Source organism: Elgaria multicarinata, chromosome 11, assembly GCF_023053635.1.
Source record: "Elgaria multicarinata webbii isolate HBS135686 ecotype San Diego chromosome 11, rElgMul1.1.pri, whole genome shotgun sequence".
In the NCBI taxonomy this organism is placed as follows: domain Eukaryota; kingdom Metazoa; phylum Chordata; class Lepidosauria; order Squamata; family Anguidae; genus Elgaria; species Elgaria multicarinata.
The window spans coordinates 28,363,836-28,435,628 of NC_086181.1; the positions used below are offsets into that span (position 1 = coordinate 28,363,836).

Sequence of the window (71,793 nt, forward strand, 5' to 3'; positions counted from 1 at the left end):
GCCTGGAAACTGTGCAACGTTTCGTACGAGACGTTCAGGCTGGAGAAAAGGTACAGCTACCCCCTTCCTCGCCACCCTTAACCCAAAACCCGGGGTTCCCAGATCCCCCTGCACAGGTGGCGCCCACCTTCAGCCTAGGACCAGGCCCACTGCTCTTTGCTCCAGGGGGAACCCAGGAAGGCAGTTCCTGGGTTCTCTGAGAGCTTCTCCTACACATGGCAGCATGGAGGAGCTGATTTTCCCCATGGAAAAGCAGCCCATAGCCTATATAAGGGACGCCCTGACATGAAGGCCCAGAAGTGTCTTTCCATAATTAACAGCCTGATTCTTCCCATTTTCTAGAATTTTGAGAGCCTGGAGAAGGTCACCTTTCTCCAGGCCTTCATCTCCATTTCTACGGCCACCCGGAGGAGCAGGGGCTGGGCGCTGGAGCTCCCCTGCTCCAAACATGACTTGATGGAGGCAATAGCGGTGAGTGAGATGTAGCCCCTGCAATCCAGTGGGAAGGGTGGGTGAGGAGCCCAGAATCTCCAACCTGGGGCTTGAGAGGGCTTTGACTGTCATCTTCTCCCTTTTCCCTGTTTCCCTCTCCCAGGTGGCCATAGAGACCCAGCCCGGGGCAACTCTCCCGTCAGGCATCCTGGCTCGTGCCCTGAAAGCGATCTACCGTCTGAGGTATTACAGTGGCTTACAGAATCTGTCCTGGCTGGGGAATGGTGGGAGGTTTAGGCCTTTTCTCTTCCCCACCTTCCCCATTCCCTTCCGAGGTTGCTCTTGCTTGCAAACTGGAGCCAGGGCAGAGATTTCCAGGTTGGATCACTGGAGATGGCTGGGAAAGTCCCGTGATCCGCTCTCCTCCTTCCAGAGGAGGAAATCCACATTGCATGGTGACTAGATACAGCCCTCGGCCCAGCCTGAACAACTGCCCTTCCCTCCCTCACTAGAACTGATTACTTTCCCTTTTCTCCTACCAGCCGAACCGGACCTGCATTTTCACGGGACCTGGAGTCCAAGATCTTGCGGTTGGCTCTCCACGAGATCTTCAGCAACTCCGGGAGTGGAGCAGCCCCTCAGCATCAGGTAAATCCTGGCCAGATGCATTGGTCTTGGAGCAAAGACCATGTTCTGGGCCTGTGGTGCATGATCCCTTCTTCAACTGCAGTTGCAAAGATCAGCTTTGTGATCTGGGGGGCAGAGGTCTGTGCTTCGGGGAAGGCGGGGAAGGGCTGAGTCCATGGAACCATTTCCCGAAGGAGGGTTCCTTGGAGAAGCGGAGGTACATGGCTTCCTTTAGCCTTGGGGACAGAGGAAGGCAAAGCTTCCAGGCCTGCAGGCCCATCGGACACTCTCATCTCTCTTTCCCCCCCTTCTTTGACCTAAATAAAGAGGGGGAGGGGGTGGATGGCCAAAACGTGGTTGGGCTGGAGGGAGGCGGCCTTCTTGCTCCAGGGATCTTTTGCGTGGCCTGAGCTTATTCAAGCCATTTTGCTGCAAGGTGCACTTTCCCCCACCTCTGTTAAAGACAAAGGGACAGTGTTGCTCCATTGACTTTGTTGGGGGGGGGATGAGTAACTCATGGGCACACTGTGGGGTCTCGGTGGGCACCTGTGGATCCATGGGTGCCACATTGCTGACTCCTGCCAGAGCCTAATTTGCTACCTTGGCAGGGGAGATCCTTCAGTGACGACACCCTGGTCTAATGCTCTCTTTCTCTCTTTCCTTTCAGCACCTCTTCAAGCCCTATGGGTACGAGATGGTCGAATTCATGCTGAGGGGTTTGCTCAGTGGAGAGCCAACCATGGGCCATGTGGTCTTTTTATTGGAGGTGAGTGGGGATGCCGGAGAATTTTGGTTTTGCTCACAAGACATGTGAGGACACCCAGTCGGGAGCCCCAAGTGGGAGTGGGAAGATCCGGCATGGATTCTGAGCTGCTGCTTCCCTCCACAGCACATCCACTACTGGGTCAGGTCCAGGGATGTTTTGGAGAGGTGGAGGGCCCTCGTTGTAGCAACGAACCTCCTCGGCTTTGCCCTCCACCTCCGTGAATTGCCCGTGAGTATCCCCACCTGCTGGCATGGCAGCAGCCCTGAACTGGGACTGTAGAAGATGCCACAGAAGTGGACCCAAGCTGCTCTTGGAGGGAAAGGGAGCTCTTTTCTCCAGATAATGAGCAGGGGTGGGAAGGAGCCCGAATCAGGGCCACTGTCAGGGGGGCAAAGGGTTACAGCCCTTCCCTCCCAATGCCAGGGTCCCATGGGAGTCCCCCTGAGGGCCTGTCGTACATGCAGTTTTCCAGGATGGAGGCCCATTGAGGGATGAGAGAGATCTATCTTGTTTTCTTTCCCTCTAGATGCCTGGACAGCACCCGGTCCTTCTCCGGCTTTTGGGGGAAGTGGAGGAGCTCCTCCTTGATGGCAGGGAGGAGCTCCGGAAACAAGCTAAAGAAGCCCTTCCCCTGTATGAGGAGCTGCTCCGTCTCCAGAGGGGTAAGTTGGCTGGAAAGAGTGAAGATGGGGAAGAATGCAGAGGAAGCACAGCCTTCCCTGCCCCAAGAGAATTCAGGAATTTCTGCCCCAGCACCCTGAATCCTTCAGTTTTGGGGTCAGAGATTCCCCAATAAGACCAAACGACCTCTTCCACTAATCCAGCTAGTACGTCAGTACTAAAAACACCCCCAATTAGTGGAGCTTTTAAATGGGACCTCTACAGTGGCCTCTGCCTTCATGTTTTAAAGCTACTCTCACTTTTCTGCTTTTCCATCCAGATGCCGTTATAATTGAGGACCTGGACTAAGATCTCTTTCCAGGTCCTCAATTCTAACCTTCGCATCTACAGATTTTTTAAAAAATGGGGTGGGGGGAAGGAATGGGGCAGCCAGAGGGGGAGGAAGAGAGGGATCTGTGGTGCCCAAACCAGCTCTCTTCCCTCTGACTTCCCTCTGGCTGCCCAGTTCCTCTCCCCCCACCCCGTTTTTTAAAAATCTGTAGATGCGAAGTTTCTACAGATTAAAAAAAGGAGGGGCAGAGGAATGGGGCAGACAGAGGGAGGTCAGAGGGAGGAGAGCTGTCTGCCTCATTCCTCCCTCCTCCCCAGTGCCCGGCCTGGCAGCGGCAACAACTCCGCATTGGCACTCCGTCCCATGCAGATGCCCTAGCAAAGGGTATGCTGGGCGATTCTGGCCAGCCCATCAGACCAATTCTAACCCTCTCCTGTCTAATTCCCCCTTCCCCGTCTCTCCACATACCAGTGTTGGAACAATACGGTTGAGAATACATTTTGTGTTGCTCTTGCTTCCACAAACATGACATAAAGGGCAGTGAACTCTCACAGGGCGGAAAATGGAACTTGAGAAAATGTAAATGTGTTGTTTCTGCAAAAACAAAATCTTTGCTAACTCCTTGCCTTTGTCTGAGAAAGACTGAAATTGTCACTTCCAGTTAGAAGACGCAGCTGAATACATGCTTTAGTCAGCAACTAAGTTACACAAAGAACTCCCCTGTGGCCAGCATCAAGAGACACTTGGTCATCGCATCCAGTTTGCCAGGATCTGACTGGTTGCTTTTGCGTGTGAGGGCAAAGCATTAAACACAACGTTTTATTTAGCAATGTTGATGGTAGCTAATGATGTTGGTACAAACCAAAATGCTTGATCGGTAGCTTAGGGGGCTTAGGGGTGGGGGCTAACAACTATGAATGTAATCGTTGGATTATGATAAATGCCATACAGGGCCGGCCCTCCCATGAAGCAGGGTGAGGCTCCCACATCAGACTGCAGCACAGTGAGTGCTGCTCCCACTGCTCCCCACCCCAGAATGGCCCGTCATCTGCCGCAGTGAGAGAGCGTGGTTGGCAGGGCTCTCTACAGCAGCCGCCTGCCCTCAGTTTGTCTCATCTGTGGAGAGCCACACAATTGGAAGAAGTCACTGTAAAGGTCTCGCAAGAACTTGCCAGGGTTTGGAGATCAGGATGAGGCAAACAGAGGGTGGGTAAAAGCAAAGGTAAGGGGGTCAGGGGTGGTGGGGAACGATGTGGTGGGAAGGGGTACAATGCAGCAGTGGTGGTGCGTGTTCCTTTCCCACCTCAGGCAACGAAAAATCTTGCGCCATGCTAATGGCATGTTATATAATGGGGAATATCTGTTGTGGGCAACTGGGAGTTTGATAGTGTTTGCTAACTATACCATTTAGCCAATTTTATATGGATACTTAAGAGCAAAGCAATTACTTTAGTTTAATTTCAATTTTAGTAGCTTTGTTTTGCTCAGTAGTTCTGCTTCGCTCAGACAGAAATTAGGAGTAGCCCTGTCTTGTTTCTAATAAAGTTTTCAAGCCCTCTTTTATTGAGTATTCAGGGAATTATTATGGTAGGTGTTGGGTCAGATCCAGTTTTGCCAGCTCAACTAGAGGTGATTCTAGAGTCCATCACCTTCCCTCATTCATAGAATTTTACAGGAAGTCCAAATGACATAGTCATCCACTCATAACCCTCCTATAATTTCCCACAACATCTTGCATCTTTTTTCTTACTGCAGAAAACCCATTCAGGAAATAAAAGACAGAATCAAGGCACAAGACCTTTGTCTAGTAGTGCTAGGAGCTCTCCATCTGAAAGTACCCTAAGACCTCCATCACACCTTTTTTTTCCTGGTATGCACCCGCAATTTTGACCTCCGTTTCATTAGCGCAACAAACGCTGGTCCCTTTCACCATCATCGCTGTACCAGTGAACTCTCTTTTTACTTGTTTGCTCTCCCACTATTGCGCTCACCCGCCCCACCCTTTTCCTTCCCCCTCCAGTTCATTGGTTCTTGTTGCGTGATGGATATGGGAGCCTTCCCCCCGCCCACTTGCTCTGGTTTTGTTGTCTAGTGTTTTACCAATTCAGCTTTTAATCGGCTAGGCACTGTTTCTGCGGGCAGTGAGGGTGGGGTTGGAGCAGCAAAAGTCCATTCATTCGACCAACAGACCCAACAAGCTGGAGGAGAATCACCCCACCCTCCTCTTTCATCAGCAGGACTGCCCCGGAGAAGAGGGGATACCCCTCCCCCTAGAGGAGATGGTGAGAGGTTGGCCCTGCCTACTGATGGAAGAGGGGCTATCCCGAAAGATAAAGAATGATGAATGCCCTTCATAAGTCCTGGGAAATCAGAATTCGTAGACAGTGGAAAGAAAGTTAACAACCCCTGGCACCTATGTCAACATCCTGCTCATATCGGTGGGGTTTCACCATTTATAGATGGCAATTCTAAATCTGGTAAACACACATTCTGCTTTGCCTTTTTGTTTTTTCTCTGCAAACTGCCTTTCTAACAAGAGGCAGCAATACCATATAAACCCATCCTGTATCACTAGTCACAGTTTTCTCATAAAGCCCAATCTAGGGGGAATCCATGTTAGCATTATGGCCATAACACTGTGACCGTGGGATTCCATCATGAAAATGGGAGAAATGCCATTGTCCCTCGACCACAGTGATAGGAGCGTCAGCTGGGGAGGACTATTCCCTTCCTGTTTTCTTTGTGGGCTTCCCAGCCGGAGACATCCAGTAACTCACTGTGGGAAGCAGGATACTGGACTCGATAAATGTTTGTTCTGATTCTGTTGCTATGATTGCATGAACACACAAGCTTGCTGACCTTTTTCCTGACTGTGTTTGTGCCTCCATACAGCTGCATTAACAGGCAGACGTTCAATAGGCCCAGGCTCCTCATCATGTCATCGCTATGCCATGAAAAATGGCAATGGTTGAATTTCTGCACGCACACACACCCCTCTCAATTCCAGACAAGCATTTCCTTGTAAAAACCACTTCAGCCTTCCCCCATACCTTCCATTTGACCAAAGTAGTGAAAGAAAAGCTGGAAGCATTCAATACAGTTAAGAGTTTATCCTTTAATATCAATAAATAAGCAGCTAGAAGAATCTCTTAATTTCCTCCAAGTTGAGGAGTCTTACTTGTTTGTTTTTCCCTAACAAAATGTTTCCTTCTGTTTATGTGTGCATTAAAAAATCCAACCCCTGGCTTGAGGTGGGTTCTAGTCGTGTGAAGAGGGGGCGAGGGGGGGGACAAACGTAGTTAGTGTGGGAGCTAATGCAGAAAGCAGTGTGTGTCGGGGAGGGGGGGTCATCAGTGGCATAGGTGTGTGCAGGGGCAAGGAGATGCAGGTGGCTCAAAATGTACAGAAGCCAAGTAGCTAGTGGGGTTTTGGGGAGGGCCGGGGAAGCAGCTGGCAGGGAACACGGCGTGGCAAATGCCAGTGTGGTGGCCCACACTGGTAAGTCCCTGATCAAAGAGGTACAGAGGGTTTGTGGGGAGAAGAAAGTGGCTATTAAATAAGGAAGGGGCACAGAAGCAGAGGTGGGAGCGGCAGACACAACAGCGGAACGAAGGTAGTGGGGAGATCTTCACTGTTGGGGATGAAGAGGTTATTTCCGTGGTGACTCAAAGGTTCACATCTTCTTCCTTTCTTCTAAACTCTCTGTAAGAAGGGGAGGGAGGAGGAGAAAACAGAGAGTGAGGGACAGAGAAATGGGGAAGGCAAGGTTCCACGTTGTAGTGAGATGGGCACCCTAGAGCAGGCCATTGCCAAGATCAGGCTACGTGGCTGGCATACAAGCACGGGGAATAATGGGAATAGTGGGTGGGCTCTCTTCACTTATCTTCCTGGCCTGAGACCTTAACATAAGGGGCAGAGAGGTCTTCACCAAACATCTGGGCATATTCCTTGCTTAAGAAGCCTAATGTGCCTCTGTGTCGCTGTTTCCCACACCCCCGGCAGTGCTCTTATGCGTTTAACAGATTACGATAAGGCAGAAATTCAGCAGCTGGCACTTTCTTCATCACTGCTGGGGAAACTATGCCCATGGTTCCACTTCATTTGGGAGGACTCCACAAAACTCCACAGCTTTTTGTTCCTTTTTTCGAACTAAATAACAGGAAGCCCCCTTCTTCCTGGTCCTATAACCACAATAAACCACACCGGACAGAATTCTGCTTCAGGAAAGGACTATCACAAGCCTTTAATCAACCTTATGACAGGTTTACTAAGAAGTAACAGGAGTGACTATAAGCTCCATCTGACGAGCGTTTTATTGCACGCTCATTACTGGGTACTCACGGAGTTTGTTCAGGTCCCTCACATGACGTCGTCTGCCTCCCGCCCCTTCTGGCCTTCCTCACACGACAACCCCCCCCCCTCTTTAAGTCCGATGGTTTTTTAAATTCGGAATCGCTGCTCTCTCCCGCTGTGTGCAGAAGAAGCAGCGCCATTAGAACAGCCGACTCAATGGGCCTCGTGCTCGTTGGGTACTTCCTCTTTTGAAAGAGAAAGTAACTGAGGCAGGAAAACACGGGTGGAGAAGCGACGTTAGGGAGCATGTTAACCCCCGGCGTGATGGAGCTCTATCTCATGGCATATACACCGAGTTAAAGATGTGCCATTCTTGTGGAACTCACTTCCTAGAGAGGTTTGGCTTGACAGCAATCTGCCTCACCCTTGTTTACTCAAAAGTAAATCCTACAGATTCAATGGGGCTTGCTTCCTGGGAAGTATGCACAGGGCATTTAGTCTGGGAGAAAAAGGCAGGGGGAAATGGATGAGAACTTTGGGGTGCTCACTCACCTCATTCCAGGCATGACGGCAGCCCCACTCGCCCCACTGGAAACACCATCCTTTCCCCACAGTTTGGCCTCCTTGCCCAACCATCCTCGCCCTACCTTAGTGTAGGAAGTGGCAACAGCAAGGGCAGCAGGTCCAGTGAAGGAGCAGCCTTGAGCTCAGTTGCCCTACCATTGCCCCCCACTCTCCAGCAAATGTGGGGCCAAGCAATTGCTCATATAGGACTGGCCAGGCATGAACATAGAACAACCAGCAAAGGGCAGTGAAGGCAGCTGGGGCACAGCTAGAGAGATGACAATAATAAGCAGACTGGGCTGAAAACCTCCCCATTCTATGCACACAACATCAAAGCCGGGGAAATCCTGACTTTGTTTCAAACCCGACGGAGAAGGAAGGCAGGCAAAATGATGACGAGGCCAAACGGGCTTCTTTGTATGTGCACAGAAGGTGAACAAGCAACACTTGAGAACTGATGGGGCAAAAGAGGATCGGACGCTAGCGAGATCCTTTATTGGGACAAACATGTCAGCAATTGTTCGGTTTGGATGCAGGGTTCAGGTTTGAGGCCAGAGTCCAACCAATTTGAATTAGAAGGTTGAGTTTAGAGCTTTAAGGATATTTCTTGGAGCAATCCTCTTTCTGGGACAGATTTTCTCTCTCTTGCCCCACCAGCCAATTAGCTGAATTGCCCCAGTTACCTGTTCCAGCTGCAGCAATGAGGCTGTTCAAGCAAAGAAGAGGCCCTTTCCCCCAGCTCCCCACAGATATTGCCATTCCTCCCACATGGACAAACAGACAGATGTCATGGGGTAGCCAGGAGAACAAGCAAGGCATGCGGTCAAGGACTGTAAGATACCTGAGAGGCAGGATACAGGAGAATAGAAGGGGAAGGAGTTTATGCTACAGGAGGGAAAGGATAAAAGAGAGTTAATAGACATTGGGAAGAGGGTGGGCAATGAAAGGAAAAGGTGATTAGTCTGGATGAATGGGAAGATGGATGGATGGAAAGGATGGAAAGGATGGATGGATGGCAACCCATGAAGGAATGAAAAACTAATTAGGGGCACTGGATATGGAAGAAAAGTCCTGATTCTCCTCTCCCTTTCCCATTAACTCACTAAACCCGAGAATCCTAGAGAGTTCCCATCTCCCCTCCCTGCATCTGCTCTAAGCCAGTAGCGACAACTCCATGGTCAAAACTCAAAGGAGAACCCCAGTATCCAGGGCATGCCCCGTTCAAAGCTTTGAACATGAGCACGGACATGTGTCCATTGAAAATGTTCACAAATTGTCAAACACGTGCTCGCGTCCATCTCATTCCCAATTCCCAATCTCATTTGCCCAAATTTCCTAATTTGGGCAAATTTCCTCACCAGACTGAAGCAGCTCCCGCTTTAGTCTATGGAAGGAAATTGTGCAAATTTGGGGAGATTTGAACAAATCTCCCATTTGATCGCAAATTTCCTGTTCACGCAGATTGAGCAGTGAGCGCAAGGGCAAAGAGGAATGGGGCATGAGATGAACATCACTCGTTTGCCCGCCCCTAATCCGGGGACATCTAGATACCTGTACTCCCAACGGGCCTGCCTCTGCTGTTCCTTCTGTTCCCTCTGTTTCACATTCGTAGGGCCTGGCATGAAATTCTCAGGCACCTGGTTCTGCACAGAACTCCAAGGAATTTACCTGGGAGCAGTGGTGCCATCAGAGTGGGACTCTGGGGCAGAGGACCAGACCCCCCTCAGCAGAATAAGCAGGAGGGCCCCCTAATGAAGCCCTAATGAAGTTGGTTCAGCACATTTTGAAGTGAAGTAATACACATTACCATCTAAAGAGGAGGCCCCCCATAAAACACTAAGTCCCTACGCTAAAACTATTGAACAGCAACATTGCCAGAGAGAAGCCTAAATGACCAAGCTCGTGGAATTTCCCCCAGCCCTATATCTAACATGAGCTGCTCTGGATGGGTGCAGATGGAGATGACAGAGGGATATAGGAAATAACAGGGGAAGACAGGAAAGAACTAGGAGGGGAAAGGTCAGAGGAGATGTCTTCTCTTCTCCATGGTGAGGTTATTTCACACATCCAATCTGGGGCTTCTGACTCCAGTGAAGGGGATAGAGAAGAAGGTTTGGAAGGAGGCAAGGACTGGGATAGATCCGGGGTAGGGAAGGGAGGGTCAAATTAGGGGAGGCTTACGCTCCAGATAGTTCCGGGCGACGAATTTGAGAATCTCATCCAGAAAGATGACGGGCAAAGATATCTTCATCACCATGAGCCAGTGGTGCAGATCCAAATGCGTCAGTTTAAAGATCATCTGGGAAAAGGAAAAGCAAAGGAAGAGAGGTCAGTGTTTGTCTCCCCACAAAAAGTCCATCTCTGAGTACAAGGGGACATATGCCTCTTTCTCCCTCCCCATAACAAAAAGGCACTAAAAACTAGACATAATAGGTTGGGACCAGCTATGTTAGTTGCCCATAGCTCCCAAGTTAGCCATGCCTTAAGGGTGCAATCCTATGTATGTTTAAGACAGAAAAAAATCTTACAACTCCCAGCATGGCTGGCTGGGGACTGTTGGGAGTTGTAGGGCCTTTTTCTGCCTAAACATGCAGAGGATTGTGCACTAAATTGTTAAGTCCTGTTGATTTCAGTGGGAACCAAGGTTGCAATCCTATACCCATTTTCCTGGGAGTAACCCCCACTGAACTCAATGGGACCTATGTCTGAGTATCCACGCAGAAGATTGCACTGTAGGTGCAAACTAACTTAGTCCAAGGATCACACAATACACACAGGGCTGTATTTTTATGCCACGATTTATACTTCCAGAAAGAAGTATATCTTTCTATCTTTCCTATCTTTCCTCTCTCATCTCACACTATTGCCCCGCTCGTGCTCTTCGCTCCTCTGATGCCATGTTTCTCACCTACCCAAGGGTCTCTACTTCCCTTGCTCGGCTTCGTCCATTTTCTTCTGCTGCCCCTTATGCCTGGAACGCTCTTCCAGAACATTTGAGAACTACAAGTTCAATCGCAGCGTTTAAAGCTCAGCTAAAAACTTTTCTTTTTCCTAAAGCTTTTAAAACTTGATTTTGTTCTGACTTTTATACTGTTAGTTTTACTCTACCCTGTGCCTGTTTGGTGCATTCTCTTCCCCTCCTTATTGTTTTATTATGATTTTATTAGAATGTAAGCCTATGCGGCAGGGTCTTGCTATTTTATTGTTTTACTCTGTACAGCACCATGTACATTGATGGGGCTATATAAATAATAATAATAATAATAATAATAATAATAATAATAATAATAATAATAATACTTCCAGAAAGAAAGAAAGAAAGAAAGAAAGAAAGAAAGAAAGAAAGAAAGAAAGAGGCCTGAAGGCTGTAAAGCAATCTTCCCAGCCTGGTGCCTTCCAGATGTGTTTAATTGCAACTCCCCAGCCAGCATGGCCATTGACACTAGGTTATCCCAGTGCAACCCAAACCCAATGCTTTCCAATGGAGCCCACTCACGTATTTATCCACAAGTGATCATGCATTGAGCAACTGGGTAAACAGAGATCAAGAAGTGTGCTGTGAACTGGCCCTGAAGGGTGCCTACAGCGGAGGCCACATTGGAACAACACTTACAGGCATGGGGTCAACGTAGAGGATGACAAAGTGCAGAGACATTGAGAGGCAGATGGATCCCAGGAGCCAGAAGTTCACCCAGGGGGGCATCCGCACCAAGGACTGGTTCTCGGAAAGGCTGTGCAGGACAGAGAAGTGGGGAGTTGGGGGTGAAGTTATCATTCAGTACATATAAGAAGATGCAACGCTCCTTAAACGCAGGCCAGTTTGCAAGTATCAGGGATGTGAAGGCTGGTCGCTCAAGAGATTAATGGGATGGATCTCAGCTCTGCTTGGAAAGCCATAATCTGGATAATGGACAGGGCTGAGGGTATGGTGTGATTCCATGGGAGTAGAGGAACAATAGAGAATGTGGCCATTTGGCTGTAGAATTCAGCTAATTGACCATCTCAGTTTTCCTTTAAATCAGGGGTGGGGAACCTTCTTTGTCCTGAAGGCCAGACTAGTTCTGGGCAAGCAGGTCAGGAGTCATGTTCCAAACTGGATGGAGACACCTGACTGCTGGCATATGGCCCCATGACCCTGATTGCCCTCTACCCATCACACACACACACACACATACACTGTCCCTCCCCTGCTGCAATTGGGCTTTTAAAAATCCACCATTGATACCAATGAAGGCTTTTCCAAAGCCTGATTGCAGTGGGGAAGGGTGATTTTTTTGTGCAACTGTGTCATAGCGGTGGGGAGGGGCAGGTTAGCCCTCCCCTCTCCAGGAGCTATCCCCCTGCACAATGTCTCCCGTGTTGCAATTAGGTGGGTTTTTTTTATTATTAAAAGGCTTAATACAGTGTGGGCTGGTCAGAGATAAGGCAGGGAAGTTGATGGGCCAAATGGAGACCTTCCGCAGGCCATCTTAGGCTCACGGGTTGGAGGTTCCTCATGCTTGCTTTAACTGAAAGCTTTCGTGGTTGTGAAGATATGCCTGATAATATGTGGACCCCGCCTGCTGATATATCTGAATGAGATTTCCAGTGGTTAAAGGCAATGGGAGAGGCGTCATTATCTTTCTCCTGAGTAGCAAAATATGAATTAATTATGCAAATGAGTAAATGTTCCCAAATACATTATGCAACATAAGCACATTACTGGTTTCTCTTCATTTCATATTTTATACAGGTCGCAGAATCCGGCTGATGAAATGGGATAGATTTTTGTCATCCAAAACGTGATACATTGCCCTGAGGAACACCAAGGATACCATTTGGGACACCCCAAATGTTATTGCCTTCATATATTTGTGATGGTGGGTGTTTTGCACCGAATAAAACTTAACTCCAGCTTTATCTTTTGTATGTACTTTACGCGTTAGAAGCCACTTCAAAGGGCATTGCTGAGGAGCTGGGTAAGAAAAACAGAGTAACTAATAATAACTATTTTCCTGGCACAGAATTTCGATTATCTTGGCACAGAGCTTAAATTTCCCTCACCTTATGTAGAATCCACACTGCCTGGAACATCAAGGAAAGGGGAATAGCTGGGGATAAGAATGGGGGGGGGGGCTTCTCTCACTTCCACCACCTTCAGAGGCACGTTTGGTTGCAATACAAGACAGGGTCCTCTTGGTTGCTGCTCCCAGGCTCTGGGACTCCTTACCAAGAGAGACTCCCTCTCTGCTGTCATTCTGCCAGCAGGTAAAGATGATTTTATTCAAGCAGGCCTTTAGCATGTAAAATGGTCTGGGCACTGTTTTTATTCTGCTGTTGTGTTTTTTAAATGTATTTGTTTTATTATAGTTTTAATCAAGATTTTATTAGTTGCTTTTAGTTGCTATGACTGTGAGTCACCTTGAGTGCCATTTTCTTGATAGGTAGAGTACAAATCAAGCCGAACAAATAAAACCACTGAAGGATCTCTATGTAGTTGACGCTGAAGTTGACCCTCACAGGGCCCCTTACCTGTTGAGCGCATTGCACATCTCAATGGTGACCAGGACAGACAAAGCCATGGTCATTGGGACAGGGGACTCAAAGATTTCACACTCCAGTCCTTCGAAGTCTGGGTTGTGTTCTGTGCATTGCATGAAATGGGACTGGGGAAGAGAAAGAGAGAGGAGAGGAAGGAGGATTAAAACAAGAGCTTGGCATTGCCAGGTGAAGAAATCCCCCACTCCTCATAGAACGCTAGTGCTGTTGCCCCATCAGTCAGTTAAAAGACAGCAACACTCACCAACTGGTGATAGGTCACGCCAGGTCCATCATCAGCATAAATGAACCACCAAGCGGCAGCTCCCACAGTGGCAGCTCCGACATACCCTGTGAGCAGAACAGAGGAGAAACGATGGTGTGAACAAAGGGGAGGTCAAGAAGTCAAGAAAAAGTACCACCACCACCCACCGGAGCAACCTGCAGAGGAACTACAATGGACAGGGGCAGGAGCCGCACCACTGCTTTATATGGTGCTGAAGTACACTGACCACTGTTGGGGTCCATGACACATCATCTACACCAAGCAGGATATAGCACTATGAAAGTGGCATGAAAGCGGTATATGGTCTGTGTCAATGGGCCCCAGCAGTTGTCAGTGCACTTCAGTACCACTATAAAGCAGTAGTGTGGCTCCTGCCTTTTATATACCACTTTCATAGTGCAATATCCTGCCCGGTGTAGATCTGGCCAGTGTTGGGTTGCATACACATTGCAAACAGCTGTGTTCAGTTGGATTCTTTGGCACAAGAAATATGGATCGTTGACTGAGGTTTACGGTACTGGATTAGTAGCATGTGAAGGAGCAGCCAAGTTGGTATCATTCGGGCCCATGCAGAAGAACACTGGGGAATCTGTCAGTATTCTCACTTGGAGAATTGGAAATAACACGGATTTCTGAGTCGACTACAGTTGGGCTGCTGGAATGAGAGTATGAAATCTGGATCCAAGAAGAGCGCACCAGGGTAGAGCATCGGGCCCGCGCACAGCACGTGTGTGTACATGTTCTGGGTTAAGGGCCAAGGTGCCAGGGAGGGAGACGCATTTACCTCCAATGGCCATATAGCGGAAGAAGAGCCAGCCGCTGATCAGGGGCTCTTTGGGGCTGCGAGGAGGCTTGTTCATGATGTCCAGGTCAGGGGGGTTAAAGCCCAAGGCGGTGGCTGGGAGCCCGTCAGTCACCAGGTTCACCCACAGCAGCTGCACAGGGATCAAGGCTTCAGGGAGACCCAGAGCAGCTGTGAGGAAGATACTGCAAGGGAGAGTAGTAGGGAGGGAAGAAAAGCACACGTCAAGCCCTGGTCAAGCAGTGACGCATATAGCCACTGTGGGGTTGGGGGAGCAGTCTCTCTTCACATTCCTTTGCCCGGCCTACTTAGCTTAGCAGCAGGGCCTGCCAAAAGAGGGTGGGACAGTGGAAGAGCAGGAAGAGGATATAAAGCAGGGGGTGGGGGTGGGTCCCTTACCAGACGACCTCACCCACGTTGGAGGAGATGAGGTAGCGGATAAATTGTTTCATGTTGTTGTAGATGGCCCGGCCCTCCTCAACGGCAGCCACAATGGTGGAGAAGTTATCGTCTGCCAGCACCATTTCTGAGGCGGTCTTGGCCACAGCGGTACCAGAGCCCATGGCAATACCGATCTCGGCCTTCTTCAGGGCTGGGGCATCATTGACACCATCACCGGTCTACCAGGAGAGAGCAAAGGGGACAGACAGGGAATGAACCAAGATGCAGAGGAGGGAATACAGTGGAGGGGCTGGGGGATGGGGGAAGGGCTCAGTTCCAAGGCTGAAAGACATCCCCCCACCCCCCACCCCTTGGGAAGGAGCATGTTTGCACAAGCACAGGTTCACCCTATCTCAAAAAGGATATTGTAGATTTTAAAAGGTTCAGGAAAGGGCAACTGAAATGATCAGGGGATTGGAGTGTCTTTCCTATGAGGAAAGTAAGGATGGGCAACTTGTGGCCCTCCAGATTTTTGGTCTACAACTCCCAGCACCCCCCACCACTGGCAATGCCGGCTAGGGCTGATGGGAGTGGTGGGCCAAAACCTCTGGAGGCCACATCCGTCCTGGAGCTGAGAAGGAATGAGTGAGAACGGTGACAGCACTAGCAAGATCGTGAGGAGCGGCAGGGATGGGGGTTGCTGCTGTTGCTGGCCAGCTCTCTAGCCATTCCCGACAACCCACGGGAAAAATGCCCCTGCTGGGTTTGGACGTAACAAAAAAGTCACTCTGAGAATAAGCTGCCCTAAACAACTCCTACTACACAAGCCCTGGATCCTCAGGGTGGCTTGTTTGCACAAAACTACCCACGAGGGGAAACACGCTCCAGGTTCGGACAGCATGCAGAACCGCTCTGTGGCCACCCACGATAATAACCCACCATGGCTTAGTGTGACATGCGAGTCCACTCAATGTGTAATTCATTGATGGAACTCACTGCTACAAGATAGGACAATGGTCATTAGATTATATGGCTTTAAAGGGGGATTAGGTCCATTTATGGAGAATAAATTTGATGTCTAAATGATGGCTAAGTGGAACACCCGTGACTAGAGGCAGTATGCCACAGAATGCCAGTTGCTGGTAAGCCACAGCAGGGAACGGCTAGTGCCTGCATACCCTGCGAACCAGGAACCTAGGAAGCTGCCTTACACTGAGCCAGACTTTCGGTCCATCTTGCCCAGTACTGTCGACACTGACTGACAGCAGCTCTCTCCATATGAACATAAGAAGAGCCATGATGGATCAGAACCAAGGATCCATCTAGTCCAGCACTCTGTTCACACAGTGGCCAGCCAGCTGTTGAACAGGAACTCACAAGCAGGACATGGTGCAACAGCACCCTCCCACCCATGTTCCCCAGCAACTGCTGCACACAGGCTTACTGCCTCGAATACTGGAGAGAGCACATAGCCATCAGGGCTAGTAGCCATGGACAGCCTTCTCCTCCAGGAATTTACCCAACCCCCTTTCAAAGCCCTCCAAATTGGGGGCCATCACGACATCTTGTGGTAATGAATTCCAGAGTTTCACTCAGCGCTCTGGGAAGATCCTAGGGTTTCCGGAAGGCTTCTTCTCGGCCTTGAGACTCCAGGGATTGCACCTGGGACCTTCTGTGTGCAAAGCAGGTGCTCCACCACTGGGCTACAGGCCCCTCCCCTGCTTGTGGGTCAACCCAGCTGGCCACTTTTGGGTCTAATCCAGCAGGGCTTTTCTTACATCCAAATGAGGGAGGAACGGTGGCTGACTTCACACATCCCTTCCCCCCCCCCCCCCGGTGGGTGTAGCACACTGCTGTAGAAGAGAAAACGCATGCCCAGCTATAGCATCTTCATGTGTAAAGTTGGAGTACCTGTCTGTTTCTCAGTAACAGGGTGACCCTATGAAAAGGAGGACCGGGCTCCTGTATCTTTAACAGTTGCACAGAAAAGGGGAATTTCAGCAGGGGTCATTTGTCTATATGGAGAACCTGGTGAAATTCCCTCTTCATCCCAACAGTTAAAGCTGCAGGAGCTATACTAGAGAGCTTCGGCTATTGGGCGGTATAAAAATGTAATAAATAAATAAATAAATAAATAAAGTGACCAGTTTTAAAGGAGGGCAGGGCACCTGCAGCTTTAACTGTTGTGATGAAGAGGAAATTTCACCAGGTTCTCCATATAGACAAAGGACACCTGCTGAAATCCCCTTTTCTATGCAACTGTTAAAGTCACAGGAGCCCTGTCCTCCTTCACTGACTCAGTAGTGAATTCCGGACATAACTATTCAGTGAAATAGACACATCCACGTCCAAAATTCACACATGATTTGATAGACAGACTGACAGAAGACATGTTTCCCCCCCATGCTGTGGGACAATGGCCGCTGCTAGCCCTGCCCAACCGTCCCCCCATTTCCGCCATCGCCACCCGCCTATTCACCATGGCTGTGATCTCATCGAAACCCTGCAAGAACTCCACGATCTTGGATTTGTGCGTGGGCTCCACACGAGCAAAGCAGCAGGCTCTCTTGCAGGCTTCCCGCTGCTCAGACAAGGGCAAGTCGTCAAACTCGCGGCCGGTGTAGGCCCTGCCGGTGACGTCCTCGGTCTCGGTGAAGATGCCAATGCGTCGGCAGATGGCGATGGCCGTGCCTTTGTTGTCTCCCGTGATCATGATGACGCGGATGCCGGCTTCCCGACACAGCTCGATGGAGCCCATCACCTCTTTGCGGGGCGGGTCCAACATACCTACGCAGCCCACAAAGGTCATGTCCACCTGTGGAGGGGGGAGCCGTGGGTCAGAACACTGTTGCAGATCAGCCTACAAAAGCTACTAGCCCTCACAGCCTAAGCATGATATAGGAATGTGGGTCATTGTTGCCATTTCAATAGCTAGAACCTTTAAAAAACCATCACCACCGCCACAACCCGTCTTCCAGACAAGGTTGTTAAACAACCCTGTTTCAGCCACACACAAAAACCTCATCAAGGACAGCTTATGAGGATTAATATTAAGACAAGGCCCTTCCCTCAGGCTTACAATCTAAAAGTCATGATACAAAAGGAAAAGGGATTGGGAGGGAGAAGGAAAAAAGCAAATATATCTCTGGCTGATGTACTGGACCAGGTTAATCTTCCTGTTGCTATAATTTTCTTCCTGGGAGGTGCAGCCTCCCAGTGACCCTTGGTTGTCTGGCTGATGGATGAAGCCAGAGTCTGCAGCCCCAGGGAGCTTCTGATTCTTAACCCGACTGCTCATGGATACAGCCCACTGATTTAATCACGCACACACACTGTCTCTCCCTGTGAGATTTGCCCTCAGCTTTACCTCATAGTCAACAAATTTGGTGGAATCTTCCAGAACCATGTCTTCCCTCTTTGGTGGAGTGTCACGGGTGGCCAGTGCCAAGCAACGGAGGGTGTCCCGTCCTGTGCCCCACTCCTTAATTACTGCCATGATATGGTCCTTGACATTGGAGGTGAGGGGAACGCGGGTGGTGCCTACACGGACGTAGTTGCAACGGTCAATCACACCCTCAGGGGCACCCTGTGCAGGAGGAAGAACACGAAAGGGAGAGGGTGACTTGAGGAGAAAAGAAAGTTCTGGGTGGCAAGCCACACATCTGTATCACTGTTTGAACCCAGGTACTAAAAGTTGAGGCGGAAAGTTCTAGAAACTGTTTTGGGGGATAGAAATAGCCAGAGGAGTAATAGAGGGGCCCTCTGTTGTAATGAAGATCTAATCCTCACTAACTCATTGTGTCGGTTGCAGGAGAAGCTCACATGATTGAATGATCATCCATAAAAATCACCCTCAAATCCTGTAGATAGAAAACTAGTACAGCCTAGACAAATGTTGACCACTTCAGAGAGAACAAGGTTGAAAACAGGAAGGGTGGTAGGAACCTAGACTTTAAGCTCCATCTTATTATTATTATTATTATTATTATTATTATTATTATTATTTATTTATATAGCACCATCAGTGTACATGGTGCTGTACAGAGTAAAACAGTAAATAGTAAGACCCTGCCGCATTGCATGCTCGTTTCTGGGCACTCAGGGAGTTTGGTCAAGTCCCTCACATGATGTCATCTGCCTCCTGCATGCCTTCCGCCCCTTCTGGCTTTCCTTGCGCAACAAAAAAACCCTCATTAAGTCCGATGTTTTTTTAAACTTGGAATTGCTGCTCTCTCCTGCTGTGTGCAGGAGAAGCAGCGCCTTTAGAAGAGCAGACTCATTGGGCCTCGTGATCGTTCTGTACTTCCTCTTTTGAAAAGAGGAAGTAACTGAGGAACAAAAACATGGGCGGAGAAGCGAAGGTAGGGAGAGCGTCAAGCCGCGGTGTGATGGAGCATTTTGTCTCAGCAACTATGGCAGCTGGGCCATAGTTTTGGAGTATTTACTTTTTATTCTTTTAGGGCTGCATCCAGAATCTGCCTTCCGCAACAGGAAGAGCTCTGCTCATAGAAGGTGCCTCCAGCCTCCGGTGGATTTTTGTTGTGAGAATAAAATGGGGAGAACCATGTGCCTTGAACAACTTGAAGAAAAAGCAGGATTAAAATGTAATTTAAAAAATGGGGTTGGGTCTAAGTTGGGATGCCTGTGTTCAGGAGTATTGCTAGGCCCGGGCCCGGGGGGTGGGGGCACCCCCAGATGTATTTCCCAGAGCTATTCCACAGAGTTGAGTGTCCACTGGAGAGGGTTTTTTCCCCTCAGTTTAATTGCCATGCAGGAGGCAATTTTCAAAGATGATTGCAGCTGGGGTGGGAAGGGTTAACTTTCCCATTCCCACATGCTGCAAACCCCACACCACACCACTACGGCGACCATATGAAAAGGAGGACAGGGCTCCTGTATCTTAAATAGTTGCATAGAAAAGGGAATGTCAGTTAAAGCTGCAGGAGCTATACTACAGTGACCAGATTTAAAAGAGGGCAGGGCACCTGCAGCTTTAACTGTTGTGATGAAGAGGGAATTTCACCAGGTTCTCCATATATACAAAGGACACCTGCTGAAATTCCCTTTTCAATACAACTGTTAAAGATACAGGAGCCCTGTCCTCCTTTTCATAGGGTCACCCTACACACCATCTTAGCAAAAACAGACCCCCAATTCAGGCATGACAATTAAGCTGAGGGGGGAGGGGAAACTTTTCCCCATTCGTTTGGGATTATCTGAGTCAGGGTGAAAATTAATTGAAGAACTGGTTTTGTTTGAGATGATTTGGGTGAGAAATTATTTGGCTGGCTTTGCCTCCTGTGAAATGTAGGTAAATCCTAGTAATTACCTCCAAATATAAATTAGCATATGCAGAATTTACGCAAATTTGCATCCTATGAGACTGGGCCTTGAATCTTTTAAGTGCTGAGCAACACCTTTGCCTGCGTTCCCTAGTCGCTGTGGAGACAGCACGTGGTCGGGGAGGAGGGGTGGGAGGGGGCACAGCTGACCTTGATAAACATCTTGTTGCCAACAGCAGCCCGGGAAGCTTTGGCTGGGGTGCAGTAGACGGACATGGACTTCCTGTCACGGGAGAACTCCAGGGTGAATTCCTTCTTCATGAGTTGTTTGATCACCTGGGGAAAGGGAGGAAGGGGGGAAAGGGGTTAATCCCACTCCACATTGCCAGCCAGAAGGAGGGCCACACAGCGGACCCACGGATCGTTGGAAGGAAGTTAAGAAGAGAACCGAAACAATGACCCTGTGTAGACGGTAGTTAAGCATTTTGAGCTAAACATTATGGATCGTGTACACCATTCCTAACCATGGTGGCTACATAAACCGCAGTTGAAACACTCTCACTAAACATCTACTGCAAAAAGGTTAGTGGCATAACCATGGCTTAGCGTGTTATCTGAACAGGCACAATTTGAATACTCAGAAGTCCTGCCTCAAGGGGTGCATAGCCTCTTTCAGCCCGAAGGGGTGAATTCCGCTTCAGAGAAGCTCTCAGGGGCCACATTCCAGTGGCGGGCAGGGCCAAAGGCAAACAGCGTTACGAGAGGCCTTTCTTCCCCTGTCTAAATGTGCATAGGATTGCACTATAAGGGCCCCAAGGATATACCAAGAGTGAGTGGGGACGCTTGGGGGCTGTCTAAACGCTCAGAAAGCCCCAGGGTGGGTGCGTGGGTGGTAGCGCAGCAGTGATTATATGATGCAGAAGCAACCATGCGCCCACCCTGGGGCTTTCTGATGAAGCTGCAGAGGGGAAAAGTTGGGGACTACCCTGACTTTTTTCTCCAGAGCAAGGCAAGGACACGCAAGACGATGTCAAGACACCCCCTAACTCTCGCTCCGGAGTTGCAGCAGAGGCGTGGCTGTGCAGATGGCAACTCCTGATTGGTTGCCATCTGTCTAAGCAGAGGACAGGGGAAGTGACTGGTGCCAGAAACCCACCCCCCACCCCGCTTTCCCTGCAGCGTCAAGATTAGCTGCCATCACCGCCCCGCAGCAGTGGAAGTGTGGGGTTTGGGATCATTGCAGTGGCAACAAGGAAGAGGGCCTTTTAAGTGGTGGCCCCCCAATTATGGAATGATCTCCCCAACGAGGCTCGCCTAGCACCAACATTGTTATCTTTTCTCTTCTCCCAGACATTTAACAGCATATGTTGAGTTTTTTAACTGACCGCAAAATAGTTGTTTTAAACGGATATTGTCTTGTTCTTATGCTATTTATGGTTTAAATTTTTGTATATTTGTTTTTAATGTTTTAACCTTTGTAAACTGCCCAGAGAGCTTTAGCTATGGGGCGGTATATAAACATAAATAAATAAATAAATAATATCCCACTGCCTTAAAGACATCCCCTAGGTGTATCCTTGAAACAGCAAAACCCTTAACACAAATAGCTGAATATGTTGATGTATTAAATAATTGTACTAATATAAAATAAAAGGACAACAACAGATAACAGATATTTTTCAATGGGGAGCGGTATATAAATATTCTAAATAATAATAAAAAATAATAACGATAAATAAATAAATAAATAAATGTTTATATGCCTCTAACATCTTCCCAGTTCCTGTGCATTTGTTGTCCTGAACAGAATAAGCTGGAAGGAGACTCACTTCTTACTAAGATCTTGCATGTACTATTTTACTGCAGTTACTCTCAAGAGGCCAGGAAAGACCTAGCAGCGTTTCCCCGGTCGCTCTCCTGAATCTCTTATGATTATTTTACTTCAGGGCACCAATAAGCCTATTACTGAACAAGTGGCCAGATTTCTGAATCTGGCTATTCTCATTAGACCACTCATTATTTTAAAACCTACTGATTAGCATTTTTAAAGATTTTGTATCCTTTCTTTTTACCATCATGTATTTTTATTAACGTCTGTGTACTTATATGCTATAATAATGGTCTGTTGACTGTAAATAAAGTTTGATTGATACTAAGATATTAGATAGAATCCTGCATTCATGGTTTTCTTAGGAAAGGGCTAGAAACATCATCTATCTATCTACTATCCCTATCAAATATATACTGAGAATTCTGGGAATGGAGACCCTGTAGCCTCCCCTCCATTCTAGATAAATGCGCAATCCTATGGATGCCCTACTATTTCCAGCCTAAAGCTCTTCACCAATTTGTCTGTAATACAACTGTAGGACAAGCTGCCTGGACAGAGTGGTGGAGCAATACAGGCCCTTGAAGAAGGACAATTCTTGGGAGCCCGTACTTACAGCGTTGCAGGCATTGGCGCGCTCCACTTTGGAAAGGGTTCTTACATCTGTGTTGAAAACATTCATCTTCTCAACCAAGCAGGTAAGGGCGGTTTCAGTGGCTTCACCCACTTTCTCAAATACACCTTTGGACTGGAAAAGGGGGAAAGGAACAAGGGAAGAAAAGGAGATGTGAGCTCCACATGGATCAGCCTTGTTCAAGAGCTGAAGGGAGCATGATGGGAGATTCATCCTTACTAAGGGGACAAGAATTATTTATGCGTTTATAATGATGATTTGTTATTAACATGTATATCCCACTTCATCTGCTAAAAAGCCATCAAGGCGGTGTACGACAATTTAAAGCGATAAAACCGTAAATCAGTAACAAGAACCATAAAAACAGCAAAAACATTACAACATTAAAACTACACGTTACAGAGTGTCATCAGACGGAGGGCAATCGCGGTTCCCTACCGTCGCTTCTCTGCCCCCGGTCCTGTCCCACATTACTTCCTCTTTCTTCCTGGAGAAGAAAGAGGAAATAAACAAAGACCACATGGCCCATTCAAGGGCCGCTTTGATCGCACCGCTTTTCCTGCACACAGCAGGCAACGGCAGCACATTCCGTTTCAAAAAAAACCCAGACCATGTGGTAAAACGCTCATCTGATGAACCCCTTAAAATGCTAAATTTTAAAGATGCATCTTGACACCCTTCTTAAAGGCCAAGAGAGTGGGGACCAATCATTGTTGGAGGCAATACAGGAGAAAGGCCTTTCACACATGCCTGACAAATGGGCCCCTGAGGGTAGCGGTGGCCTCAAAGGACTTCTCCAACAGATCTTAATACTCAGGTTCATAGGGAGACAGGCAGTCTGTTAGCTAGCCATATCCTAAGCTGTTCAGGGCTTTCAACAGCCCAGATACTGTGCAGCCTAGCTGCTGCATTTTGCACCGACTGAAGTTTCCGGATGCCCTTCAAGGGTAGCTCCACATAGAGCACATTGCAAGAGTCTAAATGTATTACAACCAAGGCATGGATAAGTGTTGCAGAGCCAGACTGATTCTGAAGAGTCGCAGCTGGCACACCAAGTGCAATTGTGCAAACGCCCTCTGTGCCACTGCCATTACCTGAATAGCCAGGGACAGCGCAGGATCAAGGAGCACTCCCAAGGAGCATGAATTATTGTAATTCATATTGTAGGGTGCTGTTTTGTTTTGTTTTAAATCACTTTGGTTTTGCTGTTTTAAATTGTATAAGCTACTCTGGAAGTATTCAGACTGAGTAGAAGCTGATTAAATTCTCATAATACATTACTAAATAAATTCTATGCCTGTTTAGACAGAAAAGGTCCTGCAACTCCGAGATTCCCGCAGCCAGCCATGGGACTTTTTTCAGTCTAACCATGCATAGGATTGTGCCATAAATCTCTTAACAGAAAGTTCTCACTGTCTTCATCACACTACGGTTCCCAGGGGGCTGTCTTCACAGTGCCTCCCTCTCAAACCCCGCGTTTTCCTTCTCCCAAGGCGTTGTCAGGTAATCCTGACACCGAGAAGGGAGCACGGGATTTCTGGGCGGCCATCTGGGTATCAGAGCCACCCCCACCCTCTTCCTGGTGGATGGCGACCAATCACCAGTCGCCTCCCACCAGACACCGCCCCCAGATTGGCCCTGGAGCGACATCAGATGGACAAAGCACCGTACTGATGTCGCTCTGACTTAAAAAGGGTAAATCCCCAACTTTTCCAGACCACAGCATTGTGGGAAAGCTGTGCCTGAGTCGTCCAACTGATGCAGTGCAGATCCACAGGCACCGCAGGGCTTTCCCCACCTAGAGACAGCCCCCAGTTTGAGGGAAACCATGGCAAATAATAAATAAAAGGTCTACTGACCTCAGCTTAAGACAAATGGTGGCAGTCAGGACAGGAAACCAGAGAGAGGCACTCACCTCATTGAAATCCAGAGAGGAGTCATTGCAGAGGGCACAGATAGTAGCCAGTTCAACGAGCCCATCATACTGTCCAGCCTTGACATGTTTGTCATTCTTCAGTCTGCATGTGCAAAAGAACAAGACAAGCAAGGGCCGGGGGAGGGGAGGTAAGTTACATTAAGTAGGAAAATCACAGCAGAAAAACAAACACTGGTGAGGTGGAATTAGGGTTCCTAGTGTCACGTTATGTCACTAACCCTTTGACTCTTGGGTTTTAAGTCTGTGGTTAAGGGGCTGATGATGGTAGTAGGATTGCGGGGACATGCCACATCCCCCCTACTGTTGTTCAGGTTTGTGTTTAAAGTGAGGGCTCATCTACACCAACTAGGAAAGCGGCATATAAAAGGAAGGAGCCACACTACTGCTTTATAGCGGTATTGAAGTGCACTGACCACTGTTGGGGCCCATGGACACATACTATATACTGCTTTCATACTGCTGTATGCTGCTTGGTGTGGCTCCTGCCTTTTACATACCGCTTTCATAGTGGAATAGCCTGCTTGGCGTAGAGGAGCCCTCTGTTGTCAGGGAGGACGCCATGCCGTCTTCAGAAAGTTGCAGGAGGATTGGGGCTGGAGAAAACAGGGAGCAGGAGCACAGTCTGAGCGCTGTTTGTTTCTCCACGTGATTAACGTCATGCCGAGAGGAAGCTGGGATGAGTGTGCTCGCCCTTCCACCTCCATCGATCTTCATAATTTGCAGTGGGGAGGCTCTCTACCCCTGTGGGCTTGCTGTGCTATTTAGAACCCCGGAAAACTCACGGAGGGAGACAAGGATGGGGGCTGGCACGCTTGGCACCCCCCTTCCTCCCCACACAACGTGAATCGCACGGAGAAACAAATTCCTGAGCAGGCCTGTAAAGAGGGATGTCATTCAGCTTCATTGCTTGGCACCAGGATTAACAGAGAGATCAGGTGCTTTGGCCTTGGGTACAAACTGTTCAGAGGTCTGAGGATATTTAGGTGTCCTTAGGATGCAAGAAGCGTCAACCACATTTCTCCCTCAAAGGCTACAAGGTGAAAAAATGGGAGATGTTACATTCCTCAAGTATGAAGTGAAGGTTAGAAAATAGAAATAACGTTAAGGGAGCTTTACGATTAGCTAGCATTCGCTTGCTCGATTTATTTATTTATTTATTACATTTATATACCGCCCCATAGCCGAAGCTCTGCCATCCTCCCAAGGGCTGAATACTGAATATCTATGCCTAAGGTGGCATCTCATCCATGCCCTGGGCTGCCTAGAGATCTGCTTAGCTTCAGAAATTAAAATCAGGCATCTCCAGACTCTTTTCCATGCCCATTATGGCAGAGGCAAGATAAAGGGTAGAGAGTCAAACTATCTGAGGTGTTACCCATGCCTCTAAGGCAGGGGTAGGCAAGTTGCGGTACTCCCACCATCTCTAGCCAAGGATGAAGGATCACAGGAGTTGTAGGCCAAAACATCTAGAGGACCACAAATTGCCCGCCCCTCCTCTAGACAAACACACTGGGGTTTACACAAGGCATTATTGACCCAGGGCTGATCTACACCTGCAGCCCTTTTGCAATGGAAGAGGCATGCTCCCAAAGGTCCCCCGCTTCTGCAATCACCCCTCACGGGGCACACACGACAAAAGAGGCCCTGCCCTCTTTTGTATCTGGTCACTCTAGTATAGCTCCTGCAGCTTTAACTGTTGTGATGAAGAGGGGATTTCACCAGGTGCTGCATGCATACAAATGACCCCTGCAGAAATTCCCCTTTGTCTATAAGTGTTAAAGGTACAGGAGCCCTGTCCTCCTTTCCATGTGGTCACCCTAGGTTCCGCATGTATATCAGTAGAAGTGGGCAGGGCTAGGCAGATGGCTACAGGGCACAGGATATTTTTAAAAAATTACTCGTGAGAGATGCGTAGGAGCACAGACACGCAGCAACACATTGGGGGGATCGTAACTCCGTCGAATATGCGCTCCTACGAACAGATGTTTGTTTTAAAAACATCACTCAGCAGTAAAACACACTTGGCGGTAAAACACTCCATGCACACGCCCCCTCAGAGCTAATTGGCTGTTCGCTGAACCCAGAACTTGCGGCGAATGGCAACGACCTCGTAAAGGGGGGGGGCATGCCGCAGACATTCTTCAGAATGGACACGAGAGAGACGGAAAAAAGGTGACAAAAGCAGTCAGGGATATTCCGATAAAAGTGAGAGGTGGCGCCGAGATCACCGCAGGAGCAGGTGAACGTCATGTGGCCCATTAGTGACGACTACAATACAATAAACAGCTGGTGTAAACTCCCCCCCCCCACAAGTTTGTGAATGAATGGGAGCGAATTGTGGGAATGAGTTGTGAATAAATGTGAGCGAGCAAGCATGATGCCTCCCACCCGCTTGCCCACTCACACTGCGCTTTTCTTTAACATGCAGCCTTGGATTTCTGATTTTTGCTTCTTTTTAAATTTTGTTTTAACTGTTTTATTCTGTTTTTATTTTCATTTTACCTTGTACACCGCTCCGAAATGTTTCAATGGGGAGCGGTATATAAATATTCTAAATAAATAAATAAATTAAATAAATAAACAACGCAGGGACGGTGCATTATTGTGCTGTCAGAATGGGGGGGGGCAGTACCTCGTTTCTTCCTCAGGATGGAGGATTAAGATAACTGGACGGGGTTGGGGCTTATTTTGAGGGTTACTCACACTTCTCCTTCGGGGGCATAGGTGGAGCCAGTGATGGAGAACTCGTTCAGGGAGCAGATATCTCCTTCCACTTTGTCAATGACAAACATCTACGGAGAGAGGGGATGGAAGAAAGACAGGAGGCAGTGTCAAGGTAACTGACGTGGGCAGTGGGCACTCAGAGACAAAAGCGCTGGCATGGAGCTTCAACACACCTTGCAAACAGACATTTGGTTGGTGGTGAGGGTGCCGGTCTTGTCTGAGCAGATGACGGAAGTGCAGCCCAAGGTCTCCACGGAGGGAAGGCTTCTGACAATGGCGTTCTTCTTGGCCATACGGCGAGTGCCCAGGGCTAAGCAGGTGGTGATGACAGCAGGAAGGCCTGAGGACGAGGAGACGAAGGGGGATGATTAGCTTGGGGAACGGGTGATGCCTTCAAGCAGGTGCCATCAATTTCCTAGCTTTGATTTCAGATCATCCTAAACTGCCTTCCTTTCCTTAGGCTCTTATCACCCACAATGCCACCTCTTGTCCAGATTTCACTGGGACATTTGCCTTTTCTAGCTCCGCTTTGTCGTTATGAAAACTAGAGTTTTGATCGATAAATGTGATGGAAGGCCATAGCTCAGTACGAGAGGAAACGCTTTAAAGCTGGACAATCAAGATGCAATCTCTGGGATCTCCAGTGAAAGCCCCCCGGAAGGAGGGGGGGCGAGAAAGATCTTTGACGACCGTGTTGTCTGTGTTGACAGAGTGAGGCACTGATCACTTATGGTCTTATGACAGAATGAGCCAAAGTCAAATTCAGGGATGGGGGGAAACTATGGCCCTCCTATTGTTATTGGACTCCAACCAACTGATGGGCTGGGAAGATGGGAGTTGTAATCCAATAACAATTGGAGGGCCATAGGTCCCCCACCCATCAGAAGACCAATCTTCTAGATTCTCTATTTCCCACTAAGTGCTGCCAGCCAGGCTAAGCAATGATGGGTTGGATGGACCCTTGTTAGCATGTGGGCCAGAATTGTTTTACATTTTTGTATGCAAATGGTTTTACATCATGTTATTATATTGTATTTTTAGGGTTTTAATCTTCATAAACGGCCTGGACAGCTTTGGTTGTTCGGTGGTATAGAAATGGAACGACTAAACGAAGGAAGTCAAGCCCAAGTATCTCAAATTTGAGACATCTGCGAAATTCTGGTGTTCGGTGTGGTGGTTTTGCTTCTGTTCTATTGATCTGGGGAACAGGACAAACGGAAAGTGCTAGAGAGGCAGGCAAGCAGCAGTGTAAGCCTGGATCTATGCCATAGCGAGGCCCATGGGCATTCCGGCTCCTGTCCAGGAGTGCCACACAGGGCCGGTGCCAGACTATTTTGCACCCTAGGCAAGGCGAGCTACTTGCACACACACACACACATGCACACACACACACACAAAATTGCCAACTTCAATTTTTAAGAACAAATGTTTTGTAGAAAAAGTAAAAAGCACAAAACTTGATTATGTTTTTTCTTAAAACAGCTAATTTGTATAAAAGTGTGGCCCTTAAAGGTCAGTACTGCGCCCCTCTGAGGTCTGCACCCTAGGCGGCTGCCTAGTTGGCCTAATGGTAGCGCCAGCCCTGGTGCCACAGACTTCCATTTCTAAGCTATTTGTACCACAGGCTGGGCGTCCATAATCTAACTCTATAAGGCAGCTCCTAATATCCTTTTTGCATACAGAGGAAGAAATGTACATTAATTATCAGATGGCAAATTATAAGAAACTAGCAAAAAAGCCCGTCATACAGCAGGTGTATTTATTTTGTTAGCACTTCTTTTAGCCAGTTCCCTCATTGTTGCATCTTCCACAACAGTTCGTTTACGGTTTGGGGGCATATTCACTATTTTCTAATTGTGAGGAGGAGCAGTCTGGTGAGGAGGTTAGTGGGGTTTGGCTCCTCTGCTAGGCCGGAAGCTCCTGGCAGTTATCTTTCTCGGAACTTGGAATTTCCCTAGAAGACCGCAGTTCTGGGAAACATCGCTAGATGACGCCAGAGGGCAAAACTATTTCTCGGAACTTGGAACTTCCATAGAAGGCCGCAGTTCTGAGGAACGTCCCTAGATGGTGCCAGAGGGCAAAAACTATAACTGGTTTGGAGGAGCAGTCTGGGCTTTTATATAGATAGATAGATATTAAGGGAGCAATCCTATGCATGCTTAGACAGAGAAAGGTCCTACATAGTATAACTGGCTGGGGAATGCTGGGAGTTGTAGGACTTTTTTTCTGTCTAAAAATGCATAGGATTGTGCCCCAATTCAACTTTCTTTTTACTGAAGATATGCCACTGCTCTCTGGCACTGGGAAACTGCACATTGTGTAGCAGAAGCAGGGAAGGAATGATGGGTGGCATCCTTTGGTTGTTGTCGTCCATACTGATTTTAGATCAGGAATAGCTTTAAGAGGCAACCCTATGTAAATTTAGAAGGAAACTCTCAGTATCTCCCACCCAGCCATGCTGAGAATGTTTAGAATTGCTTTTAATGCTCTAATGTGCAGACGATTTCTTAAAATAATGCTTGTCATTTTATACTATTTTTTTCCTTCCAATTCCTTTTGTTTTTGTAAAAAAAATCTTGAAGAATTTTTCCACAGGTCAGTGCACAAGGCAGTGAACAAAACTTTTTTTTTCCCAAAAACAACAACTGCAGATAGAAAAATGACAACACAAATATACGATGACAGCAACGTCTATTTTTAAAAAAAGCCATCGACTGGCACTCATTCATCCCAGGACAGGTGGATGTGGGAACCCAGAATATCCTCAGCTGACCTTCTGGGATGGCAGCCACAGCGAGGGCGACAGCAATCTTGAAGTAGTAGATGGCGCCGCGGATCCAAGAGCCGCCATGGACGGGGTCGTTGAAATGCCCAATGTTGATGAGCCAGACAGCCACGCAGATGAGGGAAATGACCTTGGACAGCTGTTCGCCAAACTCATCCAGCTTCTGCTGTAGGGGTGTCTTCTCTTGTTCAGTGGCTGCCATTTCATCACGGATCTTGCCAATCTCAGTGCCCACACCTGTGGCGATAACGATGCCTACGGCCTTGCCTGCACCGATGTTGGTACCCTGGAGGCAGATGGAGGATTGGCGTTGGGACGTGTGGAGAAGAAGGAACCATTAGAGAGTAAGACAACAAAGGGGGGGGTGCTCTGGAGGAAATAACATCCTGGTGGGAAATGGCGCTATTTCAGTCAAAGGTGGCTTTGAGCAGGGCTGTGTGTAATTCCGCAATTCTGCACAAGGAACTAATTTACATCCTGGGAATCGCCACTTTCACCTTTTCTTTCTTTTTTTAAAAAAGCAAGGTTTCTAGTCCTTATGGCTGCAAAGAGTCCTTCAAACAGATATGTTTAGTCTGGCCTTCCCTTGATTTTATCAAACTGTTCTGCACAGTACCTGCAGTTACACTGCGGGTTTTTAGTAATGGTTTATTGCTGGTGTTCATTGTTTTATGAATTTGCTGCCTTATTATTGAATGTGGTTGCTGTTTATTTAAAAAAAACTGTATAAATGTTAATATTGTAAGCTGCCTTGGGAGGATTCGAGTTGCTTTGGCCTATCGTGAGCTCCATCACATCTAGGTAGAAACGCGAGGCTCCCGTCGCTCCCTGGAAACAGGAAGTAACGAAGCCCATTCAGTCTGGCAGGAGAGAGCAGCAACCGGTCTTTTTCTGGAGGGTTTTGCGGTGCAAGGAAGGCCAGAGGGGGGGAAGACAGGCGAGGGGCAGATGACGTCATGTGAGCAATCCGTGAGTGCTCAGTAATGAGCGTGCGGTAAAACACTCGTCGGATGGCGCTCCCTCCGTGCCTCCCCAGTGATATGTAGCTGGGGGCAGGGGGGGGGAATAAATGCCCAATAGACCTCCACATTAGCATTTCTATTCCATGTTCTCAGCTGCTGCTGCTTGAGGGAGCATGGAAATGCTGACACAGTGATAGTTCATTTTTGTTTTATTATTCTTTTTTACTTTGTTGGACCTTGTGGTTTTATATTCCGTGTGCCACCTCAGGAGGATTTTGCCCCCAAAGACAGCTTATCAATCTTTTCAATAAATAATAAATAAATATCACATTGTGCTTCCCTCCTCCGCCACCACATTACATATCACTGGGGAGACCTATGGAATCCACAGGCCTGCGCTCTTCCCTCCTCCCCGTATCTCACCAGTATCCTGTTAGGTGGAATGAAGTGTGATGTAATCTCATCACATTGACATTTCCTGTCCCTGCCTCTGCTTCAGCGGCGGCTGCTTGTGGGGGCACGGAAACACTAGTATGGTGATGTCACTTCTCTTCCTCCCCCCCCCCCCGGTCAAATACACATGACTGGGGAGATGCGGTTCAGTGGTGCCCATGAGCCACCCTGCAATGTGGACCTGTGTGGGCAGGTTTAGATTTTTTAGCCCTGTCGGTCACACTCACGGAGAACAGCATGTTCTTCTTATCCTGGTTCACAGCACGGGGATCTGGGACGGGATCGGTGTGTTTGATCACGGAGACAGACTCACCTGAAGAGGGGCAATAAAAGGTTAAATTGTCTGGTCCATCCAAGGAGGAACTGAGCGGGTGCAGGCAGGGCACGCTTGCAGAATCACACGCACACATATGCCTGCCTATTTAGACTATTGGCCAATGGTCAGGACTTTTGCTCATTTTGCATGACCTCTATTATACAGTGATTAAGTGTTTAAGAAAATGATGATGATAAGAATAATTCAGTCCACCATACCTGTCAGGATGGACTGGTCCACGCGTAGGGTGGTGGATTTGATGGAAATGATGCGGATATCAGCTGGCACTTTGTCACCAACTAAGGAGAGAAAATGAGAGAAAGCTCATGAGTTCTAGCCACAGATCAGTACTTGCTGATTTATTTATTTATTCGTTTATTTTCCCGACAACCGACAACCACTTTGACTGTCTCTTTTGGAGGAGAAAGGCAGGGTACACATTTTATTATAGGCAAAGAAACCCCAAGTTGTGAGGCTGCTGTGCCACTGGCACGAAAGAGATGCTAGAGTGTCACGAGAAGTACATTAAGCTATGAAAGGCACCTGTGAGCCCAGAATAAAATATTCTTTCTTTCTTTCTTATTTCATTTATTTCCCACCTTTTTTCCTTCAAGGAACCCAAGGTGGTGTACATAACCCTCCTCCTTTCCCATTTTATCCTCACAACAACATCCCTGTGAGGTAGGTTGGGCTGAGAGACTGTGACTGGCCCAAAGTCACCCAGTGGGTTTCCATGGCCAAGTGGGGGCTAGAACTCGGATCTCCCAACTCCCAGTCCAACACCTTAGCCACTACACCACACTGGCTGATTTATTTATTTATTTATTTTTCCAACTGCCAATAACCACATACATCTCACACATCTGCTCCCTCCCTCATACTTATTATACTATTAGATTGTAAGCCTATGCGGCAGGGTCTTGCTATTTACTGTGTATAATCTGTACAGCACCATGTACATTGATGGTGCTATATAAATAAATAAATAATAATAATAATAAACTTACAAGCCTTTGCTGGGGGTAATTCAGCAGCATCTCCCTTATGTAGGATTGAGCTGTTCAATCAGTCCTAATGCAGAGATCCAGCTGAACTGCCTGTCATTGGAAGAGGATGCCTCTTGCACCTCTGCATGAGTAGCTTCTCTAGGAAAGTTTATTTTCAATAGGCACTACTCAGAACAGTGATTCATTCAGTCACACAAAAAGGATGGGCTCCTCTGTAGGCTGAGAGCTCCATCACACGGGGTAGGTGGGAAACACGCTCCCTACCGTCGCTTCTCCACCCGTGTTTTCCTTCCTCAAATTACTTCCTCTTTCAAAAGAGGAAGTGCCCAACAAGCACGAGGCCCATTGAGTCTGCTGTTCGAATGGCGCTGCTTCTTCTGCACGCAGCAGGAGAGAGCAGCAATTCCGGGTTTAAAAATACATCAGACTTTGTGGAGAGTTTTTTTGTCGTGCAAGTAAGGCCAGAAGAGGTGGAAGGCACGTGGGAGGCAGACGACGTCATCTGAGGGATCTGAGCAAAATCCGTAAGTGCCCAGTAACGAGCATGCAATAAAACGCTCATCAGATGGCGCTCTGATAGTTCTTACTCTTACACACTGTCTGGAAGAAATCCAAAATCCATAGTCGGGCAATAGCTTTACAGGAAGGGCACCAATCTGGGAGAGAGGAAGCGGGCCACAAATTGACTGATTCAGCCTCACATCACATGTGCACCTTGGCCATCACTGAGGCAACCCTGACAAGGCTGCACCAGATATTTCTCTCCCGACATGTGGACTAGACACCCCTTCATCCCACCTGCCTGCAGCAAGAAAACTGAAGGGGCCAGAGAAGGAAAGGGAGTACTGTAAACACAGCACAGACATGGGATTACCTGCCCTCCATGGCAAAGAGGATGGAGCTAGAAAAACCAGGCTGCGGGGGCCACTGAGGGGCGGTAGAGGATACTGTTAAATCCAGGCCACTCAGTGGACATCGAAAGGGGTACTTCTAGGAAGGCAGCTCCTAGCGGTACCTAGCAAAAGGCACCATGCAGCTGTTCTGTCTTCCCCTTCTTAATAGATTTTTTTGTGCGGAAAGAACGAAGACAAAAGAAGAAATGGAAAAACACTGGAGAGGTACAAACGAAAGACATTGTGGCCCGGACCCCCTGTAAAATTCTGTGCAGGGAAATCACACAATAAAAGACTTTTCTGGAAGCCCATGGCCATCACCAAAACGTGTGAAAAGGAAAGGAAGAATAAATACTGGCTTGCATTCTCTTCCCCTCCTTATTGTTTTACTAGGATTTTATTAGATTGTAAGCCTATGCGGCAGAGTCTTGCTATTTACTGTTTTACTCTGTACAGCACCATGTACATTGATGGTGCTATATAAATAAAGAAGAAGAAGAAGAAGAAGAAGAAGAAGAAGAAGAAGAAGAAGAAGAAGAAGAAGAAGAAGAAGAAGAAGAGGGAGTGGGATTAAGAGAGTTGAAGGTAGTGTGAATGAGGAATCACTACTCTCTAAGGTGTCCAAATGCAAAAGAGGATGGGCTCCTGCACCTTTAATAGTTGTATAGAAGAGGGCATTTCTGCAGTTGTCGCTGGAATGACAAGATAAGTAAACTAGCTTTCCCCCTAATTTCCAAGTTTCATATGTGCAATTTTAAGGGCATGTCTTCAGGTTGAAATACGTACACTCCTTGCAGTAAGGGAACATTCCTTCCACATTACAAATAAAGAGACCTTTCATGCTATATTTGTAATGTATTTTTAGAAAGAGCTGTGAAAATTCAACAGTGAAAGCTGAAATTTCAAAGTCTCCAGTTCGTAAAACCAAAAAGCGGTGTAATTTCTGACTTGAAGCTCTATCACACCAGCGTTATATTGTGCAATCACTGCAAATTGCATGCCAAGGACTCCCATGTTTTCTACCTTATAATCTGCTGTTACAACAAAGTACTCCGATGCGTCCTGCTTTGATTGCGCTTGTATCTCTCCAAAACACAAGGTATTTTGGACCATCTTTTGTGCAAATCTTTTGTTGTTCTCTGAGCGGCCATGATGAGAGCAGAGTCGCCCAGCCGCCTCCCTCGGCAGCCCACAAGCCAACGCAGGAGAGCCCTCCATACAAAAGTAAGCGTTCTGCCACTCAGGAAGGCGCTTACTTTCGAGTAAAGATGCTAACAGCTCAATCCTATTCCTGCCAGTCACAGAAATAGTAAGCTCTTTTGAAGTTCCGTTTGCTAGTGTGTGTGTTTCTCTCGAGGAGAGACGCACACAGAAAAAGCAGAGGGGTCGCCACCGCCCGGGGTGTAATGAGCTAAAAACAACAACAGCTTTCAAACGCTATGGGAGAATTTGAGGGAAATGGGTAGGTGTGATGAAGCTTTCGGTCTGAGATTGCGTCGGTTAAGGCAATAGACTTGTTTTTGCTGACATTGTTGGCTTCTCCCACCCAAAAAAGCAAGACCCCTTATGGCTAAAACTGAACTGGAAAGAAAGGGGTGGGAAAGCTTCTAATCCTTCCATTATCAATAATTTGGTACAGGTGAGTGAAATGCTTAAGTCTTTAACATACTATGTACCAAAAATGATCTGTATACCTCAAATAAATCCTAACTGTGTAATATTATATATACCCTCAAATGAAAACTTTAAAACCAAAACAAAACAAACACGTTTCGACCCACTTTGGGTCTTCCTCAGTGGGATAATGGAATTTATATACATATACAATACAGAAAGATATTTTGAAATTGTCTTAGCCACTACTCTGTTGCTTCTTCTTTTTTTTAAAAAAAGGCTAAATGGAAGCCTACTACGTTCAAATTCTTTTGACAAACTGGTAGCTTTTATACACATGCCCTCATGTTTCAACTAATGAGGTGATTTTGAAATGGCAGGGAGCTATTTTATGCAACAGGTCTGGTAGTATTTGTAATTAATCTGTATGTTGTTACACAGGCCTGCTAGCGGAAACAGAGGTATGGCGACTGGCCCAGGTGACCAAGCGAACTCCATGTTTGAGTGAGGCTCTGAACTTTGACCTCTCTTCTCCTAGTCTGACATTCCAACCACACTGTCTCTCATTTCTTTAGGAAACCAGTATTTGAGTGACAATGTACGTTCCAGAAGCAAATGCAATCAAATAAACACTGAATCAATTAAAATTATAGTCAGCATCCATTGTTAATCATTTTTAAAATGTGGCTACTCAAAATCCGTTTCCCCCAATACATTTCTATTCTGCTATGCTGTATGTAACCTGATATAGAGTAGGACTTAGGCTCATGTTCAGAAAAACTGTTCCTGTTTAGGAAAAACAAAAGTTTTAACCCTGATCTGTTGCTTCCACTTCTGTCTGCTGAGTTCTAAAGAAGAGTCCTCCCTATACCTATTAGAAATCCCACCTAGTAACTGGAGAGAAATTTGTCCAGTTTGCAGTTTAATTTTAATGCAAATTTATCTAATTTCACACTTTTGCGCTCCTATGGGAACCAAAATTCAGTTATCCTTCAAAATTCGCACTTCTCTGAATTTTGCAATGGTTTTCTCCCATCCAAAAATGTGCACAAAATAGCATATATTAGGGGAAATAATATTCAAAAATGCATTCTATTAGGAAAAGTGCTTGCAAGAAATGTGCATATCAGGCCAAAAAAAAATCTGCATACAAAACGCATATATTAGGGGAAATGTGCACAAAAATGCTTGTGAACTTTCATGCAGCCTTAAAAAAATATCTCTACGTTCAGAACAAACCAAACTTTAGACTGGAGAAATTCTCAAAGTTTGAGAGGAACTAAATTAAAGATTGGAAAAATGAGAAACGGGGAGAAACCAAAACGAACAGATTCCTGCATCCCTACTCCCACTCCATGGAAATTTGCCTCCTCTCTTACTCTGTTCCCTACTAAATCGAGTCACCTCTACACAGAGGGGCTGAACTAGGCTCTGTCCCTGTGCCCAATCTCTCTCTTTCTCTCGTTCCACCCCACCTCACCAGCCCCCTCCATGAGTTCTCCCATGACCAAGTTATTTTTTATGAGGTAACATATAGCCGAATGTCATTCCAAAGTACTTCATGAGCCTCCCTCGGGTTACCCAGGGCACCCGGTTATACCCAGCACATTCATAAGGAGCCGAAACAGAGAAGTGTTGCTTGGGGGAAGGGAGCAAGACCACAGAGTCCCCTCAGAGATGCCTGGTTTGGGGGGAATTATCAGGAACTGAGGTGTCCTCAGGACTGAAGAACAATATAATAGGAGGCAGTGGCTGAAATAACAGGAGACAAAAAGGAGTGCAAACACACTGAACCACCAAATGGACAAATAACCAACTAATATATAACGTATACAGCTTATAAATACAAAAAAGTTTTTGTTTTTTTTACTTATTTACTTGAATTCACATGTATTTTATGGGATTGGTTAGTTGTTTTGGTATTCCTTGTATTTGTACCAACTAACCAATCCCATGAAATACATGTGAATACAAGTAAATAAGTTTTTAAAAAAACGTATTTATAAGCTGTATATGTTATATATTAGTTGGTCATTTGTCCATTTGGTGGGTCAGTGTGTTTGCACTCCTTTTTGTCTCGGGACTGAAGAACGCAGGCTGGGGGAGGTGAGGAAAGATTTTCCTCCTCTCCCTGAACTTTTAGCAAGACTCTAGGGGCGGCACCCCCATCCAGCTTTCCCCTTTGACTGTCCCCCGCCCTGTCCATCTCACAGGACATGGTAACCCTAGATGTCCCCATGCACCCCAGCTCGCTTTTCCACCCGCGCATTAAGTGTCTCTCTTGCTCCCTCCTTGCCTGCCTCATCACATTCCCGAGGCATCACCAGCTGCCTGCCCCTGTCCATACAAGGCGAAGCCGGTGGCTGGGCACCATCCGCCACCCGGTTGCCTTCTCTCCTTCAAGGAGATGGAGAGGTCACAAGTTCCCCTGACGGGGAGGGGAACGCAAGACCGGGCCAGACATGGGGAGAGAGAGAAAGAAAGAAAGAAAAAGAGAGAGAGAGAGAGAGAGAGAGAGAGAGAGAGAGAGAGAGAGAGAGAGAGATGTTGCTCCATCCCAAAGGTGATCTGAAACCCGCTTGGGCAGCAACGTTAAAAACACAAACGCACATCAGATGAGCAACTCATCATGGTCAACAATCTCGCTGGATTGTTCTCAGAATTAACTCTTGGATAAAACCCCACTACAGGACTGCAAGGCCCTTGGATTCTTTTACAACATATATTATTTACCGGTGGCATCTCACCCTCAGCCCCCGCTCCCCACTGGACACTGTAATGCTTGCTAGCAGGGGGCCACAAGCAAAGGCAGGCAGGGCTCCTCTACATTTGGCTGGGGTGGCTTGTCTTGCTGGGTAGAGAAAAGTTGCACCTGCGGGAATTCCCTCTTTTGCGCAACTCTTAAAGACACAAATGCTTCGCCTTCTTCTGTTGCATCTGGTTACTCGAAGTATGCGGTTTTTAAAAAGGAGACCCAACCACAGGCGGTAGGTGGGTCAGCAATGAGCTCCTAACTGCCCTAGCTGGAAATGGAGCTGCCATGTTACAGAGCCATTTACCTCTCTGAGTATCCGATGCTGGAGATCAACAAAAGGGAATGGCTGTCACCTGAACGGATGAATTTCCCAGCCTGGGGCGTGTGGCTGGCCACTGTCAGAGCCAGGCTAGATGGCTCCTTGGTTTACATTCTTATACTGCTTTAAAGGCGGCATCTTCTCAAATACAGATTCAATGATCCACAACTATGGTAGGAAAGCATTTTACAAATACATATAATAAATAATAAGCTAAGGTTGTGAGGGGGAACATTAAGAAGCACGACCAAGTGAGGCCGTGGCTAGACCTACCAGGTCTAGCACAACGGAGGGGGTATGAACTCGCAATATGGTTATCGCGAGATCTACCCCTCACGCGGCGGCGACGTCCCAGGAGGAAGAGGACGTCGCCCCCGCCATTTTGTTTGTTTTTTCGATTGGAGAGGAGCGCACGAGCGCAAACGGTAAGGTTTTTTTTAAAAAAAAAAACCCGCTCCCCACCCCCACCCCCGATCCCGGCTCCTCGCGGTTACTCGCGAGGAGCCGGGACAACCCATGACGTCTGGATACATGTTCCGTGGTCTCGAGATCATCCCGAGACCATGGGGAAAAATGGCTAAAAGGGTAGAGCGATATCTTGGGCCAAGGGAGGGATCATCCCTCCCTGCTCCCAGGATGCCCTGTGCGTCATGTGAATACACAGGGACGATCCCGGGGCGATCCCCAGGATATCGCCCTGTCTAGCTATGGCTTAAGTGTGCACTAAGTATGACAGAGAAAGAAAAAGAGAGAGACTTTCTACTCCTGTGTTTCCAAATTGAGGGAAGTATTCATAATGACTTTCTGGACTTTATCTTTAAATCATTTGATGCTACTGGATCAAGGATGTACACACCACACACACACACTCTTAATCTATATCAAATAGGGCAAAAGCAGGGATCTTACACAGCCTCCCTTAAAAGAAAATCAGTAAGCAGGCCCGTGGGCAGAGTGGCCATATCTCTTACTTTACAGAGGTCATTCCTCTATTTGAAGTGCTGTAGGAAGACAGTCAAAGGTGTCCTCTGTCTGAACGTCTGTCCAAGTCTGATTTAAAGATAATCAGGGAGAGGCAGAGGCCTTGACGTTTCCCTTGAACAATTAGCATCTGGACAGCGGATTGAGCAGGCAGGCACACAGGTCACAGTCTTCCTTAGTAGAGTAAGTTATTGAGATTATTTCTAAATATGCATCTATACGTATTTAGCATATGCAAATGTTATGCCAGTCAGGAACTTCTTTGTCCTCTTTTTTAATTACTCATTTCCTTCCTTTTTTTCAGCAGTGGGTAAGTGCCCACCCTACTGTGGGACAGAGACACCACAAACCTCAGGGGGCTTCAGGGAACATCTGATTTCTCCCACACATACACACACAAACACAAACACACACACACACACACATACACACGGTGGGGTAGGAGAAATGTTGAGGGAGGCTGCCCCATCATGTGGGGCTGTAACAGGATTGTGTGTGTGGGTGCCCTTTATATTTTGGAAACACTTGTGCAACTGGCCCAGTGAGTAAATGATCTTTGAATTAAATTAATTCAGAGAGAAGGGAGGGGACAATTTGGCTGCAGGCCCAGCTTTAAGGACAGCTGCTACCCAGTAAGTGCAGCTGAAGGGGATTCCTCAGGGCTCTGTTTTCACTGCTCCGCCTCCAGCCTGCGCCTTCCATGGGGACTGTCTGTTCCCAAAACATCCCTTCCCTCTCTCCCTCTGCCTCCACTCTAGGGTCAAGACAGGCCAAGTCCAAGGAGTAAACAAGCGACATGATGGAGGGACAGGCATGGCTGGGGGTGAGCCATGAAGCTTTTGCTGAAGCAGCAACTCCAGGAGCCCCCAGTGGGCTCGGGGTTGAAGGAGGGCACTCTCTGACCCCACAGGGAATTGGTCACGCTCCCCTCGGATTGTAGGTAACTGTTGCTCCAACACCAACACCGCCCCATTGGGTTGGTTTCTATAGTGCAGCCTTCTCAGTTTGGGGCCAGGTTATTTGAAGGAACGCCTCCTCCCATATGTACCTGCCCGGACCTTAAGATCATCTACAGGGGCCCTTCTCCGTGAGCCCCTGCCAAAGGAAGTGAGGCAGGTGGCTACTAGGAGGAGGGCTTTCTCCGTTGTGGCACCCCGGTTGTGGAATGAGCTCCTCAGAGAGGTCCGCCTGGCGCCTACACTGTACTCCTTTCGTCGCCAGCTGAAGACCTTTTTATTCTCTCAGTATTTTAACACTTAATTTTAACTTAAATTTAAATTTTACTGTTCTAACTCTGTATTTTAATCTTATATCAATTTTTTTGCGTGGTTTTATCCTGGTTGTGCTTTTTATGCTGTATTTTGTAATTGTGCTTTTAACCAGTTGGTTGTTTTCTTATGGTTTTAACTTTTGTGAACCGCCCAGAGAGCTTCGGCTATTGGGTGGTATAGAAACGTAATAAATAAAATAAATAAATAAATTCTCCAACCTGGTGCCCTCCAGATGCGTTGGACTACAACTCACAGTGTTCCCAGCCATCACATGTTGGCTGAGGATGCTGGGGGGTTGTAGTCAAATGCATCGGGGGGGGACCAGGTTGAAGAAGGCTGCTCTAGCAGCTCAGAAAATGGTGGGGGCTTCAGAGAAGCCTGGGATGAGGGCTTCTCTGCCTTGCACAAAAGGCCGTTGAAGGGGGAGACTGGCAGAAGCAGACCCCCGAAGTATGGGGAATGGAAGGAGAAACAGCCGGTCTTAGTGCTGGCAAGGGTCCTTACCAAGCACTGCCTAGAGTTTGCTGCATGAGACTGTCCCAGGCAAAACCTAGAGCGGACTGCCCATCAATGCCTTTTCTAACAATGAAGGTTTCAATATGGACACTGTCAAAAAATAATAATTACTTTACATCTTTGAAACTCGGTCCATCCATACCTGGTTGACATTTACCCAATCGATCTTATCAGTTGCAAACAATAGAGGGACCTCCAGCTGTCTCCCCAGAAGCTCAATCCTGAGATCTCATTTTAATCTTGGCCTAATCTACACCAAGCAGGATATTGCACTATGGAAGAGGTATGGAAGCGGTATGTGGTCTGTGTCAATGGGCTCCAACAGTTGTCAGTGCACTTCAATACCACAATAAAGCAGTAGTGTGGCTCCTGCCTTTTATATACTGTTTTCATAGTGGAATATCCCGCTTGGTGTAGATGAGGCCCTTGTCTCCTGGGATAGAAGGCTCCTTACTCCTCTTACACATTTCAGCCACAGAGTGATTTCTTGCCGTGCTTTAAAAACGGTGATCCTGTGTTCCAGGCTTAACACCCTTTACACCCAAAATGACTGATATGATCATGACAGTCCATCACTGTTCAGTCTTCAGTCCCTCCCTCATCCAACTGAATACAACCCACACATACAACATGCACATCAACAATGGCTTCAACTTAACAAACTCTCAACCAGCTTTTAAGACCTGCAGTGGAGGAGATGCAGGAGCCAGCACACCCACTCCTCTTAACAGTGGAGCACATGCCTCTGTTCCTGATTTGTTTATCCGTGTGAATGCTGCCAGAGTTGGGCTCATACCATCTCCTTCCCAAAATGCCATTTCCCATCATAGAGAAGAGGGTGCCCTCTCTAGAAAGCACCACAGAAGACAGCACCCCTCAGACTTAATTGACTATGATCCTATTTGTGTATATAGAATGCATATCAATGCATCACAGAGAAGCAAGGTGTGCTCTCCTGGACAGCCCCTGCAGGAACACCTAAGGCTGTTGACCTCTGTTCATTTGAATACAGCCATTTTGAACATCACCCCTGATGGCATTGGCCATCCTTTAGTAATAGCCAGGGGTGTTGCTAGATTTGAAGCCCAGGCCTGTAGGGCACAAATCTGGATAAAATCTGCATGTGCTACTATCTATCTATCTATCTGCTAATGTAGAAATAATGACTAGGATTTATTTACATTTTACAGGGGGAAATAATCTCAAATAAAACAAATTCTTCAATTAATTTGCAATCTTCATGAACACTCAGGGCTCTGTGGAATCAATCCAGGACTCTGAGAAATACATTTGGGACTGGGGACTCATGGGCCCAGGCCTAGCAAAGTGCCTGGTGACCTCGTTCCTCATGTCTTAAGTTGGGGGCTTGTGCTGTGATCACTTGCAGCGGTTCTCAACCTGTGGGTCGGGAGCCCTTTGGGGGTCGAATGACCCTTTCACAGGGGTCGCCTAAGACCATCGGAAAACACATATTTCCGATGGTCTTAGGAAACTGTATTGACTGAACTATGTCATGTATCATCTTTTGCATTATTAAAGCTATTGTTATGTATTATTTTCATTATTAGCAAACCATCCCATGACAATGGATCGTGTAGAGAAGAATGAAAATAATTTTATGGTTGGGGGTCACCACAACATGAGGAACTGTATTAAAGGGTCGCGGCATTAGGAAGGTTGAGAACCACTGACTTAGGGCGTAACCCCACGCATGTATAGACAGAAAAAAGTCCTACAACTCCCAGCTTTCCCCAGCCAGCAACTCCTTTAATCCTTTTCTCCAGCCCAGGACTCACCTGCAACCTCCGCAATGTCACCAGGAACCATTTCCCTGGCCTTTATTCTCTGCACAGACTTCCTGTCGGACCGATACACCTTGCCCATTTCGGGCTCATATTCCTTTAGAGCCTCAATGGCGTTCTCAGCATTCCTTTCCTGCAAGTAGAAGGGCCACAGCCAAGGTTAAGACCCTCAGGCAACACTCTGGGCCATCACCACGCTATTCCCTTTTCCAGAAAGCGAGTAAAGAAGTGGAAACACAGCCAATCAGGCCACATGGGCCCACATTAAAGCATCTGTGGTTCTTACCCGATTTTCCTAGGTCCCTTATGTGTTCCATACTCCCCACTTCCTGCTCAAAGGGTTTCCCTTCCTTGCAATATGGTGATAACAATGCTAGCCCACCCCACAGGGTTGTTGTAATGGTAGCAATCAGTAATAACACATGTGAAGCATGATATAAATGCTGCTTTCATGTATTTGTTAGTGAGTTTGTTTGTTTACCTGCCATACTCCAACAATGGCATTAGCGATCAGGATCAACAAGATGACAAATGGTTCCACAAAAGCTGTGACGGTCTCTTCACCTTCCTCAAACCAGGCCAGCACCTGCCAAGAGAAGAGACGCATGCATAGTCAGACCTGGGAGTGGTGAGGGTGAGATCCTCAGTCTCCATCTTGCTCCGACATTATTCTCACTCATTTCCTGGTCAGGAATCCTGGCTCAGCCTTTCTCCCTCCCTTATCCTTCTGGGATCGCATTTGCCTTTTGATTCTTCTTGACATTTGGAATCTGGAGACAGCTGAACTCAGCCTGCCTGCGCTTCACATGTGTACAAGACGAAGCGTGTAAGTTGATCCCATGAAATCCGAGCGCATCAGTGCAAAAGGCTCCTGTTTGTCTAAGTGTGCGTGTCCGAGCATATGGATGTTGTCTAATTGTGTGGGCAGGTGTGTGTGGGCAACTATATGTTTTAGAGGTGAAAGGAAGGCATGTGTCCCGCGCAAATGAAATGTGTGACTGTGCAAGGTTCCATGCTGCCCCCTGCTGGAGGGAGCTGCACGTGCATATGCCTGCGTTACAGAAACACAACCTGGGAGTTGTAACTATTTCCAAACGGAAATCTGTGTATCTGATAAAGTGGGGTAGGGGCTTATGCCAGAATAAATGTTAGTCTTTAAGATGCCACAAGATGCTTTGATGTTTTAAAATGGGTATTGGGGGTTGTGTGCTTGCAGGGGCGGTGTGGAATGCAAGATGCATGTCATTCTCCACTGCTCCTGCATCCTGGATTTACCATGAGACAATTGTTGCCGGATGGATGGCATTAAGGTGTTTTGTAATTCTGAGCTGAAAAACTCTCAACCAATTTTGAGATTTCCGTACTTAAGGTAACCAAAGAAACTATCAGACTTTCTTCCATTCATTTCCAGTTCAGAATTCACTGTATATGCTCCAAAATGAGCTCATTGTGTTGTTTCTAAAATAGCCATTGTTCTGGAAACCAAGATGTTCCATATAGCCAATGACCAAGAATGTGAATGTTCCTAAGTTGGCTTGTCTTTTAATGAAGTTTCTGGACAGTAAGAGTTTGATGTAAAGCCCTAGAAAAGAAGAAATAAACACTAGAGTTCCTTCAAATCAACTGGAAGGTAGGTGTGTGTGTGTGTGTGTGTGTGTGTGTGTGTGTGTGTGTGTGTAAGAAAGATCACATCTTGTTTTCTGTCTAATTCACCACCCACATGCATTGCAAAGGCTCTTCTGCAGGGAGTAATTCAGTCTCTGGAAGAGACTGCTCTTTCTCCCTGTCTAAAAGCTCCATAACGCTCTGGAGATTGGCATGAGAGAGGGAATGAGGACATGGCTAGTTGCCAGACCAGAACAAACCTGGACCTTGGCTGAGAAGACCCAAAGATTCCTGGGTTTTCCAAGAAGGAGGTGCAGGGCCCAGGCTACATGAGAACCAGGCCGTTAACGGTGACCTTTTCAGGCGACCTTCTGTTGCTGAGCTGGGCCATGTGCTCCTGAAGGATTTAGTATCACACTCCAAGGAGGCTGCATCTCAAGTGTCAAGAAACTAGGCAGCATGGCAGGGTGAGGGGAGGGAAGCCTCAACTTCTTTTGCCTCAGGTTTTGTGGCAGTGGTGGAGTAAGTTGTATGGAGCTAGCCAAGGAGGATTTGGGTGGCGGGGGCAGGGGTTTCTCCCATTAACCTGAGGGAACTCCTTCTCCACACAGGAACATAAAGGCCAGGTGAAGCCGATATCCTGTTGCTGGGTTGTTAGTTCTTTGTTAGTGTGGATAGAGAAGTGCATAATTTGAACAGTGGGCCTGCTGAAGAAGCACACTTCCTACATTTTGTTAAGACAACCTTCGCTAGATATACAAGCTACTGACTTGCTGAAAATCAGTGGTATTGCTAATTCTTCCACCCTAGAGCAGTTATTTAAATGGTTTCTGTTTAATAATAATAACAACAACAACAATAAGGACAAGGACAGGACTAGTGTACATTTAATTAAATAAATGTACATGTCACACTTCAAAATGTTTAAATAAAAGGTGGATAACATTGCTCAATTCACTGATCAGTACATCTGTCAAATGCATTATGTTGGCAGAGCGAAACCAGCTTTGAGCTGTGGGACAAACACACACACCTCACCACAATGTCCTGATTTTAATGCACATCTGTAAGCACCCTTAAATTTTAATGACAGTGGTGAGGAAAAAACACTCTCCAGATGCTCAGAGGCACTCTCGTCTGTAATATTACTTCCCATGTATTGGGTGCCCTGCCACTGACAAAGTTCCAAACCTAAGCCCTGACTCAAATTGGGCCCTCTTTAACTCCTCCGATTATAGACAATGCTTATCAGCATGTATTACTACTACTACTACTACTACTACTACTACATGTGCACAAACCCCCTGGCAGCATGGATCAGGCCTTGCCATTACAGACTGAGGCCATGGCTAGACCAGGCCTATATCCCGAGATCATCCCGGGATCATCCCTGTGCATCCAAATGACACACAGGGGATCCCGGGAGCATGCAGGGACGACCCCTCCATTTGCCTGGGATAATCCTTAGGTCTAGCTAAGGCCTGAGTCTTCACAAAGCTAGGATCGACCCATCTTACTGTCAAACAGAGTTTCCCAATACAGGCCACTGCAAAATCAACCTTTCCCACCAATGATTGGTGCAGTCATAGAAGCTAGCCATTGACCCAGCAGAAACCCCATGCGTTTCTTGCCTGTGATGTAGCTCCTTGTGACGGCTTCCTCTGTGCACCCCCCCCCCCCATCAATTGCTTGCCTCTCCTCAGCTCCTACTCTGAGAGACCCTCCTCAGCCCTGCATTGATAACCCAATTTCCCTCAACCACGAGGCCATGGCCACTTACGAAGGAGATGCAGGCCGCGAGCAGGAGGATTCGCACAAGCAAGTCTTCAAATTGTTCCACCACCAGCTCCCATATGGTTTTGCCTGACAAGCAAGAAAGAGGGGGGCAGTTCAGACTTGGGGGTGAGTGAGAGGAAATAACTCAGACTGTTCTCCCCTCCCCAGTTTCTGAGGAAAGCAGTGGGCTGAGGAGGTAGAGCAGAGGTAGGGGTCATCCAAAATGACCTACATTTGCCACCCAAAAAATGGATTCTGGGAGAGGTTTTGAGAAAGGCCTAGTCTTGGTAACTCTTCTTTGAGGGCCTAACTCCACCTTAGCAACAAGCAACTTCAAGTGGTGAATTGGGGTAGTGTTGGGTGCTGAACCCTTTCCCCCATCTCTGTTTCCCCTCTCTAAATTGCCCCGAGCTGATTCCACCACCACCCCTTACAGAGCCCCAAAGGGACGTTTGCCTCTCCAAAGAATTGCCTCCATTCTCCCAAGTGTCCCAACATCCTCCACTGCTTGACTCAGCAACATCTCAAAGGGACGGTTGATACCTAATCCTCTCTACTCAATGCACCGCTATGGTCTCTGCGTTGAATTGCCAGGTGTCCTGAAATTCAGACCTGGGAACCTGGGAGCTAAGGGATGCCTGGCAAACTAGGCAATGGATCCTGGGAGAATGAGGATGAGGCCTACTTGGGCCTGGAAGGGACAAAGGACAGCACCTGGCTGTGCCTGGCGCCTTAGGGGGGAACTGGGTTGGAACGGTTGAGGCAGAGCCTCTGAGCCTAAGCAGAAAGTAGCCTGCACCCTTGATTCTAGCCCCTCATCCTGAGATTTTACTCCTTGCCTTAGAGACCCTGAAAAGGAAACCTAGCAGCCATAAGTCTCCTGTTTTACAAAGTCAGCAGAGATCATTTTTGCCCAGGGTAGATCAGAGTATGGAGGGAGGGTTTCTAGGACCTAACACCTCTCCATACCAGTGTTAGGGACTCACCTTCTTCAGCGGGGAGTTCTGTGGGGTTTGGAGACAGCACATTGACAGAGAGAGAGAGAGAGAGAGAGAGAGAAGTGGGTTAGGGTCATAGTTATTATGACTTCATTGTCAGGCAAAAAGGGAGACAGAGAAGTTGAGAGGCTCTGTGATTATGTTTACAAAAAGGCTGGCTTCTCACACGGAGCTCAAAGTTAATATCTGAACAGTCAGAACTGAAGCAAAGTGTCATGCTTAGGGTTATAGGATTCATCGTCAAGGATATCTGGGGCGTAACCGCAGACTGTGAGGAGGCCCTGTGCTGAAACTAAGGTTATGGGATAAGGTTTTGAAAGGACCTATTTGGGCCCAAGCAACTGCTGCAGAATTAAGATTAGGGCAGGACTCCCAAAGCAAACAGGGCAATAAGGCACATGCTCACAATCCCATCTCATCAAATTCCTGCCACATCTCTACTGGGGAGTCCAGCACTGGTGTCTTCCCTCAATTTCTTCCCTAAGAGTGAGACTGGGGTTCGAGAGGAGCATGTACCAGAAAACACAGAGGAAAATACATTGCCTTTACGAATCAGTTGCCCGCACCTTAGGCAAGATTCTACGATCCCACTCACCCCCCAACAAGCCTCATTTCTCCATATTGATTCCTCCCACACACACACACGCACAATATATCACTGCCATCAGGTCATTGCACTTTTTTTGCTAACCCCATGTTCCCCAAGGACATCCCACTCTCAAAACTACCCTACATCCAGCCAGCCTCCCCCTTAGCGGCTGTGGAATATCAACACCTCCCTCTCCCCCCACCGCCCGGCTGCTCCTACAAGTTGCCCATCAGCAATTTTGATATCTCGTTCATACCAAAGGGAATTACTGGGTTATTCTTAGCAAACGCAGCAGCTGCCCTGTCCCCAGCCCGGCTACCTCCTCCCAGCCTTGCAATCTTCAGCGTTCTTTCTCTTGCTTTTCTTCTGCCTCCATCCCTGTTCACCTTCCATCGCCGGCTTCAGGTTCTGATCAGACTCGTCCTCTTTCCTCCCTCCCTTCCTTCTTTCCTTCCTTCTAGTAACTATGTACCAATTCTTCTTTGACATGTACTGAATCCCTCCCTTCCATCTCCTGCTCTTGTATCCATCCTTCCTTAGAGTCTAGAATCCATGCATTTGCATCCTTCCGCCTGTCCACCTGTTGCTCGATCAGCCTTGCTGTCCCTTGGTTGTCATACCCAACTTTCCAGGAGCATCCATCCATTTTTCTCCCTCCCTCTCTTTGCCCTTCTCTGCATCCTGGCACCTGGCCACATGGGTACCAAGATGGCTTTGATTTAGATAGGCACTCACCATTGAATCCATATTTTTCATGATGCCTCTTCACCTGCTCAGGAGAGAGGCCTGCGTGCTCGCTCACTCCAAAGTAAGCCAGGCACTCCTCCGCTGTTTTGGCATGGGCGTTTTCCATTTTTGCCCCACCACAGCTGTCCCGTTTCTGTGTTTAAAGCCGCTCCCTTCGTCCTTCGGCTTGGCCTGCTTCTGCTGCTCCCCGGCTGTACAGTCAATGGAGTGTCACTCGTGCCCCCTTTGAGTTCCTCCTCTTCTTCAGCAGACCATGGTCCTTGGCACACAGTATCCAACGATGGAGGGAAAGCCCACACGACCCGTCCTCGTACAGAAGCCTTCACCGAGCTCTGAGGCTGGCACACGTCCTTATGAGGCAGCTCGGGGCCCAGATCCTCGGACATTGTCAGTGGGTCCCCATTGGGTGACTGGCGCTGACATCACCTCAGCCACCAACTCGCATATGGCCTTCTGCGGAGAGAAGGTATTTTTGCTGACTTGAGAGGGAGAAGCCAGGAGGATGGTTGGCTTGGGTGGGGGGGAGTAGGGGAGAGGAGGCCGGGTGTCCACAGACCCATGTGTCACTCAAATGCTCGCCTGTTCCTTGCAAGAGATCTCACCCTAGCCTCCCCCTCCTGCCTCTAGCAGATTTAGGGTTTATTTCTGTCACTTGCCGGCTATAATGAAGATACACAGAGAACTGGGTTGCCCTCATTCCCATACATACTACTAAATCAATCTGTTTGTCAAGTCTTTCCCATTTACACATACTTTTGATATTTTATTATAATAATCCACCGCTGTGTGTCTAGATAGCATGTGTATAATAACCTTTCTTTTATTTAATTTTCTGTGTCAGATCAATGGTTTATCCATCCCTACGTGCAGTCTCTGACAGTGTCCAACCAGGTGACCCAGGGATATTCACATGCTTTACATGCCCCATGAATTCTCTTCGGTGTCTAATCTTCCGAGGGGTATTGCCTCTAAACATGATCGCTGCCCCTTTAGTTATTGTGGCTAGTAGCCACAGATCCACCACAGATGCATCCTGTTGTTTTAATAAACCATGCATTGTAGAGATCATCACAATACCCTGGAGCAATTGCCTCCTTGATGTTAATTATTAATTATACATTTTATGAAGATGTTGTTTGTCTTAAGCTTGTTTTCATTGGATGACCTCAACATAATTTTTAAAATTAAAAAGGTTAACCTGTCTGTCACTATTGAAATATGACAAAACACCTGAGTAAATTCAGCTCAGTAGTGTGTTCTGGTACCTTAGATATAGGGACATTAGATGTCCTTTCAAATGCAAGCGCGTCTTACATTGTTTTTACAACATTATGTCATGGTTTCTGACATGTATAGTGTTTTTAATGCTTTTACTGTCATTGGGTGACAGTCAGTGGGTGTAAACACAGTGGATCAGATCCAAACTTAGTCAGAGCAGATCCATTGAATTCAGTTAAACTAAGGCTGCAATACACACTTACCTGGGAGTTAATGGGACTTCCAAGTAGATGTGCATAAGAGTGCACTATAAATTAACTAATTTACAGTGCAATCCTATGCACAACAACTTGGATGTAATCCCATGGACTTCACTGGGCCTTACCCTGAAGTAAGTGTGTAGAGTTGCAGCCTTACTAACAACCCTCATTGATTACAATGAGTCTACTCTAAATATGACTAAGTTTGAATCCAACCCTTTTAAGCTTTCTTTTCTTCCCGTTCACAGGGCAATCCTATACGTGTCTAGTTGGAAGTAAGCCCATCAGGTTCAATAGGACTTATTCTCAGGAAAGTTGGTATAAGACCACACCTAGCCTTAGCTGTTTATGTGGAAAGAATTATCCATGATTAAGACCCGATCAAAATGGACAGTTGGAACAGCTTCCTGTCAGATTTGCAGTTGGATCAGTACTTTTTCAGTGAGAATAATAATAATAATAACAACAATATCTAAAGTGTACTATATGCTAGATAAAGTATACTACAAGTGCATCTAAAGTATTACTGCACATATTAAGCTCCAGAGAGCTCCGGCTATTGGGCAGTATAGAAATGTAATAAATAAATAAATAAATAAAATATCATTGTTCCATCTAACTATTTATTTACTTATTCATTTCTATACAGTCCAATAGCCGAATCTCTCTGAGCAGTTCGCAAAAATTAAAACCTAAATACAACCTAAAGTATAAAATATGGAAACTTATACCACAATATATAAGTACAACCAGAATATTGTCTACAGCAAGGGTGGGAAGAGGGTAGATCTGTAGATGTTTGGGACTTCATATCCCAGAAGCCCCTGCCAGCATAACCAATAGTCAGGAATGCTAGGAGTTGTAGTTCAAAACAGCTGAAGGGCATCAGGCTGGGGAATGCTGTCCTAAGGTTTAAAAGGAATGTAGTTTACCCTGCCTCCCTGCCACCAGACCTCGGCCTCATCTACACCAAGCAGGATATTGCACTATGAAAGCGGTATATAAAAGGCAGGAGCCACACCAAGCAGGATATAGCAGTATGAAAGTGGTATGTGTCTATGGGCCCCAAAAGTTGTCACTGCATTTTAATACTGCTATAAAGCAGTACTGTGGCTCCTGCCTTTTATATACCACTTTCATACCGCAGTATCCTGCTTGGTGTGTGCAGGGTCAGGGAGGGCAAGTAATTTTCTACAAAGCTGAATTCAGGAAACCTGGGAGTTGAAGTCAAAACATCTGGAGATCTTCCCAACCCTGGTCCACGGCGTAGATTCTACAGCAGCCTTCCCCAACCTGGTGCCCTCCAGAGCTGTTGGACTATAATTATTTTCAGCCAGCATGGCCCGCTGGGGGATGCTGGGAGTTGTTGTCTAACACCTCTGGAAGGCACGAAGTTGGGGAAGTCTGCTGTACATTGATTGGCAGCTGTTCTCCAGAGTAACCTCTGTGTGTGTGTGTGTGTGTATTCTGGAACTTCCTACAATTTTGCTCTTCTCTTTCCTTGTGAAGTTCTGTTGGCCTGTTTCCCTTTCATGTCAGCACATTAGTAGAGACAACCACATCAGTGAAATGATAACTGTTTGAAGCTTTCATCATGTGGTAGCTAACACACACACTGCCCAGAATAGCTTATCGATTCATTTCCCAAGAGCATGAGACTTCATCTGAAAGAAAGCTCCTGCTATGTGTGAGATTTTCATCTTTAGTTGCATTGGTAAGAAGACGTCTGAACCCACTGCTGGGCTGATTAAATATAGCAAATAACATGTTGTTACTAAGAACTCAATGAAACATTAAAAAGGGGAAACTATTTGGAAACTCCAAAATGACGTTGCTGGGACATGCTGGGCGTTGTAGGCCTTTTTTCCTGTCTAAATATGCATAAGATTGCACCTTTTAAAAACTAATTTTCAGGGATTTGTGGATGTTTCCACACTCCACTCTTGATCAAGAAACTGGTCTTTAAGAAAACTGGAACAAAGGCACAGCATCCTCAGACAGCACTTGGACGTGGACACCCACCTTCCAAGAACCATACAAACTGTTGGACAACTCTCTGAAAATATTCAGATTATACAGGGCGTTATGTGAGATACCTGCTTTGTGATGTGGATGGGTGTCTTGCGGGTAAGGATAGGGGTGGTCATAAGTCCTATATTACAGAGGACGATACTCTCCTTGAAGGGCTCTCCAGTCAAAAGGCTGGTTGAACGATAAATGATAAGAAAGTTAAGTCATCCATCAATAGTTAGTATCTTGACAGCAAACTGAGCAAGCATACAGGTCACCTCCTTGTCACGCTCTTCTTCCTTATAGTGAGATGTTTTGTTTTTCTATTTAAATATGGGGCTCATCTAAACCAAGTAGGGTATACCACTATGAAAGCAGTATATAAAAGTCAGGAGCCACACTACTGCTTTAGAGCGGTATTGAAGTGCACAGACAACTGTTGGGGCTCATGACACAGACCATATACCACTTTCATGCCACTTTCATAGTGTTATATCCTGCTTGGGGTAGAGGTGTCAATGGGCCCCAACAGTGGCCAGTGCACTTCAGTGCCACTTTAAAGCAGTAGTGTAGATCCTGCAATGCACTTCAATACTGCTGTAAAGCAATAGTGTGGCTCCTGCCTCTTACATACCGCTTTCATAGTGGAATATCCTGCTTGGTGTAGATGAGCCCTTAGTCATTTTTTTTTCTAAATTTGCAAATATAAATCAGCATATGGAGATTTTATTCAAATCATTATCCTTTTATTGTGATGCGTTTCCTCTTTTTTGGAATGCGTGAATAGCCATTCTAGGAGGTGCGGAGTGTGTGTGTGTGGGATGCGACAGGTGCTTGAACCGTCTGAGGAAAAGGCTGGGATCCAATTCCTCAGTTATGGCTTAATCGCTTTGAGAGCAACTGGGAAGCAAAGGGTGGGCGGTATGAACCAGATTCCTTGAGCATTGCAAACATCTTTTTTTTCACCACCCCCCTTCCGCCCACGTATCTGACATTTGTGTGGAAGTGGCAGCGTCTTTCCAAGAAGTACCTGAACACAAGAGCGAGAGATAGAAGGAGCTCCAGCCACTCATCAAGTAAAGAGGTGATGAATGTCTGGATTTCTAAGGACTTGGTCGGGGTGGCAGGGAGAAAAACAGCAGGAGAGCAGCATCTCAGGCTTGAGGAGGCAGAAACTTCATAGCATAAACCGGGCATGTTGTTGTCGTTTTTAAACCAGTGTAATTCAGGGAAAGGTTCCCCCACCAAACCTGACAGAATCATTGCACGGCACCTGTTCCATGTTCTGGGTCATCACTGAAGCATGATGCTTTCCCTTGAGGACACCCCTGGAGCCCAGAGCAAGAAGCCAACTGTGCCAGCTGAACTGCAGCCTTTGATTGTGCACTTACCCAGAGACAAGAAATCTACACCAATCCCTTGCCAAAAGCAAGATGAATGTATATACAAAGGGACAATATATCCAAAAGGATAAGTAATAATAATACTTCCTATTCCCACCATGCTTTTACACTGAAATCCTAAACGTTCACTCAGAAGTCAATCCCATCAAGATCAATGGGACTTACTCCCAAGCAGGTATGCTTAGGATTGCAGCCTTAGAATCTCTTAGCCGTAATCTTCATGCCCAAATGCCCATCCAGAAGCAAAAGAGGTATTGGAGAGAGTGGAACCGGACTTATCAATGGGACATGGGCTTTGTCCCAGCATTTCCATCATCTGTGGTCGGATCTACACATGCAGAGGGATTGGATGGCTAAGAGGTGGCAGAATCCCAAAGTGGTAGAATGGACTTATAAGATGGAATAGCTGCACATTACCTTTTGGAGCTGGGAGCATCCCCTTTTCCCTGATGTGCCAGGGTTTAAACATTTATTTACAGGGAATATTTACAAGGGAGAGCATTAAAAATTGGCATCCACCACTATGCCCAGTGCCAGAAGGTGGAGTCCTTGGACAAATACTGAGTCACATTGCCCTGTGAGAGCCCACTACAGACACTTGCCTGGGGCCCTCTGTTAGAACTAGCAGTGCAGGCTCTAGGTTTATGACATTTTTGAAGGTCCATGGCCAGAGTGAGAGGCAAGTAACAAGCAGGTTGCAATGATGAAGGGGAGGAGCAAGTCCAGGGGGCTCTTATCAGTGGACCCCTGCTGAGGTGTGGGTCCTCGGCCTGTGCCCAACCATGCTTCCCTTTGACACCAGCCCTGAGAATTAGCACTCCCATCAGTGCCTGGCAGCTGCCATTTTCATTTCCTTCACTGTCCCTTGACATTAGTACCTCTCTGAGGCATTGTGGGAAATTAAAATGGCATCTGCTCGCCACTGATAGGAGCGCTGCTGTCAATGATACCCACCAAGTGGCCCACTGGCATGGGAGAAAGCCTGCTTTGGAGAGGGCACCTTGCCAATGGCCCCCACAGACGCAGAGCCTGTCCTGCAGTCTGAAGCAGTACAGTCCACGGGAGGTGGGCAACCACTAAACTGGCGTGAGGGAGCCCCTTCTCGCTGTCAGGTCCATGCACCCAGAATAGTTGACAACTGTGCGGTTGAAGGTGGCTTGTTGCCTCAAGGGCTTTTCTTTTAACCCCCACCATCTGACCCTCTCTTTGCTGCAGCCTCTGCACCCAAAAGACATGTGATTCCTCAGGACTCTCCCCGATGGGAACATTAAATCCTCTGGCCCACAGACACCAAATCCTTGCGTGTGCAGTGGTTCAGGGGCAGCAGAGAGGAAGATAGGGTTACTTGACGGCTGCCGCAGTGACATTCTTGGCTTTCACCTGAGGCTGACCCCTCACCGCATCCCTTGCCCTGTTGCTAGCAATCAGCTCAGCTCCCGGATCCTGTGTGGCCCTGAATATCCCAGATCTCGTCTTCCTGTGCAAACCCCCAGCATTGCAACAGGCAAAGGTCAAAACCCTGTGACCCTTGATGTTTTAATTTGTTTGAAATGCTTGCAAGCTGCTTTTTGATTAAATGGTGCCAAGGCGCTTAGAAGACACTGACCAGGGCCTCATCTACATCAAGCAGGATATTCCAGTATGAAAGCGGTATATAAAAGGTAGGAGCCACATGCCACGACACAGGCTCTGAACACCAGACCTCATGTCTGCCACCACTTCTTATGGGGCGACACAGGCTCTGAACACCAGACCCGGCCGAGGCTACTCCCTGCTCAAGCCAAGCACCACCGCTTGATACGCCTGAGACAAGGGATAAGAACCATCTTCCTCCAAACTATGTGGAGAAAGGGTTTAAAATGGAGAATGGATTTTAATATATATAATAATGCGCTGTGAGTTATATCTGCTTAGGTGAATGACACTTTGGGATGTAACTCAGCCTTTTAAAAATAATAATCGATGGTTCAGAAGTACGCATATGAGTTCGGGGGGGGTAATTATTTTTCCTGTTGTTCACAAGTGCACAAGTGCGCACATCTGCCTGTTCACTATTTATGTTCTTCAGCAGTACAGATTGATATCCCTTCTATGCATGTATAAATCCCATTTGTCAATTTCATCCTCTCAGTGCATTATGCTTTATTATTATTATTATTATTTATTTATTTATATAGCACCACTTTGGTGCTTCCTATGATCCCAAGCTCCAAAAGCGGGGGCTGAACAGAGTGCAGCTATTGGGGCAGGTGGATGTAATTACTGCGGGAGTATGGGTATACTTACTGCGAAAATGGGTTGAGTTTTTTTTTACTTTCATTCGCAAGTGTGCTTGCACAACAGAAAGAAAGAAAAAAATACAAACCTATTTGTGTATTTCCAAAGTACCGAAAAATTTTAAAAAATTAAAAGGTTGCAAACGGAAAAAAATTGCACAGAGGAAACGTTTCCTCTATAGAAAGGAGGATACAAGAGGGGTTGTACCGCAAAGGCCCATGGGATATGTGTCAGGAGCAGGCTTGAGGACTAAGGGGCAAGCCACAGAGTGCCTGATCGTCTGTCCCGAGTAATGTGGGTTAGCAAACAAACAAACAACCTACAGGCACTTATTTTCAGCATAGCTTATTGTGACATGCGAACTGGCCCATTGATGCAGATGACACCACTTTGATGGCTGAAAGCGAGGAGGAGCTGAGGAGCCTTATGACAAAAGGTGAAAAAAGCAAGTGCAAAAGCTGGGTTGCAGTTAAACCTCAAAAAAACCAAGATTATGGCAAACAGCTTGATTGATAACTGGCAAATAGAGGGAGAAAACGTGGAGGCAGTGACAGACTTTGTATTTCTGGGCGCAAAGATTACTGCAGACGCTGACTGCAGACAGGAAATCAGAAGACGTTTACTTCTTGGGAGGAGAGCAATGACAAATCTCGATAAAATAGTTAAGAGCAGAGACACCACACTGACAACAAAGGTCCGCATAGTTAAAGCAATGGTATTCCCCGTAGTAACCTATGGCTGCGAGAGCTGGACCATAAGGAAAGCTGAGCGAAGGAAGATAAATGCTTTTGAACTGTGGTGTTGGAGGAAAATTCTGAGAGTGCCTTGGACTGCAAGAAGATCAAACCAGTCCATACTCCAGGAAATAAAGCCAGACTGCTCACTTGAGGGAATGGTATTAAAGGCAAAACTGAAGTACTTTGGCCACATAATGAGAAGACAGGATACCCTGGAGAAGAGGCTGATGCTAGAGAAAGTGGAAGGCAAAAGGAAGAGGGGCCGACCAAGGGCAAGATGGATGGATGATATTCTGGAGGTGACAGACTTGACCTTGGGGGAGCTGGGGGTGGCGACAGCCGACAGAAAGCTCTGGCGTGGGCTGGTCCATGAAGTCACGAAGAGTCGGAAACGACTGAACGAATAAACAACAAAACCGGGTGTTATACACTTTGCCATGGGATCCCTTGGGGGCTGAAGGGCAGCTGATACATTTTAAAGATAAAATAAATGACTATCAGATTGAATGAGGCTGCTTTCAGACAATGCTTTTTTGGCACATCATTCTACTTCATTCATGGAATTTTTCATCTGGATCCCCTGTAACTCTCCTCTGGCCTTAGCTAGACCTAAGGTTTATCCTGGGATCATCCCGGGGTCATCCCTGTTCATGTAAATGACACAGAGGATATCTCAGGAGCAGGCAGGGACGAACCCAGGACGATCCCGAGATAAACCTTAGGTCTAGCTAAGGCCTCTGTTTTCCCATCGCTTCTTCCATCTTTGTGCCTTATTAACAAGCAAGAAAACCCATTTAAGAAAAAAAGATAGAATTGTTGCCCATTGTCTTCTGACTGATAGCGCTAGGAACCATCTATAAGGAAGCACCCTAAAAATGTACCATATTTTTTTAAAATACCTACCCAGCTTTCCCAACCTGTTGCCCTCCAAATTTGTTGGACTAAAGCTCACATCATCGCTACTGGCCAGTGATTGCCAGCTGGGGATAATGGGAGTTGTAATCCAACACATGTAGAAGGTGCCAGTTTGGGCAAAGCTGGTATAAATACTCATTAGCAGCAACAGTGACCAAAGCAGCAGAAACAAGAAAAAGGAGTAAATCAGGGCAATTCAAGAGCGCTCCAGAAGAGAACCTGACATTAAGAGCCAATGAGGAGGGTGTGAGGCAAACTTCCCTAGAGAATGCTCTGTCCTGCATCACTATCTATCATACCTCAAGCGATGGAGGCATGTGAAGCAGGGCCTCCCAGGAAGAAACCATTTTCTGTGTGCCTCTGAATACAACAGGGGGGAGAAGTACTATTGCCCTCAGGTCCTGCTTGTGGGCTTCTCAAAGACATCTGGTTGGCCATTGTGAGAAACAAGATGTTGGACTAGCTGTACAGGCCTTTGGCCTGATCAGGGCCGGCCCTACCATTAGGCAGCATGATGCAGTTGCCTCAGGTGGCAGATTCTGGGAGGTTTCAGAGGAGAGATCTGTGGGCCATGCAGCCTGAACTCCCTATAGCTTTCTGCCTTCACATATGGTGGAGGAGAATGCTGTCCCATTCCCAGTGTTGAAGAAAGATTCAACCTCTAGTCCAGTTAGCTTATTACATGGCATAAGGAGAGGAAGCCATTTTGTCTTTTGCCCCAGGCAGCAAAATGTCTTGGGCAAGCCCTGGGCCTGATCCAGCAGGTTTCTTCTTATGTAAAGTGTCACATAGGAGCAGGCGGTCCTTGCGGTTAAATACTTCTCCATTTGAGCTTGAAAGGTAGGATTGAGCTTGCAAGGTGGGAAGGGGGGGGGAATCCGAGCTGATTATAAGTGATACTAAAGATGCTGCATTGGAGAATCTATAAGTCAGAGAGTCTGGGCCCATTTCTGGATCCATGAGCCTCATCTGACCTCATTTGTATTTATAGAGAACTACATACTATCCAAACACGGGTTCAGCTCCATCCCACCCAAGGGTGTTTCCAGCGCTAGTACTTCCAGGTCCATCCCACCCAAGGGTGCTTCCAGGACCTAGCTCTAACAGTCAGAAAATATTGTGATGCTCTTCTATTATTATTTTTTCTGGTTTATTTCCTTAACGGAGTAAGAAAAAGAATATGGAAGAAGCCGTGAGAAAACACAGGAGGGCTAAAAATAGACAACAATGGCCTCTAGAGAGCCCCCGTAAAATCCTGTGAAAGAGACACGGCGAAGGTGAGATAAAAACTTTGTCCCAAATTTTAGAATCTTCTGCGATACAAAGAACATACAGCTCTTCATATTGGCCAGGTGAATAATATTGTCCATTTGGCCTCCAGCTGAGAACTTGGCCACTTCTTTTCCATCTTGTGACAAGGACAGAGGCGCCACGTTCTAAAGGGCAGGGAATTTCCGAGAAGCCCTGTGCCAGGAGCAAGCTGGGCACTTTCCACATTGGGAAACACCAGGCAGTTAAACCACAGCTAGAGAGCCTTGTTTGGCCGGGGGCCCTGCTCTCTTAAATACTTAGCTTCAACGTTAATCTCGGCCCGATTTTAAATCCCTTCTCAGAACTATTCCCCCATCCCATCTTCTTGCAGCTATGTGCGTGAACTGGGAATACACACGTATACATGCAATTCTTATGACTGTGACAGCAGGCGTTGCAAGAACAGGACTGCCCAGAGGAATCTGGGGGCACAGAGCAATGAAATTGAGGGGGGGGGTTGTCACACACAAAAATTACAATTAAAAATCCTCAGCTATTCAAAGAACAAAATTAAAATGCTTCCCTTGACTTGGCTCATGTGAACAGCTCACTTTATATTTTTTTTAGAAAATCTTATCGAGGGCCCCTGCTGCGAGGAGTAGGGTGACCATTTGGAAAGGAGGACGGGGCTCCTGTATCTTTTACAGTTGTATAGAAAGGGGAATTGCAGCAGGTGTCCTTTGTCTGCATGCAGCACCGGGTGAAATTCCCTCTTCATCAAAACTGTTAAAGCTGCTGGAGCTCTGCCCTTTTGACCAGATACAAAAGAGGGCAGGGCTCCGGCAGCTTTAACTGTTGTGATGAAGAGGGAATGTCACAGGGGCTGCATGCATACAAATGACACCTGCTGAAATTCCCTTTTCAATACAGCTGTTAAAGATACAGAAGCCCTGTCCCCCTTTCCATACAGTCACCCTACAATAACCCACCCTGCAAAAAATATGCTGCATTCAGACAGTATACTAACACATGATTCAACAGACAACCCGCAGTTCAAAACAACCCACACTCAAAACACTAGGGTGATCATATGAAAAGAAGGACAGGGCTCCTGTATCTTTAACAGTTGTATTGAAAAGGGAATTTCAGCAGGCGTTATTTGTATATATGGGGAAGAAATTTCCTCTTCATCACAACAGTTAAAGCTGCAGTTGCCCTGCCCTCTTTTAAATCTGGTCACTCTAGTATAGCTCCTGCAGTTTAACTGTTGTGATGAAGAGGGAATTTCACCAGGTTCTCCATATATACAAATGACACCTGCTGAAATTCCCTTTCCTATGCAATTGTTAAAGATACAGGAGCCCTGTCCTCCTTTTCATATGGTCACCCTATCAAACACTGAATGAGGATAGCATGTTGTATGAACAACAGCCCATTTCTTAGAATACGAAGTCTTGACACCGAGTTGATTCTGGAATATGTGGAATGGAAGAGCTATCAACTTCTGAGGAAAGTGGCCTGTGCCCTAACCCAACCACAGCTAACAAGAGTAGCCTGGTGTAAAATGTGTGTTTGTTGTGCATGAACTGGAAGAAGATAAATGAACTGGAAGAAGATAATTGTGGGCCTCTCTGTGTGGATCTGATGTGGGAGAACAGAGCTGTGGCCTAGCAGAAGTCTGTATGTTGCTTGCCTCTACCTATGCTCTAATTGTAAATAAATCAAATACTGTAAATACACTTTAAGGCCTCATCTACACCAAGCAGGATATAGCACTTATGAAAGCGGTATATGGTATAAGTCAATGGGCCCCCACAGTTGTCAGTTCACTTCAATACCGCTATAAAGCAGTAGTGTGGCTCTTGCCTTTTATATACCGCTTTCATACTGCTTTCATGGTGCTATATATATCCTGCTTGGTGTAGATTAGGCTTAAGTCTCCAGGCTTGCGTTGAGCTGCCCCCAAAATGTCCCACTATGGTTTGCCACAAACCAAGAAGTAGCCAACTGAATTTGAGTGTGCACAGCATGGAGAAAGGGGAGAGGCTGCATAAAAGCACGAGTGTCATACACAGTCCAATCCAAATGCTTATTGCTCAATCCACAGATCATTGCAACGCATACAAACTTACAATTTTACAATACTATTATACAATATCAAGAGTTACACGTAAGGTTAAAACAACAGAACTATGAAATACATAACAGTCCTTAACTGAAATGCTGGAAAGGTGGGTGAACGGCAAACATACAGAAACCTTTAATAACCTGTCAATCCTATTGCATTCCTATCACTGACTCTTTATAACACTTCACACCAATAGCATCCAAAAACTTTGTTCTATATCTAGTAGCTTTCAATGCAAATAGTGCAACCCTCTGTATCACGTATGGGGTGGTTGAATATAACAAATATCTCAATTTCTCCTTAAAACCCCTATATTTCACTTTCTTTAAAAGAGGCGCTAAATATTTTTTTTCTTATGACTATATATAATGGACAGTCAAATGGGTAATGTGCTGTGCCGCTAGAACTGGATCTCCACAAACACAAGCGTCGTACCCATAGCGCCAAACCATGGTCTGGCATTATGCGTGGACTGACCCAATGTCCTGCACTGGCCAAACACTGCAGTTTGTGCAGAGAGGTACAATCCTTTCAATGATGTGCTATATCAGGAGGGGAAATGTGCCAGGTATTTACCAAAGCCACCACGAATGCTGCTGGGAGTAATCTGAGGCTGGCTAGATCGCTGTATACATGCCCCCTATTTTTAGTTTAAAGCAGAAATATCGTTAATGATGGATACTGTCAGGGACTATAGACTGAGCATTGCAAAAGGGCATCCTTCAGAGAATACACGAAGGGCATTGGGCCTCAGTGTATATTTCTTTAATTCATTATTACATTTATATCCCTTCTTTTTTTCCCTCCCTTGCAAGGAACTCAAGGTAGCTTACATGTTCCTCCTCCTCCTCCTCCTCTTCATTTTATCCTCCCAACAACCCTGTGAAATAGGTTAGTCTGAGAGTCAGTGACACCTCTAAGGCACCCCATGACTTTCACGACTGAGTGGGGAGTAAAACCCAGGAGAAACTGCCTATTGATCTGGGTGAATCTGCCAAATGAAATGGAGATTTTAAAATGACATGCTAAACATATCAGCCAAGGAAATAGAAAGACCCCCTTGTACAATGGGTTGTCTGTTGAACCATGTGTTAGCGTACTGTCTGAATGCAGCATATTTTCTGCAGGGTGGGTTATTGTAGGATGACCATATGGAAAGGAGGACAGGGCTTCTGTAAAGGGCAGGGTGATATCCCAGGGAAAGTGTGGCCCACCGTCACAGTTTGTCAAGGCTCCTCGCAGTTACTCACAAGGAGCTGGGAACCGCGCACAGGGTGCAGAACTCCTCAGGAGCTCTACGCCCATTGGGAGTGGGGTGGGGTGAGTGGGGAATTTTTTTTTAAAAAAACAACACCTACCTTTCAGGGCACAAGCGCTTGTGCGCTCCTTCTGTTTTTTTTAAAAAAACAAAAGAAAATGGCGGGTGTGACGTCCTGTTCCTCCAAGGATGTCGCACCCCTCGTGTAAACTGAGGGGGATGATCTTGCGATAACAATATTGCAAGATCCTCACCCCTCCGTCATGCTAGACCCGTAGGTCTAGCTGAGGCCTTTAAGAAAGACAGTTTATGTTACCACACAGAACTGGTTCCAGTCAGCATCAATCAAGAAGTTTAGATAAGAACGTTATGTTGAACTTTGGATAACATCAGGGCCGGATCTACACTACTGCTTTAAAGCGCTTTATAACAGTTTTATTGCACTTTAAAGCGCTTTATAACTGTTATAAAGCGCTTTAAAGCAGTAGTGTCGATCCGGCCCAGGTTGATCTTAAGATTGCCTCTCGTTCAAACAATCTGAGGGTGCAACTAGAAGAGAGTGGGAAATCTGTGATTGGATTGCCCAGTTTTTGCTCTTCTTTTATGGCATAAGGGGAGGATTCCAATTAGGGCCACAGCTCTTGAGGAGGGGGAATAACATTTTCCCCTACACCATTTTCTTGCTTGAAATTACCCTCCAAGCTGGTATTTGCCCATGGGACAAATGAAACCTTTGCTGGTGAGAGGATGACAGTTCAACTGGGAAAATAGCACCAGAAGGAAAGAGGTTTGGGTTGTTGCTTTTAAACCGGCCTCGGGCGTTGCAGCCCTAATCTGAACTGGGGGTGGGGGGGATGGAATACAGCTGCTGCACCGTGGGAGATCTGATCGTGGGATTCGCTACCAGAACGTAACACCCGTGAGCCTCTTTCTCAGCAGTGCCAGCAGGTGTAAAGTCTCTGACAAGACAGAAGTGGTTTCCCCAGGGGCTGTCTCTAGGGCTCATGGCCAGAAATATTCACAGGAAACCATCGTCCAGAGTTCATATAGGGGCAGCCAGATTGGAGGGGGGGGCGGGGGGCTGTAGTGACGTAGTGGGTTAAAGGTGTCCAGGAGAGACAAAGGTGATGCTGATTTAGCCCTCTATTCAACTCACACACACACAAATACCCCTTCACCCCAGCCAGTGCACATCATCCGGGGTCAATGCACTCTCCTTGGAACTCTTCATCAGCTTTTCACACCTGTTCCATGGCCATGCTACGTTTTCACCCACGGGCCATCACTGCTGCTTGATTTCTCTGCCTCGTTCTGAGAGCTGTCACACACGGATGTCACGACGAGCTTAGCAGTTGCTTCTAGCCTACCTGCGTAATAGATCTAGTTGGGTACGGGGTTTAGGATGTGGATTACTCCCAAAAGCGTTTGGGACATGGAATGTTTAGTAACCAAGACAACGGGCTGGTTCGCACAATCGCAGCGTGGTTAAAAAGCCACTGTGGCTGATTCCCCACGCTGCGATCGTGAGAACCCGGTGATCGTCGGTCGGGTCTTTCTTAACTAAACGGATATTACAGTGTTCCAACTGCGTTTTGCAGTTAACAATCCACATTGGTCGCATATAGTCACGATCCCCTTTTCCTTTCAGAGTGCCTGTAAATTAATTATTTCCTGATGTATTGTAAAAACGACCAAGGATGCCTTCGGATGAGGTTGTTATTGTGCAATCATGCCGCCTCATTCACAGAATTTTACAGGGGTGGGGAGGAGACAGCGATGTCCTCCTTTTGGAACCCTGCTGTCTTTTCCCACCATTTCTTTTGTCTTTTCCCCCCCCCCCCTCTTTTTTCTACGAAATCCATTAAACAGAAAAAGAATAGCTGCACATCTTTTGATTAGCAGTGCTGGGAGCTGTCCATCTATTGGTACTGTATTGCAGGGGTCCCCAATCCCCGGGCCACAGACCAGTACCGGTCCGTGGCCTGTTAGGAACCGGGCTGCGTTCTCACCAGCAGGCCCGGCGCTATAGCGCCAACATAAGAGGGGTACCGCGCCGGAAGGCAGCGGCCGGCAGGCAGCATGGGGCTGAGCCAGCCGGCTCTAGGATTCAGCTGGAGGGGGCTCCGCGGCCAGGGCCGGTGCCAGACTATTGTGCGCCCTAGGCAAGGTGAGCTACTTTCACACACACACACACACACACACACACACCCAAAAATGCCAACTTTGAATTTTAAGAACAGATGTTTCCTGGAAAAAATAAGAAGCACAAAACTTGAAACTGCTAAATTTCTTTTAAAGTGCAAGAAATACATCATGCCAATACATCATGCCATCATCCCCCCAACTCACACGCACACACTCAGCATCACTCACTCCAAACAAACACACGCATGAACACATGCATTCACTCAAAGACCCCATGCACCCCATTCACCCATACATTCTCTCTTTCTCTCTTCCGGGCGGGTTCCGGAAGCCCGAACGTGGAGCCGCCCCACCCCCACCTTAGCGCCCCTGGCTTCGCTTCGGCTGGGCACCATCTCGCCAGCCCAGGCCCAGCTGAATCCTTGGGCCGGGCCGGCTCACAACCAATGCGCATGAGTGCTGCGCTTTGCCCGGCGCCCCTCTTAGCTTGGCGCTCTAGGCGGCCGCCTGAGTGGCCTCTATGGTAGCACTGGCCCTGTCCGCGGCCTACTCGGAAACCTAGTAAAGGGAAACGAGCAGGGCGAGGCTGATCCGGTTTAAGGCTTTCTGTTGGATCAAACAGGGAGCGAAGGGGTTAGGTTGCTCTTAGGGGAATTGGGCAGCCCTGTTACCCCCGGTGAAGCCCTCGGGAGCCAACCTATGGCCATCCCGTGTTGCGCGTTCGACTCAGAAGCAAGCCATTGGAGGCTAGTGACTCCGATTTTGGTGGGGCTGTGAACCCACCCTGGGTTTCAGTCAGAACTCTAGGAGCCATCCTCCAAGGCACTGAAATCGGGAGTTCCAGGTTCTAGTCCCCACTTGGCCATTGAAACCCACTGGGTGACTTTGGGCCAGTCACAGACTCTCAGCCTAACCCACCTCTCAGGGTTGTTGTTGTTGTGAGGATAAAGTGGAGAGGAGGAGGATTATGTATGCCACCTTGGGTTACTTGCAGGAAAAAAGGTGGGATATAAATGCATTAATAATGCCTTCAGCATTCTGGCTGGTTCTAACTGAAACCCAGGATGGGTTCACAGACCCACCGAAATTGGAGCCATCAGCCTCCATGTGTTATGGTGGGCTGTTGTTTTTATGTGGATGCTCTGCCTCTCGATTCCTCCACACCTCCGGGGAAGCGTTGGGGTGGGGTGGGGGTGAGGGGAAGGAATGAAGGCAAGAGGGGCCCCCAGCATCCCTTTTCAAAGGTAATAATAATAATAGAAATAAAGTGCACAATAAATGTAATGTGCTTGAATCATCCCAAAACCATCCCCTCAACCCCCCGCCCCGGTCCGTGGAAAAATTGTCTTCCACGAAACCGGTCCTTGGTGCCAAAAAAAGGTTGGGGACCGCTACTGTATTGTATTTCTATCTTATATCGTATTGTATTCTTCTAAATATCTGTGTTAAATTTTAAATTATTAGTATGGCATTTTAGTTTTTTAGGGTACAATTCTATGCCCCCCCAACAGCATCTGGGGGGGGCATAGGCTAGTTCAGTTTCTTGGCTCACAGTGTCCTCCTCCTGCCCCACGTTGGCCACTCGGGAGCCTCCGAGGTCAGAGGCTACCAGCAACAAGGGAGAGGGCCTTTTCAGTGGTGGCCCCCCCAATTATGGAATGATCTCCCCGATGAGGCTCGCCTGACGCCAACATTGTTATTTTTTCGTCTCCAGGTCAAGACTTTTCTCTTCTCCCAGGCATGTAACAGCATTTAACAACATATGCTTTTTGTTTTTTAATGGACCCCAGAACTGCTGTTGTTTAAATGGATACTGTTGTTTTACACTGTTATTTTTGATATTTTTATGGTTTTAAATTTTGTGTACTTTTTAATGTTTACTGTTTTTAACTTTTTAAACCACCCAGAGAGCTTCGGCTATCGGGTGGTATATAAATTTAATAAATAAATAAAACCACCTAGGATTGCACCCTTGACTGTTTGTAATCTACCCAGAGAACATTGGTTATTGGGTGGATTAAAAATCTAATAAAGAATGAATGAACAAAAGAAAGAAATAGAAAATATATTGTGGCATCAGCTATTCCCAGCAAAAAAGCCCATCTGATGAAACGGGTTCTTCCCCATGTATGCTTTTACAATCAAGGTTTTTTTTCCCTGAAGGTTGTACACAGCTATCCTTTTGGCATTATTTATAATAACTTCTGGTTTCCTAATCTATAGCCCCATAGTTCTTCTTCCTTCTGCTCCATCATCCAAGAGATTTTATATACTTCTTTTTGCTTGGTACCATGCCAGTCCTCTCTGAGTACTGAAATATAGTACTGAGATTTGCCCAGCTGTCTCCTTTGGGATCCTGTCGTTATATGCTATCATGCCCTACTGACTTGAATTCATTCAGATATTCTGTGTATTTGTTAATGTGTCCCTTTGTTATCTTGACTCACGTTCCCATCCAGCCTGTATATCCTGCCAATACTGCTGCATCATCATTTGCTCTTTTTTTTTGTACAGTGACAGCAACCAAAATAGAAGACTGGACACTACCCAACACAAAAGAACAATAAAAGAACAAAATCAATCAGTGTTAAAAAAACACACACAATTTATTGAAAAATGGGTTGTATCCAGACTTAGTCATACTTATTGTAGACTCACTGAAATAAATGGGATTTAAGTTACACACGACTAATAGAGTCTACTCAAAGTATGACCAAACCTGAATCCAACCCAATAGGTGTTAAAATTTCCCAGAATTCTCAGAGCTTTTCTACGTGGCATTTCTTGTGCTCTCCTCATTCCCTACTCATTGTTTGTTTACAGGTTCTTTAGATGAACCTCCAGGTTCACTTCTGCTTTAAAATAGCACTTTTCGCTAGTTTTTTTAGAGCAGGGGAAAAGGGGCATTTAATAGTAAAAGCAGAGATGAAACATACACATCTGAACCTCCAATATAAACCATTTATTTCTATGATATTAACAAACATAAAACATAATATTGCTGTTACAAGCAGGTGAGCAGTATGAAGACATCTAATGTGAATTAGGCAAAGGGTAGATTCTGCATGGAGCAAAAACACTGAGGGCCTTACTAGATGCGTCCAGCACAGGGGAATCTGGAGGCAGGCGGCGCTGAGGCCTGGTCTAACGCGCCATAAGCGAATGCGCTTATGGCGCGCTTTTTCCCCAGCTCCGGCCTCAGGCCGGGGCTGGGGGAAGTGTGGTGACTTTCGCGGCTCCTCGCTTACTCATAGGAGCGCTGTGCCCATCGGCGGGGGGGGGGGAAGAGAGGGGAGGGCGAAGGATGGCAGGGTGGGTGGCACGGGGGAGGGCGGGTGCGATCGCGCCACCCGAGCAAGCAGCCGAGCGGCCAGGCATTGCCCGGGCAAGCGCCGCTCGGCTGCTTGCTCGGGCGGCACGCGGCGCGATCTCACCCGCCCTCCCCCGTGCCACCCACCCTGCCATCCTCCCCCCCCCCCCCCGTAAAAATAACCGAAACAACCGGACTTACCAGTCCGACATCTTCAGGCCGCACCCGGCCCCTTTAAAATAAAATAAAAATGGCGGACGCAGCAGGGACGCGACGTCCCTGCGCGTCCGACGTGTGGTAGCCTGGGGGAGGCGCGCTAATGTTAGCGCGCCTCGGCCCCGCCTCCCTGCCGGCGTAAGCCGGCAGGTCTAGTAAGGCCCTGAGTTTCCTTTTGCCACTGTGGATCTGGGCCCAGGCCTGCTTAAAGGGCGATGGCAAGGAAAACTTGACATGTTTCTTTCCCCGTTGGTCTGAGGAGGAGGCAGCCTGTACTTGGGTCCTCACTGGACTCTGCTTCGTCATCCCTCCTTTGCTGAAGGCCCTGGTGCTCTGATCTCCAGGGGCACTGCTGTTACTTGCCCCGCTGCATGGCTCTGGGGAAGGTACCCTTATTTCACCCAGCTTCACCCTCTCCAGCAGCCTCCATTTCTGGCTGAGGGTCTTCTTAAAATGTGCAGGACTCTCTCTCACAATGACTTCAGGGTATAAGTGATGGCATGGGTCTTCCTGGCCACAGGCAGAGTGCGTGGCATATGGCAGTTGTCCATCTGCCCTGTTTTCCACTCCTCTGTCCTTTGCTGGGATTAGGATGTCACACTGGATGATTGTGGGGTGGGTGAGCTCTCCCGTCACTATTTTAGATGCTTTATCCTGGGAAGGGGGCTCCATTTGCTCTGGAATCCCACCTCCATTCCCAGGAGGCAGGAGGTCTTCTCCAGGGGAGGGCTCATGTGCCCCCTCCTGGGAAGACAGTTGGCAGAGGCAAGGCAGAGGGCACCTGCTCGGCAGTTCCTGGTTTCTCCCAGCTCCCTGTCTCCTCATTTTCGTCACAGACTCCTGTGCCCGTTGGTGTGGCTGGCGAGATGGGGGGAGCAGAGAGATCCTGGGACTCTGGAGGGCTGCAGGAAGAACCGGTGGAGAGACAGAAGGACACAGAGATAGTCTGACATGTTCCCTGGCAAGACACCTCCCAACTGATCCTGGCCTCATCTCAGAAATTCAGCTCCAAGCCTCAGAAATTCAAGCCACAGACCAGGAGACCCCAAGACTTAGCGAGGCTGCCTGGCTGCTTCACTGGTGGTTTCCCCAAAAGTTCAGGCAAGAGAGGCTGTTATGGGATGTGGGCATTTGGGTGGAGGCCCACAGTAAGAGAATGTCCAAGAGTGCCAGGCATTGGTGAACAGCCTCTCATAGGGTAACAGCGCCTTTAAGATAGGAGGCACTCAAAAAGGCAAAAAGAAGAAATGCCCACCTCCAAGAGAGTCCAGCTGAGACAACTGTCCTTGGGTGTTAGTGCTTCCACCAGGGGAGATGGCTTCAGCCTCCGGGAGGGAGACGCTCGAAAGGCTTGGTTCATCCTCTGGAGGAGACAGAGGGCTGCTTCTTCCTAGCAGGAGGCTCCTTCTTAGCAAGAGGCCGGCTGGCCCTCCAAGCCAATGTCTTTGTCTCCGTTGCCATTGGTTCTTTGGGCCACGAGCCTGGGACATGGAAGGGAAAAAGAAAGGAAGTGTTGGGAAGGTGGAAGAATGGAATGCTCTCCCCGGAGAGGCTCGCCTTGGGGGGTCACTTTATTCTCTTTTTGGTTCCAGGTGATTTTCCCAGGTTTTTTATGCTTCTGGGTTTAAATATTTGAGCACTTGATGCAGGGGATCAAATACACCACTTCTGATTATGCTCAGGCATGTGGTAGGCAGCCCCTTGGGTCCTCTTTCATAACCACTGGTGGTTATGAATGAGCACATTTGGCATGGAAGTTTCTTGCAAGCCACAATGATGAGGCATTGCCCTGGTCAAAAGTGGTTTCGGGTGAGGTGGCTGCCTATGAGCTAGCATAGGGGTGCCCCCTACTAAGTCTCTAAGAGTGGGTTCCCCTCCCAGGATGTATCCGGATCAGGGCTGTGAAGAGGGGTTAACAACCACTGTTCCAGGTAATGTCTGTATCTTACCAGAAAGGTGGTGGCTGTCCAGAAGAAGCCAACGACACAGGAAATGGCAAAAAGTACCGGCAGCTCTAAGGGCATTTCACCCAATATCATGTCCACGTCCATGATATCTGCCAACTGGGCCCAAGCTGAACACTCTTCCTGATGTCACTCGCGCATCACAAAGGCCTTTTGCGAGCTGAGGGAAGCTGGCTTGACCTCACAATGGGGCAGGAACACCTAGGCAACCAACTAGCCCTTCCTCACTACTCTGAGTAGGGGGGACTGATGCAAGACGTACACTCTACACTCAAAGGTGCGCCCTTTCCTCCATCTGGAGCTCAAACTGTTCAATACCAGCTGAGGTTGTGCCTAGAAAACATAGTGCAGATTAAGCCATTTCACTAGAACCCTTTTCTCGTTTCCACCCTTTGAGCCAATAAGGCTACAGAAAGTGCCTCTCGCAATCAACGTCTGCTTGGCTGGAGGAGTGTGTGTTCCTTTGAATCCCAGCAAGAGCTCTCAGGCTATGCCGAAAAGGAGGCCCCACTACAGAATAGGCCCTGCCCTGTGTTTCCACAAATGAAGGCCTTTATTGTGCTGTGCAGGAGGAAAACAGGCAATGATCAAGCAGGACTCCCTGTCTTTTACTGGCATCTCCTAACGTGCCTTGAATAAAATCCCACCGACCCACTAGTGCAGCAAAATTATTGTGAAGCAACAGAACTCTCCCCCAGTTTGTATTTAGTGTGGGTTTGCCATGGAGGGCTTCTTAAAGGCCGAGGGAGGCTGCTTGGCCTGGGCCCAAGGGAAGCAGATTTATTTCTCCGAGTCCAGAGTGGCCACTACTGCCAATGGCAGATCCCTCCGCCCCCTTCCAGGCTTAACTACAACGCAATGGGGATGGACAATTTTCCATCAGTGGCACACTTGGGGAGGGAAGCGCTTAGACACACCCCACATGAAACCTCCCACCCCACACGTGTCCTCCTCCATTCCAGCTTTTGCTTTGATTTGTGTGCATGTTGCTTCCCTAGTATGCAGCACTAGACACATAACTAGGGTGACCAGAGGACCAGGAAAACCTCAGAGACCTCCGGAAAAGTGGGGATCTCCAGAGCAACCGGGGGTGGGGGAAGAATACGCACGTCTTCTGTGTCTTCCGGAGGAGCTCAGGTCAGCTACGCCATTGGCGTAGCTCTGAGCACTTCCTGGAGACATAGAAGACGTGCACACGCTCTCTCCCCGCCTCAGACAAATTGAAGGGGCTTGTGAGTATTTGGAGCAGCGTGGGGCACATGTGCGCTCCAAGGAGAATGATGGCAATAGCTGAAGCTTTCTGTGCGGTTCACAACAATTACAACCATAAAATACAACGTAAGACACAATACAAAAGTTAAAAAGAATTAAACTACAGTATAAAATATAAGTAAAAAGCAAAATAAAACCTAGCAGCAATACAAAGATTTAAAATCCTTCTTATGGCTGAAATTAATGTACGCCTGATGGGTCCACGGAAGAGGGCCTTCTCGGTGGCTGCTCCAAGGCTCTGGAACTCCCTTCCCAAGGAGGCTAGGCTGGCTCCCTCTGTGCTACACTTTCGGAGGCAGGCAAAACCTTTGTTTCAGCAGGCTTTTGGAGCTACTCTGGACCTGTGTTAATGTATTCGATCCTTCCTTTAAGCTGTTACAGTTTTAATTTTTTTTTAACGTGTTTTAATTTTACTGTAGGTTTAATTCTATTTTAACTTTTGTAACTTATATGTATATGTTTTAATTGTACATGTTTTAATCTTGTAAACCACCTTGAGTCCCAGCACTGGGGAAAAGGTGGGATATAAATGAAAATAAATAAATAAATAAATAAAGTATCCTTTTTGATCTCACACACTTATGGAAGCGTTATATCATGATGGGATTATCCACATTTCCCTTTATTTCTGGAAGTGGGTGTTTTTTTAAAGCTTGTTCATAGATCTGTATCCCCACCCCTGCAAAAAAAGTACAGGTGATAGGGCAAGAGGCTGCTTCAGCCAATCTTAAAAGCCACAATGGAACCGAAGCATCTCGTGAAAAATTATATGTATGGAATAGCTGTGCTCTTCATCTTTCCTTGTTGTGAGGTATGTTGGTCACTCGGCATGCACATAGGTGTGAGGTGAGGGCCAGGATTAGATTAGAGGCTGCTAATGTCACAATAGCACGGATACCATCTTTAAACTAAGGAATGCCATGCTATTTCCATATGCAGTTCCTACAGAAAGGAGCATGAAGGGAGTCCCCAAATGCAGTCTATTATCTCCCCCTCCAGCTTTTAGTTGGAGGGCT

The 71,793-nt window shown here is 47.2% G+C and overlaps 1 protein-coding gene across 1 annotated transcript; it reads right to left on the reverse strand.

Moving 5' to 3' along the window:
• Window positions 1-5,872: 5,872 nt before the first annotated feature.
• Window positions 5,873-48,795, reverse strand: ATP2A1 (ATPase sarcoplasmic/endoplasmic reticulum Ca2+ transporting 1). The gene is made up of 23 exons (XM_063137795.1): window positions 48,402-48,795; window positions 47,066-47,083; window positions 46,084-46,166; window positions 43,180-43,284; window positions 42,693-42,831; window positions 31,759-31,839; window positions 31,452-31,537; window positions 29,798-30,095; window positions 27,198-27,364; window positions 27,004-27,092; window positions 24,280-24,382; window positions 22,347-22,478; window positions 20,113-20,238; window positions 17,988-18,206; window positions 17,100-17,435; window positions 14,639-14,859; window positions 14,222-14,424; window positions 13,417-13,502; window positions 13,146-13,279; window positions 11,248-11,365; window positions 9,816-9,933; window positions 8,476-8,519; window positions 5,873-6,479 (listed from the first exon to the last, which is right to left on the reverse strand). The coding sequence occupies exons 1-22, from the start codon at window positions 48,517-48,519 to the stop codon at window positions 8,515-8,517; spliced, it is 2,985 nt and encodes a 994-aa protein (XP_062993865.1). The 5' UTR covers window positions 48,520-48,795; the 3' UTR covers window positions 5,873-6,479; window positions 8,476-8,514.
• Between the last annotated feature and the right edge of the window lie 22,998 nt (window positions 48,796-71,793).

Bases quoted from the DNA above. Each gene is read 5' to 3' on its own strand.
- ATP2A1 (XM_063137795.1), bottom strand. From the start codon at position 48,519: ATGGAAAACGCCCATGCCAAAACAGCGGAGGAGTGCCTGGCTTACTTT. The intron at 27,365-29,797 runs GTCAGCTGAGGA...CCTCGTCCTCAG, and splicing joins TGTGGCTGCCATCCCAGAAG to GCCTTCCTGCTGTCATCACC. The intron at 9,934-11,247 runs GTAAGTGTTGTT...TCCTTTTCCCAG, and splicing joins TCTACGTTGACCCCATGCCT to ATGATCTTTAAACTGACGCA.